We start from the raw sequence: 60,948 nt of genomic DNA, 5'->3' as shown, positions 1-60,948 counted from the left end.
CTGCACCCAAGATCAACCAAAATGGCCCCAAAATGCACGGCCGGGCACGGGCTCTGTCCCTGGGATCAGTTCTGCTCCATTTGCACCTTGCAGTTCATTGTCTGTGATATTTTATGAGAAATCCTTTTGTCAGGATTTTTCTCCTGAGAGACCTCAGAAAACAAATGCAAACAATAATTATCTGGTTGCTTGGAATGTGTTTTGGAGGTTGCTCACCAACAGGTGCATCTTTGATTGAATCCATGTGAATTGTTTTTAGTTAATGCCCAATGCCAGTCCAGCTGTGTCAGGACTCTGGTCAGTCATAGGGTTTTTGTTATCATTCTTGTTTAGCCTTCTGATGTCTCTCTTCTCTTTCTTTAGTGTAGTTTTAGTAAATCATTATATTATGATACGATATAGTATAATATAGTATAATATGATATGATAAAATATGATATAATATGATATAATATGATATGATATGATATGATATAATATAATATAATATAATATAATATAATATAATATAATATAATATAATATAATATAATATAATATAATATAATATAATATAATATAATATAATATAATATAATATAATATAATATAATATATCAGCCTTCTGAGACCTTGGAGTCAACTCTCATCTCTCACCTCATCCTGGGGACCCCCACAACAATTAATAACCACAGCTGTCCCATTCCAGCTTTAGCCCAGGCAGTCCCACCGTGCTTGTTTTTCTCTCTCCAGCCCACGGTGTTTGTGCTCTTGGGCCTGGATCATTTGTAATGACTATTACCAATATATTGGTATATATTCATAACAAAAATTACCAGTACTACTGGAATATTACCAATATAGCTGGACAGGATGTGCCTGCGTTTGTCTGGCCCTTGGTGCTGAACCAAATAGCAGCAACTGTGGTGTTTTCACCCCAGAGACACCTTTGGCTAGCTGGATGCTGCAGGTGGAAGCTTGGAGACAATTCCAGGCTTGCAGGAGCTCAGGTTTCCCTCTGGCAGAGAAGCTTTAAGGCGATGGTGAAGGAAAGGAGTCGGTTCTGATGGAGGGTTTGGATCCAGAGCTTTATTCTGGCCCACAGGCCTCTGAATGCAGCACCAGCTCCAGCAGAACTCCCTGAGCCCGTGGTTGCTGCTCCTTTGAACCCGGGGAGAGGGGCAGGGAAGGGGCAGGGAGCCACCAAGCAGGTACAAGGGACAAAGGACACCTGGATGGCCCAATGCCCCCATCCTTTGAATTTGGCAATCACTCCATGCCCTTCTGGAATTGCAGGACTGACAGACAGTGCTGGGAGGGGAAAGGAGAGGTGACTGACACACCTGGGAGGGAATTATCAGGGGAAAACTCAAGGTTCTGAGGCAAACCCTGAAATCACAACCCAACAATTTGTCCTCGGTCCCAACTAGAGCAGGAATTGTTTTGTCCCCCTGCTCTGGGCACAGAGCTCACCATCCCCTGATGTCCCCCCAGCCCCACACGCTGAAGCAGCACAGCACCTGAGAAGCAGAAAAGCTGCCCCTGAGGAGTGAAAGCAGCAGGGGCTGGGGCCAGCAGCGTGCCGGGGCTGTTGCGTAAGGAGCCGCATTCCCGAGGATGCTCTCCCCAACTGCAACAGATAAAAATATCCAGGGAGGACGTGGTGCTGTGACTAAAGCTCTGCAAAAATAGGAGAGAGTGCGCAAATCCCGTTTTAGCTGCTCCCTCCGAGCCTCCTGCCTCTCCTCCAGCCTGGCACAGCCTCGGGGGGCTGTGTCTCACACCCCTGGCATGGGGGATGTGTCCCTTGGGTGTCACCTGTGCCCAGGTGGGTGCTGCTCCTGCTGGGATGCTGCTCTGGGCTCAGCGGGGTGGTGGGAGGAGTGAGGTTAAGAATGTGGCCTTGCTTGAGTTCAGGATTTGATTGTAAAAGGTTTTTTAGGAGCTGCTGGGCTTGGGGAGAGCTGGATGGGTCATTTCTGCACGTGCTGGTCACAATCCCCTGGCTCTGGTGAAAACTTCCCTTGTGAAATGTTCTAATAAAATCCCTTTTTTAAAAATGCCTTTCTGTTTGAAATGCCATCTTCCAGGTCTGCTGCTCTCTGATCTAGCCATGAGACAAATTCTGCCATCCCAGCCTGTGGAATCATGGAATGGTTTGGGTTGGAAGAGACCTCAAAACTCATCCAGTGCCACCCCTGCCATGGGCAGGAACACCTTCCACTGTCCCAGGCTGCTCCAAGCCCTGTCCAACCTGGTCTTGGACACTTCCAGGGATCCAGGGGCAGCCACAGCTGCTCTGGGCACCCTGTGCCAGGGCCTGCCCACCCTCACAGCCAGGAATTCCTTCCCAATATCCCATCCACCCCTGCCCTCTGGCAGTTTAAATCCATTTACACCCCAAAATCCTTCCATTTACACCCCAAAATTCTCCCATTTACATCCCAAAATCCTCCCATTGGATGTGGCAGCACATCCCACACCCCAGATTTCCACAGACCCTCAGCACACACTTGGAGCAGGTTGTTTTATGGCACCAGTGATTAGGAAGATGCTGCCTTGAGGAAAGGAAGGGTTGGGGCTGTCAGAGCAGGAATTCAGGGCTCTCTCCAGCCCTGTGGTGCTCTGGAGAGCCTGGAGCTCCCCAGGGCTTACCCCAACACCAGCTGCTTGGCTCATCATCCTCAGACCAAAAATCCCCAACAAATAAAACTGAAAAAATCACAAAGTCTCCAATTTTTGTGCTCTGTGTGTGAGGAAAGAGCTGCAGCATCCCTCCCTGGAGCTGCCAGGACTCCTGTGCTCTGCCAGGGCAGCTGCCCCTGGTGAAGGCTGGTGCCACCTCCTCACCCTCCTCACCCTCCTCACCCACAGTGGGGATTTTCCCCTCTTTCCAGCAATATTCCCAGTGCCTGAGGCTTTCCCAGTTTCCCAGGAACATGGAATGCTGCAAGAGACTCTGAGCTCTCCCTGGATCCTTCTCTCCAGATGAACATTCCCAGCCTGGCTCCAGAGCAGAGCATCTCTGGCCCTCTGATGATTTTTGTGGCCTCTCCTGGAGCCCATCAGATGGGATGAAGAACCCAAACTCCCAAACACCTCCCCATCACCCCCACATGCTGTGTCACTCCTCATTAACCTGCTCTGCCAGCATTCCCTGCAGCTCCCAGGGCTGTGTGAAGGCAGCGTCCCCCTGGGAGCACCTGGAACCATTTCCATGCTGATTACACAGAGCAGAGCAGAGAAGGGAGCAGGAGGGATTTTGGCTGCCCTGTCACTGGTGCTGGGCTCCTGTTTAGATTTGGGGGCTGCTGGGTGTCCCAGGATCTGCAGGATGTGGGAGCCCCCCATGATTTCTGCTTTTGGGGGAGAGGCAGCTGCCTGGGAAGGGGGAGTTCTGCTCCATCCTGAGCACAGGGATGTGCTCCTGATGCCTCTCCCTCATTTGGGACCCGCACAAACCTGGTCCCAAGCCAGCCCTGAGCACCTGTGTGACGGTGGTCACAGAGGTTTTAGGATGAGGGAAGAGATGTAGATCTGACTCTGTGTTTCAGAAGGCTGATTTATTATTTTATGATATATATTACATTAAAACTGTACTAAAAAGAATAGAAGAAAAAGTTCTCATCAGAAGGTTAGCTAAGATAAGAATAGAATAGAATGAATCAACAAAGGTTTGTGGCTCCGACAGAGAGAGCCAGCTGACTGTGACTGGCCATTAATTCCAAACAACCACATGAGGCCAATCCCAGATGCACCTGTTGCATTCCACAGCACAGATAATCAATGTTTACATTTTGTTCCCGAAGCCTCTCAGCTTCTCAGGAGGAAAAATCCCAAGGAAAGGATTTTTAATGAAAAGATGTCTGTGACACACCTGGAGTTGCTTTTCTCTCTTTTTGAGCAGGTAACTCCTCAGGGCACTCAGCCACCAGCACGAGTGGGCTCCCCATGGCCACAAAGCCTCCTGAGGGGTTTGGGGCACAGCTGCTCCCAAGGCTGCAGCAGGGCCCTGAGAAGCCCCAGCGCTGCTGGAAATGCAGTCAGGGCAGAGCCCCAGTGGCACTCATACCATGGCTTGGATGCTTCAGCTCCAAAGCAGGGAATTCCAGACAGCTGACTGTGGGCAACAAGAGCAGGGCTGGGGAGGAACCTGCCAGGAGGATGGGAAAGAACTGGGCAGTGACCATTGTAATAAACAGGGCCAGGAGAGCAGCTCCTTTAAAAGGCCTTTATTAAAGACAGTTCTGGGTGGGGAACCTGAGGGGTTGCGCTCACCGCCGCTGCTCCCACAGGACCACGCTGAGGAGGAGGAAGAGTGCAGCTTTGTCTCTCGGCAGAGCTGGGGCTTCCCTCCCTCATGAGAGTCCTTGTGAAGGCAATGTTGTTGTTTAGCGTGGTTCTGCTGGATTAAAGTCAAAGTTTATGCGCTGGTTTGTTGTTTTGAGAGGGTTCATGTAGTTCCCACAGCCTCTCATTTGAATTCAGTCCGGGTGCAAGGCCTCCTGGAGCAGGGGAGCAGGGAAGTGGTTCCTGAGGGGAATGGATACAAATCCGGGGTGAGACGGAAAGGGGAACAAATACAAATACAGAACAAATATCCGGGGAGAGATACAAATACAGGGTAAAATAGTAACATCTAACAGCGGCAACTAAAGGCAAGTCCTAGAACTCTAACATTCAATGTTTAACAGCAGACCAACACTTCAAATTAAGACCCTATCAAACGTCATTAACATCAACTACCAGTTACTACCCTGAAAAAGAGCTCTCATCTCCAGGATTTCATTCCTCACAACCATGATCCCTTTTCTTTTTAAAGGGTTTCCTTGAAGGGAATAAGCTGAGACGTGACAGCACAGCTCCTGCCAGGGTGGTCATGGAACCACAGAACACCCTGAGATATTCTGAGGGAAAATCCTGAGGGACACACAGGGATCATTGATCAGCTCCTGGCCCTGCATAGACACCTGAAATCCCACCCTGGGCATCCCTGGGAGTGGTGTCCAAACGCTCCTGGAGCTCTGGAAGCCTTGGGAATGTCACCGTTCCCTGGGGACCCTGGGCAGTGCCAGCAGCCTCTGGAATAGTGGAAATTTTCTGAAATCCTTTCCTGAAATCCAACCCAAACTTTCCCTGGCCCAGCCATTCCCTCAGGAGTCAGGGAAAGGTCTGTGCTCTGGGGATGCCCCACCTTGCCAGGCAGCTCAGCTCTACAGAAAAAGAAATTATTAGTCCTTTTGTAGCCCTCAGGAAATATCTGTGCCCCCATCCTTCTGCTGACACCAACAAATCCTGCACACATTGCTAATGGCTTATTAAAATTCACTGGGAGTTACCACTGCAGGCGGCTGAAATAGAGGCTGTTCAGGATGCTAAGCCAAATAATTTAAGTTATTCATGTCTGTGATAATGTAAACAAACTGTCAGACATCCAGATGCAGGGAGAAATATCCCTGGACAGCAACAGAGACAGGGCTCAGCGCACATTCATGTACTAATCTGATTGTGTGAATAAATTAAGTGAAAGTGTTACAAATGTATTCCCTGGGCCCGTGTGCTGCTGGATTAAGATGTGATCATTTGGTATTTTGGGTCACTGGGCAAACAGAGATGTGGCTCAGTGATCAATGGAACCCCAGCTGGGGGGACACAGCCCCTTCTTAGATACCCACGGGTCAAAGTGTGGGGTGACATCCTGGTGTCTGCTGTGGGGGGCCAGGAGAAGTGTTAGGGAAATGGAGTATGGAAATAGAGTATGGAAAAATAAATGGTTGTGTAGATTTGTTCCTTAGATGTTCCAAGGGCTGGAGCCAGGCTGGGAGAGCTGGGGGTGCTCCCCTGGAGAGGAGAAGGCTCCAGGGAGAGCTCAGAGCCCCTGGCAGGGCCTGAAGGGGCTCCAGGAGAGCTGCAGAGGGACTGGGGACAAGGGATGGAGGGACAGGAGCCAGGGAATGGCTCCCAGTGCCAGAGGGCAGGGATGGGTGGGAGATTGGGAACTGGGAATTCCTGGCTGGGCTGGGATTGCCAGAGCAGCTGTGGCTGCCCCTGGATCCCTGGCAGTGCCCAAGGCCAGGCTGGGCACTGGGAGCCTGGGATGGTGGAAGGTGTCCCTTCCACTGGGACGAGCTTTAAGATCCCTTCCATCCCAAACGTGTGATCCTATGTAGGATTCTTTCCCATGGCAAACACACATCCCAGGTTTCAGGGCAGCAGTTTTGATGTGTATGACCACAGCTGGTGGCTCCACACAGACTCTCCCTCCCAGATCCAGCTGAGGCTGCAAGGCTCCATGTGCCAGAGCCTTCATCCCATCCCAGGGCAGGCTGCTCCAGGGATTCATCCCCTTCCCTTAAAAATGTGCATCTCGTTTCTGTGGGAAATGTGTTTGTAGAGGATTATTCTCAGAACCTGACAGAAAGCTCACACAGCCTTGTACACCTGTATGCAAACTCTAAGATAAGGCTCTGATAAGCCTTAGGAAGGCCATGGAGTAGAGATGACAATTGCTGAGACAGAGACTGAACTAGAAACAAATTCCAACAAGTTTCAAAAGGTGGTTTTGCAAAAAGACCAGATATTTTAGAGAATTAGAACTGTAAAAGATGCATTGTAGTAGGACCATGTGGGGGAAAAAATACAGGTGATTGGTGTTAGAAGTAATAGCAGCACTGTGTGGCAAAAGCTAATAGGCTGAAAAACATTTATAAAGCATTGTGACCAGGAAATGGGTTGGCTTCTGATACAATGACACTGAGTTTTACATCTCTTGTGTCTCACTATTCATCGAGACTGATAATGAAATAAAATCTTTTAAAACGTCTCTGAGTTGCCCCATCTCTGTAAAAGCTGAGAAAACCAACAGTTTCCAGTTGGAATTTTTCTCTGGCTGGAGCTCCTTGCCGTTGGGGATCATTATGCACTGTTTTCATTAGATCAAAAAGGCTCCAGCACTCACCTCTCCCCCCTGGGAACGGCACAGCAGGGCTGCATTGCCTCTGCATTGTTGGATAATGGGGATATTAAACTTCTCTTTTCCCCTGAATTTTCAGGCAGATCTCAAAGCCACATTTGGATAAGATCAGGGAAAGGCCACACTGGCGGTTCATGTCTGCAGATGCCTGCTTAAGATTCCAGAGAACCACAGAATTCCAGAGTGGTTTGGGTTAGAAGGGATCTTAAAACTCATCCTGTGCCACCCCTGCCATGGCAGGGACACCTGCCACCATCCCAGGATGCTCCAAGCCCTATCCAACCTGGCCTTGGGCACTGCCAGGAATAGAGCAGCCACAGCTTCTCTTTGCCAGGGCCTCCCCACCCTCCCAGCCAGGAATTCTCATTTTCCAATCTCCCATCCATCCCTGCCCTCTGGCACTGGGAGCCATTCCCTGTGTCCTGTCATTCCAAGCCCTTGTGAAAAGTTTTTCTCCATCTTCCTTGCAGGCTCCCATGAGGTACCTGAAGACCATGATTAGGTCACTCTTTAGCCATCTCTTTTCCAGGCTGAACCATCCCAATTCTCCCAACCTTTCCTCACAGGAGAGCTGCTCCTTCCCTCAGACCAGGGTGATGCTGTCACACATGCAGGACAATATCTTTGATTTATTCCCCAGGTGTTCTCCCAGCACCTGCGTGTTCCCTCACCTGTATGTGGTTTATCTGTTGGGACAGTCTCCGGAATTCTCCCTCCCAAGCCCTGTCTCCCTGATTTTTGGCTTTCCCAAAGCTCTTTGGAGGGGATTTTCCCAGTTTGCTCCACATTGCCCAGAGGCTCTGTGATTTAGGTTGGGAATTCAACGTGTGGGTAGGGATGAGTATTCTATGTCCATCTGTCAGAGCTGGGGCAGCTCTCTGCTGTTCCTGGGGCAGTTGTTTCTTTCTCTCTCCCCCAGCCAACCCTCCCTGCAGGAGATCTCTGCTGTCCATGGCCACTGAGTGTCCCTGCAGGGCTGATCCAATCCCAGCATCCCATGGGGAGATGCTCCGCCCAGGGGAGGAGCCAAGCATTCCTACCTGGATCCAATCTGAGCCTGGCACAGCACAGCAGCCTTTGCCCCCTGCATTGCCAGAGGAGCAGCTTTCTGCTGCCCTGCATGGCCAGAGGGAGCCCAGGCCCATCTGCAGCAGCCCTGGAGCTGCAGAGGAAAACTCCCCCCTTGTGCAGGATCCCTGCTGCAGCAGAGCCACAGCTGGCACTGCAGGAGGGCTGGGCCCCCATGGCATGGGGCTGACCCACAGAGTGCCAGGTCCATTTCTGATTCTGTCACTGTTGTTTTGTATTACTGCATTTTTATTTGTATATTTTCTTTGTTTTTTCCCTAATAAAGAATTGTTATTCCTACTCCCATATCTTTGTCTGAAAGCTCTGTAATTTCGAAATTACAATAATCCAGAGGGAGGGAGTTTGCATTTTCCATTTCAAGGGAGGCTCCTGCCTTCCCTAGCAGACACCTGGCTTTCCAAACCCACTCTGGAATACTCAGAGCACCAGTGAGGTGCTGTCCCAGTCATGGCCTCTTCTCACACAGGGGCTCCACATGTCACACTGACCCCAGGCTCAGCATTCCAGCAGTGTTTGGGATCCCAGATTTCCTCAAAGGCTCTTCCTGGCATTGCTGCTTTGCCCCTTGGCAGCCTGAATCCAGCCCTGCTTCCCAATCCCACCTGGCTGCTGGTGGGGAGAGTGGGTGAGTGGATGAGTCCATCTGCCTATCCTGGTGTGTGGAGAGGTGGAGGGGATGGAGATGGACACTGGGATCTGTCACAGCGCTGGGTTGGACATGGAATAAATTGTCTGTGTGCTCAGGTTTGGGAAGCTGCTGCCAGCTGCCAGCCAGCCATGTCCAGGATTTCTGCTCTTCCCACTGACCTCTGGCCATGGGGACACGAGGGAAGAGGGAGAGTGACCCCAGAGCTGGGATGGGAACCAGCACTGAGCTCCCTGGGAACTGGCATCAGCTCTGGAAATACGGTCTGAGATCATCGAGTCCAGCTGTTATTCCAGCACTAAACCACGTCCCCAAGTGCCACATCCACACAGCTTTGGGGACTCCACCACCACTCTGGGCTGGACAACCCTTTCCATGATGAGATTTCCCCTAATGTCCAACTTAAACCTTCCCTAGTGCAACTTGTGACCATTTCCTCTTGTGCTGTGCATTTCACCAGTCCCAAATCCAACCAGGCACCTCCATTCCCAATGGCATTTTGTCTTTGTGAGGCCTACTGGCACTGCCGGAAGGATTTCAGTCACAACCAACCAGAAAGGCAACCTCGGGATTGCAGCTGCATTTTCCTTTTCACTTGGGCTTTGCATTCTGTTCTGTGGGTTTTTTTTTTAAAGCCTGACATTTCCCTGTGTGACTCAAGAACCCAGAAAACAAAAGGGGGAGGAGATGGCACAGGCAGACATGTGCTGTTGATCAAACCACGATGACAAAGCCCTGCTGGAATCCCAGCTGGAATTGTGGCTGTTCCAGGAGTGTCCTAAAATTCCCTTCACCTCTTTTCCACCATGCAGGAGAAGATTTTTGGCACCAGCTCAGCTGAGATCTCCTGTTGGGATCTTTGGCTTGTCAGAGTGACCCCGAGAAAAGTTCCAAAGTCTCTTTTCCCAGCCCTGCACTTGAAGAAGGAGTCAGGGCTCTTCATTTCTCGGTCTCAAGGTTGTTTATTTTATCTTATCTGTAAAAAATCTTCTCCTGCCCTGCCGAGGTCCGTTCCAGGCACTCTGCCTGCCCCTGGGGTGGTGTTATGTCTTTATACTAAAAACTACATATGCAATGTTTACAATAACTTCCCAATACCTATCACCTGTGTTAGACAGTGAGCTTCTACTCTAAACCAATCCCAAAGTGCCACCATCACAGGAGAAGATGGAGGCCAAGAAGAAGGAGAAAGGCTGGACATGCCCAGATCCCTCCATCTTGCCTCTTGAATCCCCATACCAGAAACGCCAAAATCTACTTTTCCAGCCCGTGATAACTTCACTATTATTTTACCTAAACTGTTGTGGCTTTCTGATCTTCATACAAGGTTGGTAATTTGCTCCATGGGTTATAATCAAACCCACAGGTGTTCTGGGCTCCGTGGCAGGGTCTCTGAGCCCCCTGGCAGGGGTCCTGGCCATCCTGGACAGCCAGAGGGATGTTCTGGGTTCCCACAATCTCCACAATCAGGAAGCTCAGAGGAGCCTGGGTCTGACCCCAGCTCTGCTGCTGGCACACACCTTTGGTTGCCATCCTTCCCCTGCTCCTTCTCCCACCTGGCATTGCTGTGGGCTGGAGTTCTGTGCATTCCCAGCAGGGACACGGCCAGCCCTGCCCTGAGCAGCTCTGCACCACAGACTGGGAACTGCCTGTCCCTCAGCCAGGGAGGCCCCCCTGGGAATGCCACCACAGCTGGGACACGCTCCTGGAAGTCCCCTGCCCACTTCAGAGCCTCTCCCCTGCCCCCTTTTTGGAGAAGAAGCAGAACATTTGTAGCCAGGGGCCTCCTGAGCCTCGCACACACAGCAGCTCTTCCTCTCCTTCTTGACTTTCCACCAAAGGGATCCAGGAGCCAGAGCTGCCACTCACTGCCACTTGTCTCATCTCCAAAAGCACGAGGGCAATCAGCATAATGACTTGGTTTGCAGTGGAAATCCAATTACTGAGGGAAGTGTTTCATTAGGGTGGATTTTCTCTGCGGGGAGCCTGCATGTGGATCAGGATCAGGATTGTGAAAAATGTGTATTTTATGATTGGCTTTTTGCAAACATTAAAATGAACATTATATGTGTTCTGTTAGAAAGTGATGCTGTGTTAATTCTCTTAAGCAGTGTGTTAAATATAGTTTTAGGTTATAACATAATGTTAAAATAGAAACGATGCTATATAGGATACTTTTTTTTTTTAAAGAAAGGACTCGCAGTGAGATAGCAGCCACAGGACACCAGAATCTTTCAGAGAAAGAGAATTTATTGCTCCATTATAAGAAATGAACTTCTTCCCGCCTTGCTCAGCCCTGAAGACGCCGTCAGGATTCAGAGGAAGAAGCTGACACTGCCCAGCCAGAACCCTGGGTTTGAATGGAATTTATGCATCATGGATGAGCTGTATGAATATGCAACAGGCTGCTGCTTTTAAGGGTTAATCCTCTGTTAACGTGGGGCCTTTTTCAGGCTCGAGCTGCCCAGAAAAGGTACCCGGAGTGTCCATAACTCTTTGTTTCTATTGTCTCATATTGTCCTAATTGAAATTGTCCAAATTATTATTACTGTAATTATATTACTATTTTTATAACCATTTTATTACTATAAAACTTTTAAAATTTTAAAAACAAGTGATTGGCATTTTTCACAGGATTGGGATCAGGATTGGGATTGGGATCATGGCACCGGGGCCAGCACAGGGCACCAGCCCCATGTGCCTGGCAATGTGAGGGTGACAAGGCGACAAAGCAAGATGTCCCACCTCTGTCAGGACCCAGGAATTCCTCTGGCTGCCCTGGAGGACTCCAGACCCTGGCAGGGGCTCAGAGACCTTGGCACGCAGTCACAGACACCTGTGCCTTTGATTTTAGCCCATGGAAACAATTCCCAACTTTGTGTGAGGAGTTACAAGCCACAAGGGTTTGAGTAGAATGACAGTGAATTTGTCACAGGGTGAAAAAGTAGAATTTTGGGGTTTTAGAATGGGGATTCAAGAGGCAAGATGGAGGAATCTGGGCATGTCCTGTCCTGTCCTCCTTCTCCTTCTCCTTCTCCTTCTCCTTCTCCTTCTCCTTCTCCTTCTCCTTCTCCTTCTCCTTCTCCTTCTCCTTCTCCTTCTCCTTCTCCTTCTCCTTCTCCTTCTCCTTCTCCTTCTCCTTCTCCTTCTCCTTCTCCTTCTCCTTCTCCTTCTCCTTCTCCTCCTCCTCCTCCTCCTCCTCCTCCTTCTTGTTCTCCATCTTCTGCTGTGATGGTGACACTTTTGGATTGGTTTAGAGTAGAGACAGACTGTCTAACATAGGTGATAGGTATTGGAAAACTATTGTAAATAAAGCACACGTAGTTCATAGTATAAAAAGCCAACACCACCCCAAGGACAGGGACTGTGCCTCAACCTGACCTGCTGGACAGATCTCAGAAGGTCAGAGAAGGAATGTCATGGATAAGAGAAAATAAACAACCTTGAAAAGCAGAAACGACGAATCTCAACTTCTTCTTTGGTTGCGGGGCTGAAAAAGGAGATTTTCTAATCCCTCAAGGGTCATCTCAGCCTCAGAAACCTGAGACTCCTCGGGCACAGGGCTGGGCTCTCAGCTCTGCTCTGACCTGTGCTGTTCCCACAGCCATGTCCCAACTGTCTCCTCTCCACTTCTCATCCTAGAAATCTCCAGCTTTCATCCATCTAACCCCAAACTCTGGCAGTGGGAAGTCATTCCTCCTTGTCCTGGCACGCCAGACCCTTGTCCCAGGTCCCTCTCCAGTCCTCCTGGAGTCCATTTAGGCACTGGAAGGGGCTCTGAGGTTAGAGAATCATAGAATCATGGAATGGTTTCATTTGGAAAGGACCTTAAAGGTAATTTTGTTCCAATTCTCTGCCATCTGCAAGGACACCTTCACCTGTCCCAGGCTGCTCCAAGCCCTGTCTGGTCTGACCTTGGGCACTGCCAGGGATCCAGGGGCATCCACAGCTGCTCTGGCACCCCGTGCCAGGGTCTCCCCATCCTCACAGGAAAGAATTCCTTCCTAAAATCCAACTTAAATCTACCCTTTTCCACCTTAAAACCCTCCCCCTGCCATCTCATACCCATTTAAGGCCAGGCTGGATGGGGTTTGGAGCAACCTGGTCCAGTGGAAGGTGTCCCTGCCCATGGTAGGGATGGAATGTGATGGTTTTTAATGTTCCCCCCAACCCAAACCACTCCATGATTTTATGATTCTATAATTCTATTCTGAACGTGGTGAAATCAACACTTTTAAAGTGCTCAGGAGTTACTGATCTGCACAAAATCGCTGCTGCAACCCCACAAACACTGAATAAGAAGATGAATAAGACTTGGGAGTGATGAAACCTGATTTATCTGACTGCAGCAGCAGCCAGGAGAGGAGGAAGCAGCAGAGGCAGCACGAGCCACGTCTGTGCAGGAGGTGCTGGGTGCCTGGCACTGCTCAGGCACAGAGAGGGAAGGGCAGAGATGGATTTTGCCAAAGGGCAGAGTTCAGCTGCATGGCAGTGCCAGCTCCGCTCTCTGCCATCTCTGCCCTGTGTTTTGTACCCAGAAAATGAGCCCCTTTCTCCTGGGGAGGATTTTTTTGACTGCTTGTTTGCTTGTCTGGAGGTTCAGTTTGATTCCAGCAGCACACGGGGCTGTTCCTGACGTGAGGAAAAGCAGAAATAAATGGAAATGAGAGGCAAGCTGAGTGCTAGGAAAAGCTGCTCCTTCATGGATTCATTCTATCAGAATTCCTCCTGGCGCCAGCTTCTGGTTTAGATGTTTGATGGGAACCCCCGGGTCCCACTTTTCCTGTGTTTGATGTTTGAGTCTCAGACTCTCTCCCATCACTGCATCCTCTGTTCCTGTGGGGCAGGAGCCCTGTGCTCACCATGCTGGGATATCAGCCCAGCTCTGGGGTCCTCAGCACAGGGAAAACAAGGATCTGTTGGAATGAGCCCAGAGGAGGTCATGGAAATTATTGGGGGCTGGAACTCCTCTGACAAGCTGGGAGAGCTGGGGATGCTCCCCTGGAGAGGAGAAGGCTCCAGGGAGAGCTCAGAGCCCCTGGCAGGGCCTGAAGGGGCTCCAGGAGAGCTGCAGAGGGACTGGGGACAAGGGATGGAGGGACAGGACACAGGGAATGGCTGCCAGTGCCAGAGGGCAGGGATGGGTGGGAGATTGGGAATTGGGAATTCCTGGCTGGGCTGGAATTGCCAGAGCAGCTGTGGCTGCCCCTGGATCCCTGGAAATGTCCAAAGCCAGGTTGGACAGGGCTTGGAGCACCTTGGGGACAGTGGAAGGCGTCCCTTGTCATAGGACAAGGTGACCTTGAAGGTCCCTTCCACCCTAAACCAGTCAATGACTTTATCATTTCACATAAGCAGATGTCCCCCATGCTGTTCCTTTGAATGCCAAACAAGCCCCAAACCCCACACCACTTTCCAGACTCTGCAGCAGATTTGGGGTTGCCACCTGCAGGTCAGCAGGGCCAGGCTGGAGCAGACTCCTGGCACAGAAGTTGCTCCCCTGAGCCTGAATTCTGGGCTGGTTCTCAATGACATTTGAAGGCAGAGGCAGGTAGGGAGGGTGGGTGAAGGAACATTTTGCATAAACCCACACAGCAGCCACAGCGTGGGCAGCTCGTTCAGGGCTCTTCCCAGCAGGAATGTGGATAAATGTGCCAGAGAGAACCCCCTCTGAGGAACAGGGACAGAGCGCTCATTACACAGCCACTGACTCAATTATGCCCTGAAAGCCGATTAAAGTGACTCTGCTTCTGCTGCAAAGGGGTGAATAAATCCATATTTTGTTAGTGAAAATAGGTTTCCATTTGAATTTACAGAGGCCACGAAGCTCAGCCAGCCGCTCTCTGCAGGTAGCTCAGTGAGAGCCCTCGGTGACAGCAGCACAGGGAGGGACAGTGTGACACAAACAGCCCTCCTGTGGGTGAGCCAGCACCTCCATCCTCATCACAGCTGCTGCCTTGCAGCCCCCTGGGGCCTGGCACTGCAAAGGGAATATTGGTTATAAAAATAACAGGAGGAGTTTTTAGCAAACCTTACAAGTTGTCTGGTGGAGCAAGTGTGGCAAATGCACACCCACTGTATAAAGGCAAAATCATGTGGCCAGGAGAAACAAATGTAAATAAGAAAGGCCAGAGAGAGATCTAAATTCTTCCAGTGAGATCTAAATTCTTCCAGTGAGATCTAAATTCTTCCAGTCTCAGGGAGTTTGGATGGCTGTTGGGAGTTCTGGATGCTGAGAACTTTATACTTTCTGTGCTGACAGGGGAACACTGCATTGACCTGAGGCTGTGGAACAAGCTTTCGAAATTAATTAATAACACTAAGATTACGAGTGTATATTTGATTAGAAGTGTGTAATATCACAAGGTAGAGAACTTAGAGTTTGGAGTTTTAGAATATAGTAATATATATATAAAACAAAATAGAAGTTTTAAAGCAGAGGCAGGTGTTGCAGACATCTTTTATGAAAAATCCTTTCCTTAGGATTTTTCCTCCTGAGAAGCTGAGAGGCCTCAGGAACAAAATGTAAACACTGATTATCTGCTGCTGTGGGATGCAACAGGTGCATCTGGGATTGGTCTCACGTGGTTGCTTCTAATTAATGGCCAATCACAGTCAGCTGGCTCAGACTCTGTCCAAGCCACAAGCCTTTGTTATCATTCTTTGCTATTCCGTTCTTAGCCAGCCTTCTGATGAAATCCTTTCTTCTATTCTTTTAGTATAGTTTTAATGTAATATATATCATAAAATAGTAAATCAGCCCTCTGAAACATGGTGTCAGATCCTCGTCTCTTCCCTCAACCTGAGACCCCTGTGAAGACCAGCACAGGCAGGTTGTTCTTCTTTACCTTCTTCTTCCTTCTTCTTCATAGGTTACAAAATACTACCAGGAGAGCAAATATCCATCAGCACGGGCCAGAAATGGGGCTTCTCACAGAAAGCCTCTCCAGGGAGAAAACTGGGGGAGAATTTTCCAAGGAAAACCTTGATGTGCTGTTCATCCCTTGTAAGCCTGACTCAGAGCCCACCAGTGGCAATGAGGAGATATTTGGCTGGACATGCTGGTTCCTTCTGGAAGAACAGTTCTGTTCTCTTGCCATGCTACCACTGTGCTCCTCTTTTGGCTGGAAAAACCACAAGGAGAAATGTTCCCCTGTGCTCCAAGCTGCTGGCTTTGGGAGCTCTGTGTGCCTTGCTGGCCTCACCAGGGTTGGGAGTGTCATTCTCTGCTTCCTTAGAAAGCTCTGGAGCTGTTTCTGTGCTGCTCTGTTGGATTCTTGGAAGCTGAGCTCTCTCCATTTAAATTGTTTAAAGAAAAAAAAGCCACCAATTTGATTTAAACTCCCTTTTTAAAATGAGGCACAGAGGGCTTTGTGCCAGCAGCCAGCCAGCCTGGCTCTTTCTGAGGGCACAAATGCTTCCAGGGTTTTATTTGTGGCACTGCCTGGCACTGGGGGGTTGGTCCCAGCAGTGAGGACATGGCTGGAAAGAGGTTGGCATCAATTCCCTGACAGAAGTCAATGGAATAGTGTGAAATACAAAGCTGTGTTTGGTGTCAGGTACATACAGGCAATGTGTGTATTTGTGATTGTGATATGTGTGGAGACCAACAGTTGCAAATTCTAATAATAAATGAAGAAAGTAAAGCATGGAAGAAGGCCTTTGAACCTATCCTTTGTTTGCAATTAACCTTGGTTTATTTAGGAGCATTGGAATGAAAGCATTAAGGATGTTGCTTTTTGCTTGTAGTTAAGCCTTAAAGAGTTCTGCAATATAACCTCGAAGTATAATTTTAGAATATTGCTTGTATCCTTGAAACCATAGTTTTGGAATATATATAAAGGAAACATGCTTATCTCATGCCTTAATAAACCATGAGAAAGGAAGATGAACATCACCTCAAGGGTTTATGGTTTTGACCAAGGGAAGCTGGACATCACTGTTATGAGATTTATAGTCCCTGCAATTAAAAGGTGGACACACATCTGGGGAGCTGGACTTCACCAGATGGGATACTCCTTCCTTCTTTCAGAAACCAAACCACCACCATCTGGGGATGCTCCTTTTGGGATACATCCTGAGAGAAACTAAATCACAATAGTGTAAAGAATTGTGACGTAAAAATTTGGAATAGAAACTGCTGATGAGTAAAAATTGGAATAGAAACTGCTGAGAAAGCTGATGAGTGCCCCTATAAATACCTGTAAGCCTAAATTATGGGTGTGCAGTTGGAGGGAAAACTTCCCCCACTGTACCCAGCGCTGTATTGCTCATACTTTACCATATTAATTAATAAATTGATTGCTGCTTGAATATTGACCTAGTCAAGCTTCTTATTCATAACAATAGGGATGTAAAGAAAAGGAGAAGTGAGGTGATTCCCCATGAAGGGCACTTGGATGCCCGGGGATATGTGGAAAACCAGCCCATCCCTCTGTCCCCTTGTGACCTCAATATCCAGGAAGATAATCTAATTTAATCTGATCCAATAATCCAACAGAATCTTCCAGAAGGTCATGACCTGCCTCTCACCAGCATTAGCTGATACAGTGAAGTAAAGGGCCTGCTACAGATTAAGTTATCTAAAGAATTATTTTTGGCTTCAAAAACAACATCATTTCCTTCCCAGCTTCCCAGAAAATCCCCTCCAGCCTCAGGGAGTGCAGGGAACCCACAGGTTTGATCTTTATTGCCTCACAAGGCTGGGACTGGCCTGCAGGTGCCTGGGGATGAACCACACAGAGCACTGGCCACAATAAACAAATTCTGGTCCTTTTTCCAGCTTCTCAGGCTGCCCAGGCTTCCTTTTCCATGGTGGCAGGGAAATGTGAGGTGTGCTGACATCTCCCCTGCCTCGTGGATTTCCAAGGATGGAACCTGGGCCTCAGTGGAATGTTTTTATGGAGTGTGGAGTTAAACACGGCCTGGTTTTGGTCTTGTCTGAACAAGGCCTGTGCTTGTGTGGTCCCGAATCAGCACAAAAATCAGCTCCCCCAAATCAGCTCCCCTGGAGCTCCTAAATCAGCACAAAAATGCCTTCCCAGACAGTGACATTTTACAAGGAAACTGCTTTAATATCATTTTCCCTCCATGTCTTTGGCCACCCTCAGGCAGATTCCTGTGCTGGCCTCAGGATGGCCAAAGACATGGAGGGGGAAATGATATTAAAACAGTTTTAATTTAGGGGTTTTTGTCACTAAAACAGAGCAAAATGGGCTTCAATCAGCACAACCTCTGCTGTCTCCCAGAACCAAGAGCAACCTTCAGGCTGGTGCAAAGGGATGGAAAACCAGCAGGTCAGAAGGGATTGACATCTGGACAAGGACGGATTTGGAGGGCAGGAAAACGGTCATTTTCCTCTAGATCTCCTTAGCCTGTGTTTTTAACTCTGCACTCTCTGGTTTGTTCATATTTTGCAGCAAAATCTGCAGAGGAAATGCCAACACCTCCATTTCTGACTGCCCAACATTTCATTTCCCACTGCAAGCCTCAGCTTCCAGCCTCTTCTCATCTCCCTGAGCTGAAACCTTGCCCACTGATAGATTCCAAACAAATATTCTGGAAGGTTTCTGCCAAAATCAGTTCAGCAGTTGCAGACTGGAGCTGGGGGAAGGAGGACGTTTGCCTCATGCAATGCTAATTCTCCCCAGGGGTTCTCTGAGGTTGTCTCACTCTTCCTTGATTTTTATTAGAAACTGGAAATTTGGTGGTTTGGCTCTTGCCTTTTCCCAGGTGATGGACTGTGGCTGCAGGTGGGATGGTGGAAAAAGTGGGATTAAAACCATGTGACCTGAGCAGCAGCTGGAAAATGAAGAAGTTTTGCCTAAACTCAGCTTTTGCCTCTGGTGGGACACAAATATTGTTTGTGAAGAGCTGAAACAACAAAGTGATGGATCAGCCCCAGGGAAAATGAGTAATTCCACATCCAGCACAGGGAAGGAGGTCAGCAGCACACAGGGGAGGAGGAGTTTGCTTTTTAAACACATGAATGTCGAATTCCCTTGGGAGGGGAATTCCTCCTGTTCAGAGTCGGGCAGGGGGCTGAAGGAAAATAAGGACATTAATTTATTTTTAATAATTATAAAAATAATAATTATTTTTAAGGTGTGATACATGTGCTGTGATGGGAGAGCCAGGATGCTGGGAGAGGGCAGGGGGGAGAGAAGACAGGAGATGGGATGGGGGCTGAGAGGTGGAAAATGAGGTTTGGAAAAAGAGCAGAGCAAGGGACAGCTACTGGGACTGGGGCAGTTCTCAGCTGCTGCTCCCTAAAGTGCCAAACATGGAATTAGAAGAAAAGAAGATTTGAGGAGTCCAAGGTGCTAGAAAAGAGAGCAGAGGGGTTCATGCAGGAGAAGCAATGGGAGATGCTCAGTCCTGGTTGCAGTGACAGGATGGGAGCCTTGACACTCTTCTCCCCACATTTACATCCCAATCCCAACCCAAATCCCATGTGGATGTCCCCAGAGATGTCCCCAGCCCCAAAACCAAAGCAGAAGGGGAAGCTGAAGCTAACTAGGGATGCAAGGTGGCCTTGCAGGAGAATGAGGGATGAATCCTCAGGGGAGCAGAACCTCTTTGACACAACATTTGATACAGAAAAAAAGATAAAATCTACCTTGGAGCAGAGCACAGAAGAGTTAAAGCTAATGAACAAGACAATATTAATTGTCTGAAACACAATCTGCTTGACTTCTGGTTTACAAAGATCTCTCCCTACTTCAGTTCCCATGGTAACTCCTGTGCAGAGCCACACTTTTCCTCATCATCTCCACGGAGTTTAAAGCAATTTTGTAATCCAATCAAATGGGAAGGAGAGAATTTGCTTGGGCATTGAGGAAACTGCTGCACACAGCAACGGGGAGAGGCCACACTCACAATTACGACCCCAGGGAGACAATTAATTACTGAATAATTAGCAGTTACTGGGGTTTCTTAGCTCAGAGACGATTGTGAGAATAATTCTGAGGTCTTCCAAAGTAGGAAACAGCAAAGTGATTGCTCTGCTCCCAAAACCTTGAATTCTTGAACACTGAGGGCCCTGTGAAGCTTGGCTGGGGCAGCTCAGGTGCTGTGGAGCAGGAGGAATGGGCCTGTGGGATGGGAATGTGATTTCCAGAGGGGTTTTTTCCAAGCAAGAGAAGGGGATTCTGTTAATCCTTTCCACATTCACCAAGCCCAATGTGGCTCCTGAGAAGTCACTGGCACCTCTGGGGATTTCAGTCCAGGATTAATTATTTCCTGTGAAATACAGGATTTTTCTGTAGGAAAAAAAAAAATTCATATATGGAATTCCTGTAATGAAATCCTGAGCCACAGAGCAATAATTACATCTTGACCTTTATTTTTTTTTAATGCTAAATATTTTAGCATTAAAATGCTATTTTTTAAATGCTGATGCCCTGAAAACTGCTCTGAGTGGAATTCTAGATGCCAGCTTTCCCAAAAGGATGGTGCCAGGAAACAGTTCACTCTAAGTGGACAACTCATGAAATTCACTGACACTTGGTATTTTTGTCACCCCAACCTTGCTCAAATTGTGGTTGTATGTTGGTGTGCCCACAAAATCCCCTTCCCCTTAGCAAAACCACCTAGAAAAAAATCAGCCAGGATCAGTTTTGCTTCAAAATGCATCTCCAGGCCTGGCTGGGACGTTTTGGGACAGCCTGGTTTCACCCTGGGCTTTAGGACAATGAGTTCACGTCTCCTGCCTCACATGATCACGCCCAGGAGAGCTCTCTGCATAATCTCCTGGCATTCCAGAGGTGCAGGAGCTGTAAATGAGGTCAGGGCTCTGGTGCTGTGCCTGATCCAGGGACTGCAGAGCTTGGAATCATCCCTTGGCCAAAGCTCTCTTCAAGTGGTGCTTCCAAAGGTCAGCCCCAGGTGGGCAAGTGCTGGGCTCCCGCAGTTTGTTCATCTGGTTCAGTGTTCAGCTCAGCCTCAGGACGTGTAAAGGTGCTCAAAAAATAGAGAGGAAAAAGATAAAATAAGGAAAAATAGAGCTGCTTCAATTTGTTCTGATTTAAAATATAAATGAATTAACATTCTGCAAAAAAAGAACCCAGTGAGTCAATTTGTGTGCAATTCTTTTAAGTGTTTTTGAGCACTTACAGAATGGGGTTTGTAGGATTTGGTCACTTGTGTGGCTTTAGCTTTGGGGACAATATTTAAGTATTCAAGTATTTTTTTTTTTTTTTTTATTTTCAGCTCAAAAGAAAGCAAAGCCCAAAGAGAGCTGAGTCTTTCCATTCCCACTCCTACCTGCCACATCTGATTTTTTGAAGTACAGACATCACCAAGGAAAGCTGATTTCTTGATGGCACAGGACTCTCTCATTTCATCATCCTTAAAAAATAGAGAGAAAAAAAAAAGATAAAATAAGGAAAAACAGAACTGCCTCAATTTGTTCTGATTTAAAATATAAATGAATTAACATTCTGCAAAAAAGGAACCCGGTGAGTCAATTTGTGTGCCATTTTTTAAAGTGGTTTTGAGCACTTAGAGAATGGAGTGAATTTGTAGGATTTGTTCATCTCTGTGGCTTTAGCTTTGGGGACAATCTTGAGGCATTTGAGTGTTTGAGTATTTTTTATTTTTATTTTCAGCTCAAAGGGAGCTGAGTCCTTCCATTTCCACTCCTACCTGCAGCATCTGATTTTTTGAAGCACAGACATCACCAAGAAAAGCTGATTTCTTGATGACACAGGCCTCTCTTATTTCATCATCCTGCATCCTGTATCAAACCCCAGGAGCTCTGTGGACTGGAGAATATATCCCAGAATGTTTTGGGTTGGAAAACTCAAAATCCATCTTGTTCCAAGCCCCTGCCCTGGGCAGGGACACCAGGTTAAGGTTTTCATGATTTTCCCTCTGTCAAACAATTATCTGGGTTTGTGCCTCTTCCTGTGCACCACTAGTGCTCACTCTAAATGGAGAATTATTTTCATGAAACTTAAAGACTTTTAAATTTTGGTTTGGTGGTGGTACTTTTGTAACCCAAACCTTGAAATCAATTTGTGGTTGTGTGTTGGTGGGAATGTTTAAACTGACCAGAAAATCCCCTTTACCTAAGCAAAACAACCTAAACAATGAGCTCTTGGATAAAGAAAAAGCTGAGGTATCCCCAGCAGGAAATCCAGGTAATTCCTAACCAAAAAGGATTTTCTTCCTTCACTCTTTCCCTTTAGAAGCAGCCTCAACTCTGCCTCTGTGTGGCAGCACTGAAAAAGAACATGAAACATAATAAAATAATGAAAGATGTGTTTCTTTCTTAAGGTCACTTGGCAATTACCTCTCTTTATCCTGCCATGAACCTTGAAAGATGAGACAGATAATTCTCCTGTCAGCTTGGCAGGGCTGAGGGGAGCAGGCTGGAGGGAGATGCCTCCAAGACAAGGTTAAGGCTTTCTCGTTCTCAAAACTTCACAAAGAAGCAAGGCAATGTCAATGTCATATTAATAACCGAGATAAAAGTAATTCAGAGCAGTCATTACACTTAAAATAATTCCTGGAACCAGGCAGGGGAGGTATGAAGTCACAATTTTCAGGGTTTTTCAAGCTGTTCCCATAGGGAGCTCGGCGTGCCTTTGAAGAAATCTTTTTATTCACAGTGGTAAATTTATTTACACATAGTTACACAACATGTTTTTATGCACTTATCCCTCAACATATCTCACATTATCAGGGATAATCACAGAATTCACAGAAGTGTTTAGGTTGGAAAGGACCTTCAGGATCATTGAGTCCAGTTGTTACCCAGAGACAGCACTTTGCATTTCACCTGACTGCTGATGCAGAATGGAATATTCATGGATTATCAATAACAAATTTCAAAAATTCAATTATGCCTAAAACAGCAGTCAGCAGAGTGCTGCAAGCAGTGATTTATTCCTGAGTGCTGAATCAATGAATAACAAGTCCTTGATAATGCCTGTTCTCCTACAGACAGGAACATACACGTTGTACTATAGAAAAGTTGCTCAAATAAGATAAAATTAAAAAAAAAAACCCAAATGCTGATTTATTCTTTTTTTTTTTTTTTTTTTTTTTTTTTTCCTGCACTGCTCAATGGCTGCCAAGGCTCTGAAATGTGGGATATGAAATTATGGCAAAGGGGCAGGCAAAGAAATTATCCAGGCAGGAAAGGGAAGATGACATTACCACAGGAGCTGGGGAAAAATCTGTGTTAAAGAAAGTATGTGCATATGGAAAAAGAGGTTCCTTCCCTGGAAATGCTTCAGGTGCTGAGGGACAGGAGTGAGCTGATGTGGGATTTGTCTGCTTGTCAACATTGACCTTCTCCCTGACTTCTGCTTGAGAATTAAGCACTCAGGGGTGGTGGTTGTGAGGGTCCCCAGGACGAGGGGAGAGATGAGAATTTGACTCCATGTGCTCAGAAGACTGATTTATTATTTTATGATAGTATATTAAAGAATGCCATACTAAACTATACTAAAGAAAGGATGCATCAGAAGGCACTCCAGGACTCCAATCCATTCCTCACAGCACCTGGCTCGAGGTGTGCCTGCCATGGCAGGGGGTGGGACAAGCTGGGATTCCAATCCCTTCCAATCCCAACCCTTCCAGGACTCCAATCCATTCCAATCCCGACCATTCCAGGATTCCAATCCCTTCCAATCCCAACCCTTCCAGGACTGCAATCCATTCCAATCCCGACCATTCCAGGACTGCAATCCCTTCCAATCCCTTCCAATCCCAACCCTTCCAGGACTCCAATCCATTCCAATCCATTCCAAATCCCCACCATTCCAGGATTCCAATCCATTCCAATCCCAACCATTCCAGGATTTCAATCCCTTCTGATTCCAATCCCTTCCAATCCCAACCATCCTAGGATTCCAATCCATTCCAATCCCTTCCAATCCCCACCATTCCAGGATTGCAATCCATTCCATTCCAATCCCTTCCAAATCCCCACCACTCCAGGATTCCAATCCATTCCAATCCCGACCATTCCAGGACTGCAATCCATTCCAATCCCTTCCAAATCCCAACCATCCTAGGATTCCAATCAGTTCCAATCCCTTCCAATCCCCACCATTCCAGGATTGCAATCCCTTCTGACTCCAACCTTCCAATCCCAACCATTCCAGGATTCCAATCCATTCAAATCCCTTCCACTCCAGGATTCCAATTCCTTCCGATTCCAACCCTTCCAGGACTGCAATCCCTTCCGATTCCAATCCCGATCATTCCAGGATTCCAATCCCTTCCAATCCTGACCATTCCAGGATCGCAATCCCTTCAGATTCCAATCCCCTCCACTCCTAACCATTCCAGGATTCCAATCCCTTCCAATCCTGACCATTCCAGGATTGCAATACATTCCGATTCCAATCCCTTCCAATCCCAGCCATCCTAGGATTCCAATCCCAACCATTCCAGGATTCCAACCCCTTCCAATTCCAATCCCTTCCAATGCCGACCATTCCAGGATTGCAATACTTTCCGATTCTAATCCCCTCCACTCCCAACCATTCCAGTATTGCGATCCCTTCCGGTTCCAATCCCAACCATTCCAGAAATGCAATCCCTTCCAATTCCAATCCCTTCCGACTCCAATCCCCACCATTCCAGGACTGCAATCCCTTCCGATTCCAATCCCTCCCACCCCTCACCATTCCCGGACTCCCATCCCTCCATCCCCTCCCGCTCCCCGCCGCTCCGGTTCCCGGTTCCCGGTTCCCCGTTCCCCTCAGGGCGGGCCCGGCCGTGACGCGCCGGGCAAGGCGGAAGGGGGGGGGGGCGGCCCAAGATGGCGGCGCCGGGCCGGGCCGGGCCCGCGCTGAGGGCTCCGCTCTGCGCTCTGCTCTGCCTGGCGCTGGCCGCCGCCGCCCGGGGCAGGCCGAGCCCCGTGAAGGTGCTGTCGGACGGCATGTGGCGGGAGCTGCTGCAGGACGAGTGGATGGTGGAGTTGTGAGTGGGGAGCGTTGCGCCGGGGGTTTGTGGGGTGTGTGGGGTCCCTGTGGGGTGACCGCGCTGTGCCGCTCCCGCAGCTACGCGCCCTGGTGCCCCGCCTGCGAGAGCCTGCAGCCCGAGTGGGAGAAGTTCGCCGAGTGGGGAGAGGACCTTGGGGTGAACGTGGCCAAAGTGGATGTGACCGAGCAGCCGGGTGAGAGGGGCTGGGCAGGGCTCCCGAACCCCCCGGGATATCTGGGGGGCTGAGGGGTTTGGGGGTGCTGATCTCTGCTGCGTGCTTGTGGGAGGCGGGCAGAAATAATACGGGTAATAAAAGTGTTTTACTCATCTCTAGCTGTGTGACTCAACGCCTTGATCTTGCTTAATGGGAACCAGAAAATGTTTTGGTTGGGAGGACCTTGAAGATCATCTCATTCCAACCCCTACCGCACCTTCCACCATCCCAGGTGGATCCAAACCCTGTCCAGCCTGGCCTGGGACACTTCAGGGATCCAGGGACAGCTGCTCTGGGCACCCTGGGCCAGGTTCCACACAGGAACGAGTCTGTCAGATAGTAGATCAAATAAATATAATTGAATGAATAGAACAAACCAAATGCATAGACTATAATAGGTAAAAAGAATGAGAGGTTTTCTCCAGAGCATGATTTCAAGGAGATTTTTGGCCGTAGTTTTGAAGCAAAAAACAAGGTTTCAACCTTGCCATTCTAGTCCCTCATTTGGTTGGTAGAAGGAAGTGCAAACAATCTGCTTTCCCTTTCCTGAAACTCTCCTGAAAATCTCGTGAAACTCTCGTGAAACTCTCGTGAACCTCTCGCGAACCTCTCCTGGAGCTCTCCTGTCCCTGTGGGATTTGTAAGCCTGCCCTTCCCCATGCTGATCTCTTTTTCCAGAGCAGCTTTACTTTTGAAACTTGCCTCACTTGGGTTATTTTCCTCAGGGTTCCTGGAGGCTGCAGATCCTGTTTGCAGAGGAGAGCCTCTCCCTCTGAAGAGCTACAGCCAAAAGAGTCCCATGGAGCTGTTATCCCTGGATGTCTCATTTTCCCCATTTTGCTCTTTATCCAGGGATCATTTTTAAAATGTGTACTGCTTTGACATGCACAAGGTTGTGGTAGATTGCATGGAAAGATTGATACCTAAGCCTGCTGTTGTATTTTGGGGTGTTTCAGCATTCCTTGCCTCTTTTTTTTCCATAAAAATAATCAAAATACTCTCAAAACAACTTTTCTTACAGGGTTAAGTGGACGATTTATCATCACAGCCCTCCCTACCATCTATCAGTAAGTATGCAGGGCTACAGGGGTTTTTGGGGTGACAGTAGGCATTTTCTTCTCTTTTTTGGGGGGCAAATAAATGAGATTTATTATGCTCTTTAAGAATAGGAGCTGCTTTTCACTGACACATTCACTGTCTCACCCACTGTGACCTTGTGCTGCCAGATGATTTCTTTTCCTTTCCCTTCAGGCCTTATTTATTCTGCCTTTTCATGGGTGTTTCTGTTTTGCAATCCTTTCTCTGTAGGTTGATCTTCAGTGCAGGTGTGTGGCAAGGGCTTTAGGAAGATCATTATCTTTATTTTATTATTTTGTTTTTATGGAATCACAGCCTAAAGCTAGCCAAGGTGTTCGTGGGGTCAGTTTTCTGGAAATAACTTGGAGTTAGTCCAAGTTTGGAAAATATTTTTTAGAGGCAATATCAGCTAAAAAAAAATGAACATAAAAAGGTGAATGTGTGAAAAATAGACAAGGAGATGGGAGGGGGTTTGTTGGATGCTGCACTTGGTGCTTGGATCATATCAAATAAAGGATTTTGGTGGTGGTGGTGTTGTTTTACAGCTGCAAAGATGGAGAGTTCAGGAGATACCAGGGAGCCAGGAATAAAGCTGCCTTCATCAACTTCATCAATGATAAGGAGTGGAAATCCATTGAACCGGTGTCCTCCTGGTTTGGGCCTTCCTCTTTCCTGTAAGTTTCGGGTTGGCTTTTGTAGGAATTTATTATCAGATGTGCTGAGGGGTGTCCTGCTCCCTGCTCCCAGCTCTGTGTGGGCAGGAGCTCTGGGAATGTCTGGGTGGGTGGCTGGGTGTCCCAGTTCTGCCTCAGCTGTGGCAGGGCTGTCACCATAGCAGGGGTGACCTGAGCACTGTCACCATAGCAGGGTGACCTGAGCATTGTCACCATAGCAGGGGTGACCTGAGCACTGTCACCATAGCAGGGGTGGCCTGAGTGTTGTCACCATAGCAGGGGTGACCTGAGGGTTGTCACCATAGCAGGGTGACCTGAGCACTGTCACCATAGCAGGGGTGACCTGAGCATTGTCACCATGGCTGAGGTGACCTGAGCACTGTCACCATAGCAGGGGTGACCTGAGCAGTGTCACCATAGCAGGGGTGACCTGAGTGTTGTCACCATAGCAGGGGTGACGTGAGCATTGTCACCATAGCAGTGACCTGAGCATTGTCACCATAGCAGGGGTGACCTGAGCATTGTCACCATAGCAGAGATGTCCCCAGCAAGGTTTACTTTAAGGCTTGAAGAAGTTTCCTAAACTCTTGTAGGACCTTGCTGACCCTTGAAGGTTTTGGGTTTCTGTGGCACTGAGATGGTTTTGCCCAGCTAAACCCTGGGAAAATTCTTCCGCTGTCTGGAGGAAATCCAAGGAAATCACAGAGGGATTTTCCATCAGGAGCTGACAGGAAAAAGGAGAATGGGTTCAAACTGTCAAGGAAAATTTGGGTTTGATGTATGAAAGGAATTCCTGGCTGTGAGGGAGGTTCTCTTACAAACTCTTGTCCCACACCAAGGAATGTGTGAAAGTGGATATTAACTCAGCATTATCAATTTCTCTATTATTTCCTGTATTCAGACACGAAACTTAAGTGTCTCAGGATCTCTCAGCTCTTAAAACCTGATTTTCTTTTAATAGCTAATTTTTTTTTGTTTTAATAAAACCTCTTGGTGCTTCTTTCTTAATATCTCCACTGGAGTTCCAGCTGGCTTCTCACAGAGCATTGATCCAGACAGAATAGAGAAAGAGACTTGAAATTCACATGGATTAACTTTAACTTGGATTCAGCAGATCCAAGTTAAAGAAATCTGGGAATTTACAGCTGTCCATGTACCAGCTGAGGTTGTTTCACACAGGTTTGAGGCTGAAATTTGGGCAAAGGGGCAGGCAAAGGAATTATCCAGGCAGGAAAGGAAAGGTGACATTATTACAGGAGCTGTGGGGAAATTTGTGTTTTAAAGATTTTAAATTGTTTTCAGTGTTCTCTTTTTAAGATTTTAAGGTGTTCTCAGTGTTTTAAAGATTTTAAAGTGTTCTCTTTTTAAGATTTTAAGTGTTCTCAGTTCATTTTTTCTGCTTTGTTTCAGGATGAGCAGCATGTCAGCCTTGTTCAAGCTGTCCATGTGGATCAGGGTATTTGTTCACATCCCCACTTCATTTCCTCCTCAATATGAAATCCAGCTCTTCCTGAAATGATTCTCTTTTGTTCCAGCATGGCCATGGCTATTTAACAGAAAATCTTGGAATACCAGTCTGGGGCTCCTATGCTGTTTTTGGATTGGCAACTCTGTTTTTAGGAATGGTCCTGGGACTTGTAAGTGCAGCCCTTGGGGCTGGTGGTGACTTGGTTCCACTGGTGCTGCCCCCACCTCAGTTTTGGGTTGGTTTTGGGGTACCCTGAGCTGGAACACAGGCATGGGGACAGGATGGAGCCCCCATAACCCAAGGGGAAGCTGGATGGGATCCACCTGAGGGTGAATGCTTAGGCTTGATCTGGAAATTTTTTATGTTAAACAATTGCAGTGTGCAGAAGGTTTGGGATTTCACCTTGGGTTTCTTTGGTTTCAGCTGATGGTGTTCCTGGCAGACTGCATCTGTCCCTCCAAGAGGCACAGAGCCCCACAGCTCCAGCCTCAGCCAAGTAAGCCCACAGCAAACTTCTGATTCAGTGAAGCTGTTTAGTAAATTTTATTTATAGAAAATATTAAAGAAATCCTGGTGTCTGCAGGATGTGACACCCGGAGTGGAGTGTAGAACTTTGCATTTGGGATTGAGGCCTCACCCTTAGGGTTTTATAATGGGTTTAGATTTTCTGTTTAGTAAAGCTGGGTATTTTAAAAACTGGTTTTAGGGATAAAAAAATTTAGAGAGCATTTTCATACCTGCAAGATATGAAATTCCACAGGGGCAGGGAGAGGAGACTGAGTGGAGCTCTCAGGGTCGCCCGTGGTGTTAAAAAAGTGGATTTGACTTGGGAATGGCATTTACTTGTGTGTTTTTCCTTTCTCCTTGAGGGAAACAAGGTCCAGAGCCAGCTCATCTGCTGAGGAGCAGGTATGAAGAGCAAGAAGGAGATGAGGGAGATGTGTCAGATGAGGAAGCAGAGGGGAAGGAGGGGAGCAGGAGAGACTCATCCCCGCGCGGTGTCCGGCAGCGCCCCGTGCCCAGGGCTGCTCCCCTGCAGAAATCTTAGCTGCACTTGCACCAGGGCTGGTGTTGGAGTCAGCCACTCAAAGGGAGAGCAGTGTCAAATCCTCCAGCTTGAACAGAAGAAATGAATCCTGGCTTGGTAATGTTGCTGCATTTCATGAATTCGGAGGAAATAATAATAATAAAAAAATTTAAAAAAAGCATCAGGTATTCCAAAGGAAAAGTTGCTGTTGCAAATGGCTGGAACTTCTCCTGCCTGGGTGCAGAGAAGTGCCAAGGAGTAATTGCTGTGGCTTCTGGGATGATTTGTTCCCTAGGGATTATTTGGAAGAGAATGTAAACCAGAGTCATTCGTGCATTAGGGAGCATTAGCAAGGAAAATGCACTCACCTGGTTGTTGCTTAAACCTCCCAAAAGGGTTCCCTGCTCTTATACTGCTTGTCAGTATAAACCTCTCCAGCTGTGCCCTGAAGAAATGCTGAGGGGAAAAGTTCCTTTAGTTATGGAACTAAAATCCCTTTAGTTGAGGCTTTTTATGTGACAAAATCTGCTTTTTGCTATGACAATGAGTGCTACAAACCCCCCCAACCTTTTTTCTTACAAAATTCAACTTAGCACAAGCACTCTGCAGTGGGGACCCTCTGGCTGATCAGAATCCTGCTGCTTGCATCCATTTCTTCCAGAAAAAGCTGTAGAAAACTCTCTGAGCTTCTTGGCCAAGTAGATTTTCTCTAGGAACAAGGGACGAGCAGCACCTTGAGGTGTTGTCTGTCCCTGTGACTCCAATAGTTTACACACAGGGTTCTCTGTGCAAATCCTCTCCATTCCTCCTCCTGGATGCCAGCAGGGCCCTGCTTGTTTTTAATCCATCATTTCTTACTCAGATCTTGCTGCAAATCCATGCAGGCTGTAGTTAAAATAACTCCTTTCTATTTCTTTTTTTTTTTTTTTTCTCTCCTGTTTTCACAAAATCATTTTAGAACATTAAACCTGATTTTTTTCTTAAAAAAAAAATTAGTTTACTTTTGTCTGTATGGTGTTTTCACTCTGTATAGAAATAAAAAGAATGCACATGTCCATTGGACCAGTGTTTTAGAGTTTTCCATATTCTTTTGGTTAAATTCCAAAGTTTTTGCAAGGGAAGGATGAGCCTAATACTGAGCACATTTAGATTTTTTTGATAAGCCTATATCTGATTTTTTTTTTGTTGTTTGTTTAGCTTTATGGGTTTTTAGCTTTTGTTTGTAGTTATTTAGGTTTTTTGTGCTTTTATTTGTAGTTATTTAGGTTTTTTAGTGTTTTTATTTGTAGTTATTTAGTGGCTTTTTTTTAAAATTGTCCATCTGACTTCTTCCCCCTTTTTTTGTTTCTTTTCTTTACATTGGTGCTCTGGAATGACTTGACTTCAGTGCTGTGTGTTAGAAAGATAAACTGGTATTTAAAAGGAGTCTTTTTTACTAAAATCTGTCCTTTTTTAAAGCTAAAACCTCTCCTGGTGTTGGTATGAAAACCACTGTGTGCCAGAATTGTCGGTTTTGTGGAATTGCCTTAAATTCTCTGAAAGTTCCCATCCCTGAGCCTTTGTCACTCCTAAATAAAGCAATAAATAAATAAATACTGAGGAGAAGTAGCAGCTCTGCCTTGGATCCGTGGTGGTTCTGCAGTTTGGAGGGGCTTGAGGAGACAGAAACGTTGGAGCTGGTAGGAAAAAGTGTTGAGTTGTTTTAAAGGCTGAACTCTGCTCACTCTCTTGGGATGAATTTAAATGTAGCTTTTCTAAGTGCAGAGGTTTTTTCATTTTTCAGTCACAACCAAACTTGGTGCAATATAGAGAGGACACCCTGCTGACTTTTCATTTTAAAGAACTCCCAACTTTTCCTTTGTTCTGCTGGATTTGTGGGCTCCTGCTTGAACAAGAATTTCCAGCAGGAATTTATTTTCTTTTCTACCAAACCCCAAACCTGCCCCGTGGGGGTGACTGCCCAGCTGTGCAACTCCTGCTTGGATTATCTCTGCTCATCTCACCCTTCACATTTTCCACAATATTATGGTTTTGTCCTGTGAATATTTAAATTCCTTGATTGATTTTTTTTTTTTTTTTGTTTTAAAAATCTCTATTCCAAAGATGTTTACTGAGGCTGAGTGGTGTAACCTGAGTGTAAGAGCCTGTCCTTTGTGTGTTGTGATGTTGCAAATATCAATTTTGTAAAAACCAGACTGCCCTTCCCATATCACCTGGACCAGGCCTGTTTCATTCCAGAAAGAATTAATGATAATAATGTAACAATAATTTTGTTTTTCAGAGAGTCTTCAAGTAAAAAATAACCACCAGCTTTGGATTCTTGTGTTTGTGTCTTTTTATTTTTTATTGCTCAGGTTTTTGCTGCTTAGTCATAAAACAGCTGCTTCCATGGATAAAAATTATAACTCTGAAGCTATAAAAATGTTTTTTTTGAAAAGTCAAGTGTGAATAACAATTCAAAGTAAAGCTGCACTGAGTGATTTTTAGCCCAGACTGGCTTGGGTACCTCACTTTGATGGATGGTTCCAATGGTTTGGGAAGGAGCTTTCGCTCATGCCAGGCTTGGCCAGAAATGGCAATAAAATGTGGTTTTGTGTAGCAGAAAATGTAGGCTGGAGCTGACAAATGATGTTTAAAATTCATTTTTTTGGTGGCTGAAACGCCGCGAGGGGTGTGGGAGCTGCAGCTGGGCCCTCCCACCCTCCCCCAAGCCCAGCAGCTGAGGGGACCAACACTCTGGGATTAATCCTGCAGTGGGAAGCTTAATTCCACCTGCTGGCAGCTCTGCAGTGAGGGAGGCTGCTTGGGGAGGAGGCAAATCCAACAAGGAATGCTCAGAGTGTTCTGAGTTACAGCCAGCCCCTTCCCTGCATCCCTGCCCTTGGCAGTGGCTGCCGGGGGTCTGGCAGCTCTGGGAGTGTGGAATTTTCTGGAAAAGTGCAATAATGCTCTCAGCTGCTCCCTGACAGGAGTAAGGAATTGAGAATTCCACAGGGGATGCTCATGGGAACCTCACTCCCCTCCTCTTCCACCCAGGGAGATACATCCAGCAGGGAATAACAGCAGAAGGGAAAAAACAAGGGGAAAAAAACCACCAAAAAACAAGGGAAAAGTCAAACTGAAATATTTTCAGATGTTAAAGTGGTTGGGAATGGCCTGATAGGAGAGAAATGTCTGGGAATTGTTGGCAGTTGGTGCTTGCCCTAATGCCAGAGGTTGGGTTGGACATCAGTGGTTTCAGTTGTGATGATGATTGGTGGGGAAGGAGACATTCCAGTGTTTAGCCACTTAGAAACACCAAGCACAATCTCAATTTTAAGGTTTCTTTGCTTTAAGAAGGGGAATTGCCTCTCCTGCAGGTGTCTTGTTCTTGGTTTGATCTGGACAACATCACCTTTGGCCCTTCCCTGAGTTTATTCCATGGCTGATTCCCTTGGATCAGCTTTTCTTTGCTCCCAAACTCCCGACTTGATTAATCAGTGACTTTCTAGAAGAATTTCTGCCTGAACCTCCCCTTTTTCCCTCCCTTTTCCCTGCTTAAAACTTCCTAGCCACAAATTTCAGTTCCATTTTTCATTGCTTACAGAAATTCCCCTTCACTGCAAGGGAGATCCAAAAAAGGACAATTTTAGGTCCTTGGAATTCTGCCTGCCGCAGGTGGTTCCCAAAAACCAGGAGGAACCTGGGCAGGAGGGGTTGGGGTGGATGTGGCTGATGTGTGAGGGATGTCCTTGAAGTGAGGGCAGGTTCTGAAATCCCCGTGAACATCAGAGGGGAAAAGCACCTGTGAAATCTTTGTGTCTAAAAGGTTTTTTTCTAAATTTAATTACAACTCTATCAAGGAGTTTTAAACTGCAATATGAGACACCATCAATACAAGGTCGCTATTAAAGATAATATTTTTCTCAGCTGTGCTTTTCCTTCCAGAGTCTTTGTTTTGCTGAGCCTGAACCTCAATGCCCTTTTTCCCTCTGTTTTGTGTGACTGCTGATTCCTCAGGAAGATTCTCTCTGAATTTTCCTTTAAATTCCTTGGCATGTGGATGTATCAAGAATCAAGGAAAAAGATGTGTCCAGAGTAAAGATTTCTGGGAGTAAATGGTTCTCCAAGGACAAGTAGCCATTTCTCCCTCTCCTTTTCTCATCCCCTTGTCAAGTATTGGGAAGTATTTGAAGTGTGGTCTTAGACAATTTCTTTCTTCTCCTGTTTCCTATCTCCTTTCCCCTTCCTTTCCTTTCCTTTCCTTTCCTTTCCTTTCCTTTCCTTTCCTTTCCTTTCTTTCCTTTCCTTTCCTTTTCCTTTCCTTCCTTTCCTTTCCTTTCCTTTTCCTTTCCTTTCCTTTCTTCTTTCCTTTCCCCTTTCCTTTCCCTTTCCTTTCCCCTTTCCTTTCCCCTTTCCTTTCCCCTTTCCTTTCCCCTTTCCTTTCCCTTTTTTCCTTCCTTTCCCTTTCCTTTCCCCTTTCTTTCCCCTTTCCTTTCCCCTTTCCTTTCCCCTTTCCTCTTCCCCTTTTCCTTTCCCCTTTCCTTTCCCCTTTCCTTTCCCTTTCCCTTTCCCCTCTTTCCTTTCCCCTTTCCTTTCCCTTTTCTTTCCCCTTTCCTTTCCCTTCTTCCCCTCTTTCCTTTCCCCTTTCCTTTCCCCTTTCCTTTCCCCTTTCCTTTCCCCTTTCCTTTCCCCTTTCCTTTCCCCTTTCCTTTCCCCTTTCCTTTCCCCCTTTCCTTTCCCCTTTCTTTCCCCTCTTCCTTTCCCCTTTCCTTTCCCCTTTCCTTTCCCTTTCCCTTCCTCCTTTCCTTTCCCTTCCTTTCCCTTTCCTCCCTTTCCTTGAAATTTCCTTGAAATTTCCTTGAAATTTCCTTTCCTTGAAATTTCCTTTCCTTGAAATTTCCTTGAAATTTCCTTTCCTTGAAATTTCCTTGAAATTTCCTTTCCTTGAAATTTCCTTTCCTTTCCTTTCCTTGAAATTTCCTTTCCTTGAAATTTCCTTTCCCCTTCCCTTCCCTCCTTCCCATTCCCTTCCCTTCCCTTCCCTTCCCTTCCCTTCCCTTCCCTTCCCTTCCCTTCCCTTCCCTTCCCTTCCCTTCCCTTCCCTTCCCTTCCCTTCCCTTCCCTTCCCTTCCCTTCCCTTCCCTTCCCTTCCCTTCCCTTCCTTCCCTTCCTTCCCTTCCCTTCCCTTCCCTTCCCTTCCCTTCCCTTCCCTTCCCTTCCTTCCCTTCCCTTCCCTTCCCTCTCTGTGTGTTCCCAGGAGCAGAAATGCCACCCCATGTGCCCCCTTAGGACAGCACATGTCCCTGTCTCCAGAATTCCCCAGGTTTTTGGGATGCTGCAGGATCTGCTGAGCGGTGCTGCCACAACTCGAGAGCTGATCAATGAGATCCCTGTGTGAGGAGCAATAAAAGCCAAAAACATTCCTGAGATCTCCGTGGTTCAGGGAGGACACTCTGGGTGTAATCCCGGTGGTTTCAGCTCCATCAGGCTGATGGGTGTGTGACAACTTGAGGAGGGAGCTGTCAGGTTGATGCAGCACTTGTCAAGTGATCCATGCCCTTTCCCGATCCATCCCCTGCCTGATCCATCCCTTTCCTGATCCCCTTTCCCAATCCATCCCCTTCTCGATCCATCCCCTTTCCCAATCCATCCCCTTCTCGATCCATCCCCTTCCCAATTCATCCCTTTCCCAATCCATCCCTCTCCTGGTTCCTTTCCAGTCCATTCCTTTCCTGATCTGTCCCCTTCCCGATTCATCTCTTTCCTGATCCATCCCCTTCCTGATCCATCCCCTTCCTGATCCATCCCTTTCCTGATCCATTCTTTTCCTGATCTATCCCCTTCCTGATCCCTTTCCCCCCTTTCCCAATCCATCCCCTTCCAATCCATCCCTTTCCCGATCCACTTCCCAATCCATCCCATTCCTGATCCATCCCTTTCCTGATCCCCTTCCCAATCCATCCCATTCCTGATCCATCCCTTTCCTGATCCCCTTCCCAATCCATCCCCTGCCTGATCCATCCCTTTCCTGATCCTCTTCTCGATCCATCCCTTTCCCGATCCATCCCATTCCCGATCCATCCCCTTTCCTGTTCCATCCCCTTCCCAATCCATCCCTTTCCTGATCCCCTTTCCCGATCCATCCCCTTCCCGATCCGTCCCCTTTCCTGATCCATCCCTTTCCTGATCCGTCCCTTTCCTGATCCATCCCCTTCCCCAATCATCACCTTCCCGATCCACCCCCTTCCCGATTCATCTCTTTCCTGATCTATCCCCTTTCCTAATCCCCTTCCCAATCCATCCCCTTCCCGATCCCTCCCCTGCCCGATGCATCCAAGCAATCCCTCTGTGGCATCTCCTCGATGCTGCAGTCAAGCCCCCTCTGCCTGGGATCTGAGCTTTCCCCGGAGTTCTCCTCCTGTTCCCTTGATCAGGAGAGCCAGCACCGACCCCTGTCCCGGGGGAAGAGCTGTTTGTTGGGATGCTCGGCTGGAATTCCGCAGCCAGGACTGGAACTCCATCCACCATGGGGTGGTGCACTGAGACCTCGCAGGGAGGGAGGGAGGGAGAGGCGGCCAGCACAGCCCCTCTCACAAACGCGGTGCAGAAACCTCTAAAATCGGTGTTTTTGCGAGATTTCCTGATTGAAATCCCTCCTGTGGCCGCTGAAAATGCCTCGTTTGTCTCCTGCACGCCCAGGAAAGAGAGAAGCCGGGTGGAGCCGAGTGAAACTGGGGCTGGATCTGGCTGCAGGGCAGGGTGGGGAATGTGCAGCTGGGGCTCCCTGCTCCTGCCCCGGGCGGAGCTCCGGGACATCACTCTCTGCTTCTGTTTAGGATAATTAGGAGTTTAGGATAATTAGGAGTTTAGGATAATTAGGACTAATAATTAATGCTCCTCACGTTATTAATGCTCCAGCCTGGGTGTGCTTTAAATAGATTTTTATATTTTAAAAGTATTTTAAAAAGCGTTTTGGAGCACATTTCCTAAAGGGCTGCTCCAACTTGACTCCAGAGCTGTGGAAGCGGTGAGGCCAGAAGAAGGGAAAGGAAAAGGAACCATCCGGCCACGTGGTGGCAACGTGGAGATGCTACAGGAGGATTGCTTGGATTGCTGTGCTTCCCTGAAGGAATTTTCACTTCTTCAGAGACACCTGAAGTTAATTTATGGCTTAAAAGAGGGTGGTAAAAGCAGGAAATGTAAATATTATCATCTATGTCACCTGACCCTGTGGATGCCCACAGTGGTGTGGACCAAACAAATGGAAAAAGCAGTTTTTATGGAGAGAACTTTCTTTTTTATGGAGCGAGAGTTTTGGTGAGACCTTTCTGAATGAAAGGATGTCAGGAAATGAATAATTAAGGCTGAGCCAGAGGAAGTGCAGAGGAAGGCACCTGGCAGCAGGATGGGGTTTGGCTGAGGTAATGACAGCACAAATCTCCAACTCCTGCACTGGGCTTCCGACAGAAGGATTTATTTTGTGGAGATTGACACCATCACTTGGATTTCCAGGCCTGGCAGTGAACATTGGGAAGCTGAGGAGAGATTTTATGGCTCTCCACAATTCCCTGACAGGAGGGGGCAACCAGATGGGATTCAGGATCTGCTCCCAGGGAACGGGGACGGGGTGAGAGGAAACGGCCCCAGGTCATGGCAGGGGAGGTTCAGGTTGGACACGAGGAAGAGTTTCCTCATGGAAAGGATGGTCAGGGGAGGTTCAGGTTGGACATGAGGAAGAGTTTCCTCCTGGAAAGGATGGTCAGGGGAGGTTCAGGTTGGACATGAGGAAGAGTTTCCTCATGGGAAGGATGGTCAGGGGAGGTTCAGGTTGGACATGAGGAAGAGTTTCCTCATGGGAAGGATGGTCAGGGGAGGTTCAGGTTGGACATGAGGAAGAGTTTCCCCATGGGAAGGATGGTCAGGGGAGGTTCAGGTTGGACATGAGGAAGAGTTTCCTCCTGGGAAGGATGGTCAAGCATTGGAACCTGCCCAGGGAGGTGGTGGAGTCCCCATCCCAGGAGGGATTTAAAAGCCATGTGGATGTGGCACCTGGGCACATGGGACAATGGTGTCCTTGGCAGTGCTGAGGGAACAGTTGCACTTGATGGTCTTGGAGGGCTTTTCCAACCTCAACAACTCCATGATTCCATGGAAGCTGCCCAGGACATGCTGTCTTCCATGGCAGGTCACCCACAGGTGCATCCTCAAAACCTGTTGGGATTTTCCTTGCTCCTCCTGACTTTCCCCAGTGAGCGCTGGGCCAGGAGGAGGGGGCCAGCAGAGGAGGGAGCCTGGGAAGGCAGCAGGCTGCTGCTGCTGGCTCTGTGGGGCAGGAGAGGGGAGAATTCCAGGGCAGGAGCAGCGTTTTGGCTGCTCCAGGGAGCGCTGGGCTGCTCTGTGCGTGCTCCTCACTGGAATCCTGTGCAGCGCTCGGAGGGGAAGAAATGCTCTGGAACGGGCAGGTGCTGAGCAGTGCTGCCCTGCGGCTCTGCCTGTGCTGCAGCTGCAGCTCTCTGCATTTCCTGCCCCGTGAATGATCATACCAAAGCAGTTTTCTCCTCAGGGCAACACGGCAGGCGTTTTTCCCCTCCGTTTGCTGCGGGGCCGGCAGCCAAACCCGGCGGTGCCCACGCCTGGCGTGTGCGTCCCAGCGCGATCCCCGGGGCTGCCAGCAAGGCTGGGCCCTGCCCTGCACGTCCTGAGGGGCCACAGCCACCTGGTGCCACCTGGGCTGTGCCACGGGACAGCTGTGGCCCGTGGGGATGTGCCCACCTTGGAGCTGGGGCTGCTGGAAATGGATGGAACGTGGGAGCACAGGGAATAACCCTGCCCTGGGAGGAGGGGAAGGGAAGGCAGCCCTGGTGCTTGAGTTTGGCGTTCAGAAGAACACCAAGAGAACACCTGGAGAAGGGAAGGACCCAGGGAGACTTTAAAACCCTTTCAGGGCCTAAAGGGGCCCCAAGAGAACTGGAGAGGGACTTGGGACAAGGCATGGGGGGACACGACAAGGGAGAATGACTTTAAGCTGGAAAAGGGTAGATGTGGAATATTGGGAAGGAATTCTTGGCTGTGAGGGTGGGCAGGCCCTGGCACAGGGTGCCCAGAGCAGCTGTGGCTGCCCCTGGATCCCTGGAAGTGTCCAAGCCAGGCTGGATGGGGTTTGGAGCCACCTGGGACACTGGAAGTTGTCTCTTCCCATGGCAGGGTTGGGACTGGGTGTTCTTTAAGTCCCTTTCAATCCCAAAAGTTCTACGACTCTGCAAAATCTCTCATTGTTGAGTTTTGAGATAAGACTTTTTATGTCTTTGGCATAAACGACCTGTATTGATTATCTGCTGGCTGCAGTAACTGGGAATAGGCAGAACAAAATCACAAACCAGTTCAGAGCTGCTTCCCCACCACAAACAGCAGCACATGGACTTGGTGATCCTTGTGGGTCCCTTCCAACTCAGGGCCCTCTGTGCTTCTCCTCTGTGACTCTGTGACATTTTCAGGAGATCTTTACAGACCCCCATGAGCTGCAGGAGGAGCTTGCTGGTTCCTGCATGCAGAGCATGGAGCTGTGTCCAGATCCTGCTTCATCCTGGAGCAGCAACAGCAGCTGAGGCAGAGATGCAGGATCCTGATTTGGAGATTTCCCATTTCTGGTATCATTAACCCTCCAATGGCCCCTGGGTTATTTTCCCAGCTGGGCTGATTCATCATTCCCTGTCCCTTTAGTCTCTTGGCCAATCCCTTCAATCCCAACATGTATTTCTGTTTATCAGGCCTTTCCACTGCATGGGTTTTTTTGCCTGGCTGGCTTTGCAGAAGTGGTTTATTTACAAATCTGCCCAGAATTGGCTCCAAGTGACGCGGGTGTTGGTTGAAGGAAAGCTGATTTTTGACAAAGTCAGCACGAGAACGGGAACAGATGGGGACGCTGATGAATTTGATTTTGCTAAATGTTGTCCTCCTGCAAATCAGCTTGCTTTTCCCTACTAGCATAAGAAGCAGCAAAAAAAAGATTTAATTTCTCTAAACATTTCCCCTTAATGATCTACCTCTCCAGCTCAGAGATGTATGTGGCTGCTTATCAGCAGAGCAGCTGAATTCCTTCCACTGAGGATCAACTGCAATTTCAAGGTGATTTCTTGCACCTCTCCCTCCCTGGGGTGGGAGCTGTGCTTAGGAGAGGTGGTTGCTGTTTTGAAGTGGGGTTTATATGCATTTAGTTGATTGAATGAAGTGATTTTAATTTTTTTTTAAATTTCATTTTGATTTTGGAAGGCACATTTTGGAGGTGCTGCCATCCATCCAAATGTCACTGGTGAGCTCTGTACCTGTGCCCAGCATCCCCAGAGCTGCATCCCTGTGGCCCTTGCATGCAGGAGGGGCAGGGGGAGGTGGGAGAAGCCCAGAGGCAAAGAATTCCCAGAGCTTTGGGCTGGAATCACCCCCAGCAGCAGCGCTGGGCATCGAGTGCTGCAGCACTCACAGCGTGCAGCTCCATCCAGTGCCAGGAGCCCTCGGGGAAACCTGGCACAATTCCCCACAGGAAGCAGCCCTGGCACAGCCCCAGGGGCTGCCCCTGCTCTGCCCTTCCCTCACTGCCTGCCCCCAGAGCAGACAAACCCCAGAGAATCTTCCTGCAGCCTTCCTTCCTCCAGCCTGGAGTGGGGCAGAGCTGCTGGGCCCCCTCACAGCCCCCAGGAAAGCTCAGCTGTCCCCAAATGCTGAAAGCACCACGAGCTTGGTGCCCTCACACCCTCACAGCCAGGAATTCCCAGTTCCCAATGTCCCATGTAACCCAGATGGAGCCATTCCCTGGCTCCTGTCCCTCCATGCCTTGTCCCCAGTCCCTCTGCAGCTCTCCTGGAGCCCCTTCAGGCCCTGCCAGGGGCTCTGAGCTCTCCCTGGAGCCTTCTCCTCTCCAGGGCAGCACCCCCAGCTCTCAGCCTGGCTCCAGCCCTTGGAGCAGCTCCACGGCTCCTCTGGACTCATTTTTGTACTGGGACACCCAGATCTGCCTTTCCTCTCAGCCCAGGAGCTAAAAGCTCTAAGCCTTGATTTTTATTTTCCTTTTCTCTCTTCTCCTGAAGCTGCACAGCTCTGATTGATTCATCCCATTGGTCACACTGTCTTTAGCCTTATCCATGAGCTTGGAGCCTCTGTCATCTCCTGCAGTGCTCTGGGTACTGCACATCTCCTGCTGGATTTGCCTGTCCCACCGTGTCCAAGCCCAGCCATAAACTGGGGCTCAGGATAAGCTGCTGGAGCCAACACCCTGCCAGGCACTTTGATTTCTTATTAATTTCCTCCCATCATCCAGTTAAATCCATCTTCATTTGGTTTAAGGACATTCCCCCTTGTCCTGTCACTCCAAAGTCCCTCTCCAGGTCTCTTGTAGCCCCCTCTAGGAGAGATGAGAAATCCAAATTTTTGGGTTTTGTTCCTTCAGCTTTGCCCACGTGTGCTGGTGGCACTGGCCTTCCCCAAACTTCTGTATTGCTGCCATTTATCCTCTGCCTTGTTCAAAGCATCCTGCCATCCCACAGAGTCATGGGATACAGGGGATGATATCCCACTGCCAAAGGACAGGGATGGGTGGGATATTGGGAAGGAATTGTTCCCTGGGAGGGTGGGCAGGCCCTGGCACAGGGTGCCCAGAGCAGCTGTGGCTGCCCCTGGAAGGGTCCAAGGCCAGGCTGGATGGGATTGAAGCACCCTGGGATGGTGGAAGGTGTCCCTGCCCGTGGAATGGGATGGGATTTAAGGTTCCTCCCAACCCAAGCCACCCTGGAATTCTGTGATTTGCGTTGCAATCCATCGAAGCAGGCAGGTAAAGAGAGCAATGGGAGGCATTTCCTCCATGTGCCAATAAATCCCTGGGAGACAGATCCACCTGGCTGGATCAAAGAGCACTCGAGTGCTGCTTGGCTTGGCTCCCTGGCAGGATGCTCCAGAGCAGAGGCAGCCTGGAACATGAAAGGTTCATCAATGACTGCACAGATGTCTCGGACATCCGAGCTGTGGCTGTGGAACTTCCCAGTGCCAACTGCAAACGGGGAGATCAGCTTTCCTCTCCCAGCCAGGGCCTGATTTAGTCACAGATGACACCTGTGCATCCGCAGGGCTGTAAGTCTCCCTGATAGTGGAGGTTTGACAGCCACGGAACGGTGGTGGTGCTGAGGTCGTATCCTGATGATCCCTGTGCTTGTCTCTCCAGTGGGAAATGAGGCGTTGGTGCTTTGCATGGTGTGGGAGAGAGGAATCCAGTGAAATGATGCTGTTCTAAGCCTGAGCTCTGTGCTCCACTGCTGTTATCCTGTGGCAGATAAATGGGAATGGCAACCAGCTTGTCCTTCTAACGGGGGAGTTCTGATCAAGGCTTCAGTGTGTGCTCTGTATTCACAGATAGTTCCATGTCTGCCTTTCTCCTTTAATCACCTCACTGTATTGGATTTGCCAGATGAAGAGTCCCTTTTTATGAGCTCCTCCTCTAAGACTGAAATATAGAGTTTAATTATCTTCCCTTTATTTATTTATTTCGACTCCATGGGCTCACAGCCCTTCCGCGGGGCTGCTCTGTCAAATTGACATTTTCTGGAAAAATCCCCTTGCCCAGGATTTTGCTCCTGGGGAGCTGAGAAGCCTCAGAGAAGAAGAAAAATAAATTCTTATCTCATTTGCTTCTCCTGTGTTGTGCTCACATGTGGAATGTGTTTGGAGATTGTTTATCCAACAGGTGATTGTTTCATTGGTTTTCTGTGAATTGTTTTGACTTACTGGCCAATCAGTGCCAAGCTGTGCTGGGACTCTGGAAAGAGTCAGGAGTTTTCATTATTACCTTTTTAGCATTCTGTAAGTATCCTTTCTGTGTTCTTTGGTACAGTTTAGTATAGTATTCTTAATATAATATAATAAAATAGTGAATTAGCCTTCTGAGAACATGGAGTCAGACTCATCATTAATTCCTGCAAATAGAACACTGCTCCCCTCCACAGGAGGCTGAAGGGAGAAGATTCCAGAGGATGTGACTCATTTGTGGTGCTGTGCTTTGCTGAGAGCATCAGCAATATCCGAGGAGCTGGGATTGCTCCTGGCTGCTCGTGCAGCCGGGAATGAGCCGGAGTGTGGCTGCACGGTGAATTATTGATAAGGGAATAACAGCAGCTGGAGATAATCTCTCCCACGGAATATGGGGAATAAATCTCCTCTGCTGTACAGGGAGTTAAGTCTTTCAGTGAGGAGAATGGGAATAATGGTGGCAGGAGGTTTTCCTTGAGTGAAGAGCGCGGAAGGAGCCAGGTGGGATTGGTGTGCAGCACTGCAGGGAAGGGATTTGGCTCTGAGGGGGGGGGGGGGGTCGCACCCACAGACCCCACTCTTGATTTGGGAACTCCCACTGAGCTGAGAGCTGTGGGTCTTCCAGGAGAAACGGGTCAGGGAAACTGGGAATCAATCAGGCATCCCAGTACCTGCCATGGCAGGGGGAGAGGAGTGGATCACATCATCTGCAGAGGATCATTTTTGAAGTGTCTGGCTTTGAAAAGTCAGGTGTCTGCTGAGGAAAGCAGGAGCCTCCCTTGAAATGGAAAATGTAAACTCCCTCCCTCCTTATTATAATTTTGAAATTAAGGGGCTCTCAGGCAAAGGTATGGGAGTAGGAATATCAGTTCTTTACCAGGAAAATTAAAAATACAAATGCAGTAGTACAAAGAAAGAAAACAAACCCCATCCAGAGCCAGACCATGCCCTGTCCCCTGTGTGCCAGGGGGTGTCCCAGCCCCATGCCAGGGGGGCTCAGCCCTCCTGCAGTGCCAGCTGTGGCTCTGCTGCAGCAGGGATCCTGCACAAGGGGGGAGTTTTCCTCTGCAGCTCCAGGGCTGCTGCAGATGGGCCTGGGCTCCCTCTGGCCATGCAGGGCAGCAGAAAGCTGCTCCTCTGGCAGTGCAGGGGGCAAAGGCTGCTGTGCTGTGCCAGGCTCAGATTGGATCCAGGCAGGAATGCTTGGCTCCTCCCAGGGCGGAGCATCTCCCCATGGGATGCTGGGATTGGATCAGCCCTGCAGGGACACTCAGTGGCCATGGACAGCAGAGATCTCCTGGAGGGAGGGTTGGCTGGGGGAGAGATAAAGAAAAAACTGCCCAATGAACAGCAGAGAGCTGCTCCACCTCTGTTATCTTGTTCTTCTAAATTTTTCTAAGCCTTCTGACGTTTACATTTTTGTAATGGACTTTCTCATGCACTTTTATGTAAATAATGAATAATAAAAATTAATTTGCATTCTTTTCTGGATGAGGAGAAATCTGATGGACTGTTGGTTTGACCAGTGTCATTGGAGAGGTGGCAATTTCATCCTCCAATCCAGGGTCACTTTTGAAATTCTGTATATATCAAGGTAAAGAAATAAACTTCCCTTCTCTTTTACCTTGGAGGTTTCAGAGTGTGCGTCATTCATTTTGTGTCCTGTTGCAACACTGCCCACCTCTAACAGATGGGAAATGGAATACACACCCCATTTCCAGCCTAAGACATGATATTACCTCTCCATGGCAGGGGCAGTTCCTGGGACTGTCCCTCCCTCAGGACACAGCTGGGGAAAGGAGGACACAGCTCCAGCCTGGGGTGGGAGCAGACACCAAGCGTGGCCATCAGGGATTGTTGCCACATTTCTCTTCCCAGAGAAAAGCAAGGCGCAAGGATTCCTGATTCCTTCCCAAGGATTTTTGAGATTCACATTCTCTGAACCTCGGAGAAAAGGGAGAGCACAATTCTTATCACTTGCTGTGCTTGTGTTGTGCCAAAATAGAATGCAAAATGGAGATTGTTTACCCAGAGTGAGGATGTTTTGTTTCCTTGGCCTATCAGGGCCGGGTGTGTGTGTGTTTCAGGACTGAGTGTGACAGTCACAAGATTCTGGGCAGTGTGAGCAGAGTGAGTGCTCTAATTCAGTTTAGATGAAATATACACAGTGTAGTATAATAAAGTAATTAATTAGCCTCCTGAGATCCATGGAGTCCTCCTCATCATTCTCTCCCCTTCATCAGAGTTGCCTTTGATTTACAGTAAGGGAGGATGGGTGCACTGGGGTGTGGATGGGGAAGGGGCATAGCAGCATCAATACCTGCTCCAGTGAGGCTCTTTCCAGCTTTTCCATGCCAGAAAGTTTTATCCTGACAGCAGCTCTTGGTTAGGAGTGTTGGGGAAGATGAAACAGGAAACTTTATCAATATGATCGCTTGACAAAAGATTTTGAGAATATGGAAACTATAAGTGAGATTGAAATGAAAGCAAGCTTTGAGATACCTCAGTTACTGAACAACTGGAAAACAATGGTGTGGCTGGCTGAAGGTAATCTGTTTTTGATGAAACAATATTTTTTGCTTGCAGAAAGGTTTAAGTGTCAGAACAGACTTTACTAGCTTAGCAGAAGGGGTCTAAAGAGTAGTTTTTAGGGTTTAAAATGTAATACAGTATGGTAATGTAATGATTCTTATAGGCTGTATGTAAATGCTATAGCATTTGTATCTTGTAGTAGATTGGTTCATGAGAATTATAATATTCAGCACAGAAGAAGATTTACTGTATTGTAATGGGAACTTTGCTCTCTTACCCTCTTACTCTCTTACTCACTTTATCCTCTCATCTTCTCTGTCTCTCTCATCCTCTTTACCCCTCTCTTCTCTCGGGCCTGCTCTGGGCTGTGGCTGGCAGCCCCAGCAGGCCCTTTGCACTCACACTTTTTGCAATAAACTGCAAGTTCTACAACTTAGCTTCAGAGATCTCTCGTCTCCGTCCATCCCAACCATCCTACCCCCTGATGCTCCTACAGGAGCTCCTGTGGAAGGTTCCCCTTTCCCACCAGGACGAGCTCCCCATCCATGGCCCATGCTGAGGGTGGCACAGGCCACAGCTGGGACACCGGGACACTGTTGGGTTATTTACAGTCAAACACCCCAAATTAAAGTCTTCAGTGGCACCCAGAGGCCCACCCAGACTGCCTGACCCCCTTCAGGAGGATGGCAGTGTCACGGAGGGGCTGCAGTGACCCCTCAGGGCCTGCACCCCCAGCAGCCAGGCCGTGCTCTGCCCTGGGGCTCCGTGTGGAGCTGGAACATGGGTTCAGCCTCCTCAAATCACAGCCTTTGTTTGCCTCTCTGATGTTGAACACAGAGAACATAACCCTGAGGTTAAGGGGGGTAAATTGTCTCTGTTCCCTCTGCTGCAGAGCAGGTGGCCCAGCAGTGCAGCTGGGCTGGCTCTGCCAACACCATCAGGTTGGTACAAATCCCAATTTGGAGACAGATGGTCCTTTCACCAGCTATTGTATTTGCAGGGAACTGCCGTGACAAAGGCAGGAATGATGAATCTGATTCCATGTTCTTAGAAGGCTAATTTACTACTTTATAATACCATATTATATTAAAGAATACTATATTAAAAAATACAGAAAAGATACTTACTCAATGCTAAAAAGATAATAAAAAAGATAATAATGAAAAAGATAAAATATAAAGGATAATAATGAAAACTCATGACTAATAATAATAAAAAGATAAAATATAATAATGAGAACTCGTGACTCTTTCCAGCTTGGCACTGATTGGCCAAAGAGTGAAAACAACTCACAGCAGAACCCAATGAAACAATCACCTGTGGGTAAACAATCTCCAAACACATTCCACATATGAGCACAACACAGGAGAAGCAAATGAGATAAGAATTGTTTTCCTTCTCTCTGAGGCTTCTCAGCTTCCCAGGAGCAAAATCCTGGGTGAAGGGATTTTTTCAGAGAATGTGAATGCCACAACCAACAGGGTCTGCCCAGCCTTGCCAGACCTGTGTGTTTTCTGCAAACAGATTCCTCTGCCCATCCCTGATCCCCACGGTGGATCTGGAGCACCACAGCTCCAGTGATGGAGGCTCAAGGCATTTCTCTCACCCTTTATAGGGTGTAGTGGGATTTTCCCCTCTCCTTGCCATGCTTTGAGAGAGAAAAACTTCTCAGAACCAGTGGATGCTCTTCCATTATTTAATTTGGAAGCAAACCCATCACCCTGCATGGAAGGATGTCCCCCAGCAGCACAGCTCTGCTCTGGCTGCCCCGACATCTCACTCCTGGGTTTCTAACAGCTAAAAAAGCCACTCAAATGGGTCAGTGCACACCTCTCCCATCCTGCTGGGAAGAGCAGAGTTCACATTTCAGGTAAACCCTGCTGAGATGAGCCCCAGCAGCAGCACAGGGCTGTGATATCCCATGGGAAGGTGCAGAGGGCAGGGGACAATTTCCTCTCTCCCCATTTTTTGTGGGGCTGGGAGGCAAAGCAACAACGCTGGGCCAACAAACATATCCCTCTGCCATGAATTCTGCAAGGAATTCTGCCCTGGGAGGGTGGGCAGGCCCTGGCACAGGGTGCCCAGAGCAGCTGTGGCTGCCCCTGGATCCCTGGCAGTGCCCAAGGCCAGGTTGGACAGGGCTTGGAGCAGCCTGGGATGGTGGAAGGTGTCCCTGCCATGGCAGGGGTGGGATGAGGTGATTTTTAAGATCCCTTTCCACTCAAACCATTCCATGTTTCCCTCAGCGTGATTCCCATGCAGACCCTCAGCACTGGGGGCTGCCAGGGCCCCTCCAGGCTCTGCTGTCAGCTCTGTGTTTTCCCAAATCCCTGTCAGGGTGTTTTGGGCGCCAGTGGAAGGGGCTCTGAGGAAGTTTCCCAGTGCCAGGGTTGTCATTTCAGGGGCTGTGGTTTGGCTGAGGCACCGTGGAGAGCCACATCTGGACTGTATTTCTGGGAACCTGCAGAGCTGAGCTCTGTGTTCTCACTCAATTACAGTGGGACACTTGTCAGCAATTTCTTGTTTTTATTTCCTGCGACTTTCCAAACTTGGTTGTTAAAAAAAAAAAAAAAAAAGGCAGGAGGAAAAAAAAAACCCAAAAAACCCAACAAAAACCCCAAAGCACATGACACGAGTTGGAAGTGCACCAGGAATGGATTTTTTCCGAGCAGGAATGACTCCACTTCTGCTGGAGCAGTGTGTGCAGGGAGAAGGAGGTGCCCAGAGAGCTCCTTAATGAGCCTGTCAGTGTTCCATGGAATCACAGAGTGGTTTGGGTTGGGAGGGACCTTAAAAACCATCCCATTCCACTTTACACGAGACCAGGTGTCTCCAAGCCCCATCCATCGTGGCCTGGAACATTTCCAGGGGTGTTTAAGAGGCACAAATTCCCCCAATAATTAAGTTTTGGTCAGCCCTGAGGTGATCAAGCTGTTGGATTTGATAATTGTGACAGGTCCCTTCCAACTGAAACATTCCAGACTGTTCCTGCTGTGGATGGGAGAAGCTCAGACCCCTGTTTTGGGTAGAGTCCAGGAGCACCTTCAGACCCTCCAGAGCTAAAATAACCCTAGAATGATGCAAATTCCACCCCCAGTACCCTGTTCCCTGCATCCCCCTCCTGCTCTGGGCCCTGGAGATGGAACAATCCCAAAATGAAGGACTTCTTCCAGTAATTGCTGCCTGAAAACACATAATTAATTCTGATAGATTGAGATGGAAGCTTTAAATTGATTTAATGGCAGGTGGAAAAGAAGAATGCCCAAGGGTTGCCAATTTCTGCAGTTTCACTTCCCTGATATATGTAGGAGCTTTGGAATAATCACATTTGTCATTAGCACTGTCAGTGGTAATATATTAAACCAGACTAGTGCTGAATTGCTTTATTAAAAAATTTATTTATTTTATTCTTTGAACCAAAGTGATCATGCTTGGAAATTTCCTTATTTTGGAAAGAACATGGAGAATCATGGAATCATTAAGGCTGGAAAAGACCTTTAAGACCATTGAGTCCATGATGAACCAGCAGAGGTTGTCAAATTCTGTCTCTTATCTCATTTCCCACAGGGGTCCTGCTTGTAGGTGTGACATTGAGACCTTGTGGATGTCAGAGCAGAGATTGTCCCTGCTGGGCCTTGATTGCCCCCAAATTCCACACTGCCATTGCATTCCCAACCTGTTCTGTTGGAACTATCACTGTGGAGCCCCAGAGCCCGGCTGCTGACAGCTCATTTTCTGTGTCTCTTGGATCCAGCCCTGTTTATCAATGGGAGATCAGGATCACTTGGCTCCAGCAGGGAAGAAATCCCTCCTGGCCCAGAATCCTTGGCAGCAGCTTGGCACAGTGGGCAGCTCCAGCCTCCCTCCATGGCTTGGCTTCTCTGGGAAGCTCTTGTCCAGATGGTGCTGGAGCCCAAACATCCGTGTTCCCTGATTCCCAGGGCTTTTCCCAGGCACTGCCACAAATGTGCCTCCTGCTGAAACCTCTTGGGTGAAGCCTCTTCTGTGTTTGTTCAGGATAGAATCCCCAGTGCAGACCTGGATCCGTGATCCTGCTCCTCTGGAAACCCCTCAGGAGAACCTAAAATATTTCCCAGCCCCTCTGAGCAGGTGCTGGGAGCATTTGGGAAGGCAGAAGAGAGCAGACTTTGCTGCTGGAACAACATCCAGGAATTCTCCTCCAGGTGATGCTACTCAAGGTTTGCTCAAAGCCCTTGGAATTGTTTAGTCTTGGAGAAAAGGAGGCTCAGGGGGGACCTTTTCACTCCCCACAGCTCCTTGAGAGGAGGGAGGAGCAAGGTCAGACTCTGCTCCCAGGGAACAGGGACAGGACAAGAGGAAAACATCTTAAGCTACACCAGGGAAGGTTGAGATTGTGTCTTGGTTTGGAAAGACAGGAGTCTGTGCTATAAATTTTGAATTAAGGGGCTCTCAGGCAAAAATATGGGAGCAGGAAATAACAGTTCTTTAATCGGGAAGAAAAAAATAAAAGGATAAAATAAACAATGCAGTAAACCAAACCAACACTGCCAGAGTCAGAACCCAGCCTGACACCCTGTAGGTCAGGCTGTTGGCAGCAGTCCCATTGGAATTGTGGCTCAGCCCTCCTGCAGGGTCAGGGGTGGTTCTGCTGGAGCAGGGATCCTGGAGAAGGGTGCAGTCTCTTCCTCTGGAGATCCAGGGGAAGGAGAGGCAGCTGCTGTTCCTCTGGGGAATCCAGTGGAGAAGCCGTGCTGGTGTTCCAGAATCTCCAGATTATATCCAGGTAGGAATGCTTGGCTGGTGTTCCAGAATCTCCAGATTATATCCAGGCAGGAATGCTTGGCTCCTCCCTCTGGGCTCACATCTCCCAATGGGATGCTGTAGTTCTTATCAGTCATGCAGTGACATTCAATAGCTGTTATCAGCAGATGTTCCCTCCCGAGGGAGGTGTGAATGTGGTCACTCAGAGAGTTAAGCAAACTGCCCACTTGACAAAGGTAATCTGCCATACAGATGGTAATGGAAAACATCTTGCATTGCAATCTGGAACAGATTGGATATTGGGAAAAATTTCTTCATGGAAAGGTTTGTCCAGCCCTGGCCAAGCTGCCCAGGACAGTGGTGGAGTCCCCATCCCTGGAGGGATTTAGAAGCCACATGGATGTGGCACTTGGGGACATGGGGCAGTGGTGGCCTTGGCAGTGCTGGGGGATGATTGGACTCAACAATCTCCAAGTGCTTTCCCACCTAAACAATTCCATGATTTCATAAGAGTCTGTGTCCTGCCAGCTGCTGGGAACCTGTGCCTGCTGCTCTCCCTTTCCTCCTGGGGCAGCTACAGACCATCACATCCCAACCTCATTCCCAATTTTTTTTTGTGTTCCTTGGAGCCCCATCACCAACAGAACCAGCTGTCCCAGGCTGGGCTCTGCCAGGAGCTCCTCCTGGTGTCCCAGCATCTCCACTTCTGTGCCATGGCCATGGTGGTGGCCACTGCCCCCCTCATCCCAGCTCCCAGCCTGTGGAGAGACATCTGCACAGCAGAGCCAGGCTCTCCTGCAATATTTATCACACACCAAGGTTCACCATCTGCTGCCTCCTCCGGTACTCCCCAGGACCAGCTCCCAGCTACTTTTCCAGGTTTTCCTGTGGAGCTGCAGGCCTGGGGCTGTGCTGAGCCTTCTGCTGCCCACCCAGAGGTGACACCAGCACCTCCCAGAGCTGCTCTGCACCCCAGGACTCTGCCAAGGCTCATGTGATGCTGTAGCAGTGCAATAAAATGTGTTGGTAGGGGTAGATTTTTCTCCTGTGATTTGTTCTTTTTCCCTTCATCTGCCTTACAAACATCCCCACCCAAACTCGTGAGAAATTCTGAGTTTTGGAGCCTCACATTTTGTTTCTCCTTTCCTCTTCATGACAAGCTTCTCACTGCTCCTTTCTGGATGAAACCCCACCTCAGCTCCCTCAATTGGTCATACCCCTCACCCTTGGGGGAGTTGACACTTTCACCCTCCTCCTCCTCCCCTCATTAGAGCTCACCCCTTGTACTTTATCTCCCAAATTAATTTGTTCTGTGTCAGCTGCTCGCTTGTTCTTGCAGTTATTTTCTTCAAGGCTGAGGAAGCAGCACCTGATGGGGATCTTTTCCCACTGGATGCCTGCAGACCTTCAGCAGTAAATCCAAAAGGTGCTGCCAGGTGGAGCTGCTGGAGCTTGGCTTTGTCCAGAAGGATTTCCTGCAATTCCTGCTGACTCTGACCCCCCACCCAAATGCTCCAGCATCCCATGGAGGTTGGTCTCAGAAAAGGTTTCCCATCCTTGCACATCCTCTCCAGCTCTGCAGCATCCCATGGAGCACCTGGATCCCCCATGGAGGTGAATTCCTGCTGGGAATGGTGGGGGATGAAGCTCTGAAGGTGTCACTGCTTTGAATCCAGCTGGCTGAACACTCAGAGTTGTGTTTGTCCCTGTCTCATGTTTTTTCCTCTCCCACTTGCCCAGCTGAGACTCTCAGAGCCTGGGAGCTGCTCTGAATTGCAAATTTCCCTCTGAGTCCTGATCGTGGGATCAGAGTCATCCACGGCCCCAGGGCTGAGGGGTTCAAATGCAGCCCGGGAGGAGAGTCAGGGAGTCATGGAATGGGGAGAGGAAACCACGTCTGGGAATGCAACATCCTGCTTGGAGCTGGGGGTGATGCATCACAGGCTCCCTGCAGAGGGCAGGGAATTGTTGGGATGAGTCCAGAGCTGCTCCAAGGGCTGGAACCAGCCTGGGAGAGCTGGGGGTGCTCCCCTGGAGAGGAGAAGGCTCCAGGCAGAGCTCAGAGCCCCTGGCAGGGCCTGAAGGTGCTCCAGGAGAGCTGCAGAGGGACTGGGAACAAGGCATGGAGGGACAGGAGCCAGGGAATGGCTCCATCTGGGTTAGATGGGACATTGGGAACTGGGAATTCCTGGCTGTGAGGGTGTGAGGGCACCAAGCTCGTGGTGCTTTCAGCATTTGGGGACAGCTGAGCTTTCCTGGGGGCTGTGAGGGGGCCCAGCAGCTCTGCCCCACTCCAGGCTGGAGGAAGGAAGGCTGCAGGAAGATTCTCTGGGGTTTGTCTGCTCCGGGGGCAGGCAGTGAGGGAAGGGCAGAGCAGGGGCAGCCCCTGGGGCTGTGCCAGGGCTGCTCCCTGTGGGGAATTGTGCCAGGTTTCCCCGAGGGCTCCTGGCACTGGGTGGAGCTGCACGCTGTGAGTGCTGCAGCACTCGATGCCCAGCGCTGCTGCTGGGGGTGATTCCAGCCCAGAGCTCTGGGAATTCTTTGCCTCTGGGCTTCTCCCACCTCCCCCTGCCCCTCCTGCATGCAAGGGCCACAGGGATGCAGCTCTGGGGATGCTGGGCACAGGTACAGAGCTCACCAGTGACATTTGGATGGATGGGGTATTGGGAACTGGGAATTTCTGGCTGGGAGGGTGGGCAGGCCCTGGCACAGGTGCCCAGAGCAGCTGTGGCTGCCCCTGGATCCCTGGCAGTGCCCAAGGCCAGGCTGGACAGGGCTTGGAGCACCTGGGACAGGGGAAGGTGTCCCTGCCATGGCAGGGGTGGCACTGGGTGGGATTTAAGGTCCCTTCCAGCCCTGGCCTGCCCAGGAACACAGCTCTGTGTCACCCCAGCACAGCTCAGGTGTGCAGGAAAGAGCTCTGGCCCTATGAATGTCCTCCCTGCACGGACAGATCACCATGGGGCTGGCAGGGAGCAGCAGCCCTGCTGTAAATCACTGCTCACTGTGGCTCTGGGCTGCTCCCATCCTTTGGGTCTGTCCATGGTGAGTCAGAGCAGCCCCAGGTGGCCTCATTCCAGCTGCTCCCTGGGCGCATTCCCAGGATTTACAAGGGCAGGGATCCGAGCTGGAAGGAGTCACCAGCTAACTGGGGGGTGTGGGGTGTCCTAGGCTGCTTCCACATGGAAACCAGGCTTGGCTTTGTTGGGAGGGCTCTGGAACCAAGTGAGATGGAGATATAAAGGGAGAAATAGGACAATCCAGGCACTGAAGAGATCATGAAAATAATGGACATTTATTTCTTTGCCTCCTTGTTCTCCCAAGTGCGAGGATGGGGAGTCCCATGGGCCTGGGCAGAGTTTGCTTGGGGAAAGAGGAGCTGATGGTGAGGGCAGGAGCCCAAAGAGAGGAGATCCCACTCCAGGTTCCTGAGGGATTCCTGCAGCTGCTCCTCCCTCTCTACCCCTGAAATGAGCAGGTGAAGATGACTGGGGCTTGTGCTGCTGTTTTCAGTGATTTCAATGTTTGTCAGTGCTCAGGACTTGTGGGACTGGCAAGGCTCCTCCCAAGCCCTGGTTTACCTGCAGGAAGGGCTGGGGGTCACTTTAAACCCTTGCTGACGCCCACCTGGCTTTGCTGTGAAGCCCAGCCAGGGCAGCAGACACAAGCCAGCCTGGAAACAAGACACAGCAAGTCTCACAGCAGAGCCCTGGAAATTCTCTGATCTCTGTCAGGAGAGGAATTCTGGAGGAGAGCAGAGCAGAGCTGCGCTGGGTCAGGGTCGTGAATTGTGGAATTATAGAATGTGGGATATCCTCACCTGGAAGGGACCCACAGGGATCATCCAGGGCAGCTCCTGGCCCTGCCCAGACCCACAACAATCCCACCCTGGGCAGCTCCTGCAGCTGTGGGGCTGTGCCCATTCCCTGGGCAGCCTGGGCAGTGCCAGCACCCTCTGGGGAAGAACCCTTTCCATTGGAGTGGTGAGAGCCTCTCCTGGGTGCTGAGATGCTCTGCTGGAGCAAAGGTTGTCCTGGCTTTACGAGGAGGAGAGACATAAAGATGGGAATGTGGGGGATTTCCATGAGAAAACCCAGAGGAGGCAGAGCTGGAATCTCATTTGAGGCTTTGCTTTTTTTCCCCCTTTGATTTTAGCTGGTGTTTATCTGCAGCATCAAATTCTGCCCTTATCTCTTGTTTGTTCCTCTGTCTCCAAGGCTCTGGGAGCAGCAGATGGGGCAGAACCAGCCTGGGGTCAGATCAGGGGACCTTTGGCTCACCCTGGGATGGGGAGGGATGTGTTTGTGTGCTGGGTGCCCTCTCTAAAGCTCTTAATAAAATTCACAAACTCATCAAGATCAATCCCTGTGCCAGCTTGGCTCATCAATACTTCAGTGCTGTCTCCTCCAGTCTCTTTGAAGGGATTATTTAAATATGCACCAGCTCCTCAGATGTGGATAATGAGGGGTCAGGAGGATGCTTTTGTGTGCTCAGAATGTGGCTGTTCTCCCTCATTCTCTCCTGCTGGGGCTGCCAGAAGATTCCTGTGGAGCTTCCCAGATCCTGGAGTGCATCCTGACCTCGTGCTGTGCCCGCTGCTGGGACTGGGAGAAGCCAAGCCCCAAGGACAGCAAATCTGTGGGGCCAGAGGAGACCCCAGAGTGCCTCTCCCCAGAGCAGAATCCCGTTGTTCAATGGATGAACTTTCCCATTTTATCCCAAAATTCCACCTGTGGATGTTGTTTTGGCTGTGCTGGATGGCAGTGGGTATTGGATTGTGTTGATGTGTTTGGAAACTGTCACAGACATTTTTTATGAAAAATCCCTTCCTTAAGAATTTTCCTCCTGAGAAGCTGTGAGGCCTCAGGAACAAAATGTAAACATTGATTATCTGCTGCTGTGGAATGCAACAGGTGGATCTGGGATTGGTCTCGTGTGGTTCTTTCTAATTAATGGCCAATCACAGTCAGCTGGCTTGGACAGAGTCTGAGCCACAGACCTTTGTTATCATTCTTTCTGATTCTATTCTTAGCCAGCCTTCTGATGAAATCCTTTCTTCTATTCTTTTAGTATGGTTTTAATGTAATATATATCATAAAATAATAAATCAGCCTTCTGAAACATGGAGTCAGATCCTCATCTCTTCCCTCATCCTCAGACCCCTGTGAACACCACCACATGAAACCTCCTCTGTTGAGAAGCTCCCTCATCCTTCCTCACCTCCATGGAGGATTTTTGCTGTCGCACTGCCGAACTGGAGCTCACCCTGTGAGCACAGCAGGCATGGAGCAGGCAGAGCCCTGCTCCCAGGGCTGGCACATTTTGGGATGGGGTCACAGCACCAAGGCCTCTGGGAGGGCTGGAGTCACAGGAATGCTGGCTCTGGCTCCAGGGGGCTGGGATGGAGCCACAGGCCACAGGGAGTTGCTGTTTTCCCTCTTTCCGTGACAAGGGGGAGGGCTGGAGCTTGGGTTTGTTTGTTTTTCTCATCCTTGTTTGCAAACTCACTTACTGTAATGACAGCCCTGCTTTTACAGGACAGGCTTCCACTGCTGGGAAAAGGAGATTCAGTGCATCGGGAAGAGGAGGGAACACTCTGCTATTTTAAATATTTTTCTCTCACAGACATCCTCTCTCCAGCCTTACCTGCTCACCAAGGAGGGGTTTGGGGCAGCCTGGATGCAGAAGATCTCCTTGGAGATGTTCCAAGGGCTGGAGAACTAGTTTCAGCAAGAGCCAGGCTGGGAGAAAAAAGGGAAGGGAAAAGAGAAGGGAAAAGAAAGGGAAGGGAAGGGAAGGGAAGGGAAGGGAAGGGAAGGGAAGGGAAGGGAAGGGAAGGGAAGGGAAGGGAAGGGAAGGGAAGGGAAGGGAAGGGAAGGGAAGGGAAGGGAAGGGAAGGGAAGGGAAGGGAAGGGAAGGGAAAAGAAAGGGAAGGAGAAGGAGAAAGAAGGAGAAGGAGAAGGAGAAGGAGAAGGAGAAGGAGAAGGAGAAGGAGAGCTCCAGGGAGGCCTTGGAGCTCCTTGCAGGGCCTAAAAGGGCTCCAGGAGAGCTGGAGAGAGACTCTTCATCAGGAGCTGTCATGATAAAACAAGTGGGAATGGATGGGTTCAAGCTGAAAGACAGGAAATTTAGCTTGGATATACGGAAGAAATTCCTGGCTGTGAGGTTGAGGTTGCCCAGAGCAGCTGTGGCTGGCCCCGGATCCCTGGCAGTGCCCAAGGCCAGGCTGGACAGGGCTGGGAGCAGCCTGGGACAGTGGGAGGTGTCCCTGCCATGGCAGGGGTGGAATGGGATGATTTTTAAGGTCCCTTCCCACCCAAAGCATTCCGTGACTCTGGGATTTTGTGGAAGTGGTGATGGCACTGCCATGCTGTGATTTGGGAGAAGCTCCCTGGGAGCTGCTCCATCATTCCATGGCACACCAGGGAAGGTGCCCCAGTGCTGGGGTGTGGCAGTCCCAGGAGCTGGGATCAGAGCCACGGCCGTGCCAAACTCTCCTGAGCAGATGTGGGCTTTGATAAAGGAGCTGGGTGGTTACTGCTCCACCTCCACGGCGTGTGTGCAAATCATTAGGTGGTAATTAATTCCTCATTAAATGCCAGGCCTGAGAGTGTCAGGAAGAATCCACGTGGCTCAGCCCCACCTCGATACGCAGGAGGGTTTGGATGGCTCTGCCCACCCGCAGGGATGGTCCTGCTCCAGGGCATCCATCACTGGTTGGCAAGGCTGTCCTTGAGGAGATTCCTGCCCTTTCACTGTGCCAAAGAGGATGTGATGAGTCCCAGAAAACCATCCCTACATCCCCAGCCATTGTCCCACTATTCCCAGCTGGCTTTGGAAGCTGTGAGAAGGCACAGTGACAGTGGGGACAGCTGGAGGGTGACACCAAACCATGGCCACCACAGCCTTAGCAAAGCACAAACCTCACTGTGTCACTGGTAACCCTTTTAGGGCTTTTTGTCCCCTCCAAAAATATTGTTATTATTTTTTATTATAAATAAATAAATAAATAATAAATAATTTAATAAAAATAGTTTTATTATTTATTTCCCCTCCAAAAATATTTTTATTATTTTTATTATAAATAAATAAAATGATAAATAAATTAATAAAAATAGTTTTATTATTTATTTCCCCTCCAAAAATATTTTTATTATTTTTATTATAAATAAATAAATAAATAAATAAATAAATAATTTTTATTATTGATTTTAACTTCAAAAATATTTTATTATTATTTTCTACACTATTTACTATAGTCAAGCTAAAAAGGGCTTGACTATAGTAAATAGTGTAATAAATAATAAAAAAATTATAAATAATGGCATAATTATATGTCACAATATATAAATATAAAAACATCTATATAAAATATTTATATAAATATAAATATATAAATATAGCATAATTATTATAAATAATAAGAGTTAATTATAATAATTAATTAATAATACTACTATACTATAGTAAATAGTAAAGTCAATAAATAATATCCCCAAGGAATGTTGGGCAGACACATTCTCCAGTTTTTCTCTCTAGCTCTCCTTGAGCAGGTGAAGGATCCACAAGCCCCCAGCAGAGAATTAATTGCACAAACGCTTCAAATCATGAAGCATTTTGGTTCCTCAGAGCAAATTAGCAAGGAAAACTTGCCAGAGATTCCTTTCCCAGAGCACTTCTGGGAAACTGAAGTGCCAGGGCTGGAACTGGGCTGTGAGATGAGCATGAGGGGCATTATCTAAAGCATATTTTGGGGGATTCCAGCATGAAGAATTGCTTTGAGGTCACACCTCTTGGAGGGTTTATTCCAGCATGGACAGGGGTTCTGGTGGCCATCTGGATGTGACCCTGTGGAGGTGTTTTCCATGAGCTCATGTTGAGCAAATCAAAGCAAGGAAAACTTGCCAGAGATTCCTTTCCCAGAGCACTTCTGGGAAACTGAAGTTCCAGGGCTGGAACAGGGCTGTGAGAGGAACACTGGGGGTACCTAAAGCATATTTTGGGGGAGTTCCTCATGAAGCTTTCTCATGATTCTCATTTTCCTCATGATTTCCCTCATGATTCCTTTCCTAGAACATTTCTGGGGAGTTCCTCATGAAGTTCCCCATGATTCTCATTTTCCTCACAATTTCCCTCATGATTCCTTTCCTAGAGCACTTCTGGGAAACTGAAGTTCCAGGGCTGGAACTGGGCTGTCAGATGAGCACTGGGGGTATCTAAAGCATGTTTTGGGGGAGTTCCTCATGAAGGATTGCTCTGTTGTCACACGCCTTGGTGGGTTTATTCTCTCATGAAGGATTGCTCTGAGGTCTCACCTCTTGGTGGGCTCATTCCAGCACGGCCAGGGGCTCTGGTGGCCCTGTGGCTGAGCCCCTGGGAGGTGTTTTATATGGAGCAGAGCCGGGTTTGGCTCTGGGGGAGCAGGGGAGGCTGTGGGGAGTGGCTGCCGGGACAGGCAGAGCCGGCGGAGCCGCTTCCCATGCCCGGCACGGAGATTCCCTCTGGCTGCTTTGGCCTTCCTTCCTTCCTTCCTTCCTTCCTTCCTTCCTTCCTTCCTTCCTTCCTTCCTTCCTTCCTTCCTTCCTTCCTTCCTTCCTTCCTTCCTTCCTTCCTTCCTTCCTTCCTTCCTTCCTTCCTTCCTTCCTTCCTTCCTTCCTTCCTTCCTTCCTTCCTTCCTTCCTTCCTTCCTTCCTTCCTTCCTTCCTTCCTTCCTTCCTTCCTTCCTTCCTTCCTTCCTTCCTTCCTTCCTTCCTTCCTTCCTTCCTTCCTTCCTTCCTTCCTTCCTTCCTTCCTTCCTTCCTTCCTTCCTTCCTTCCTTCCTTCCTTCCTTCCTTCCTTCCTTCCTTCCTTCCTTCCTTCCTTCCTTCCTTCCTTCCTTCCTTCCTTCCTTCCTTCCTTCCTTCCTTCCTTCCTTCCTTCCTTCCTTCCTTCCTTCCTTCCTTCCTTCCTTCCTTCCTTCCTTCCTTCCTTCCTTCCTTCCTTCCTTCCTTCCTTCCTTCCTTCCTTCCTTCCTTCCTTCCTTCCTTCCTTCCTTCCTTCCCTCCCTCCTTCCTTCCCTCCTTCCCTCCTTCCTTCCTTCCCTCCTTCCTTCCTCTCCCCAGTGCCCCAGCCTCTCTCCCTCCACGTGGAAAAAATCAGTTCGTTTTCTTCAAAAAAGGAAAAAAAAAAATTAAAAAGGCAAAGCAAACACCTCAGCCTTTGTTCAGGGAGACAAGGGCTGCAGCCTGCTCAGATGGAATTTATTTTGTGCTCAGTAATTCAATCCATTTGGGCTCAGGATGTGGCCAGGAGGGCTGAGCCAAAAAATGCAAGTTTAAAGCAACTAAATTTTATGCTGTGTATACAGCAAAGTTTGGGGTTGGCTGAGACAAGCAGTTTCCACGGGGGATTTTTGCAATTCCTGTTGTAGCAACGAGCTCCTTGTGCAATGGGAGGGCTGGGGGTTGTGGCTGGAGGGGACTGGGACAGCTGGGATGGGGGACAGGGCTTATCACAGCATGATTGATACTGGCCCAGCTGAGTGACCCTCACTGGGGACAGCGTGCTTGGCATGGCTCACAACATCCCTGTGGTCGGATGCTTTCCTCCAAATCCATTCCCCCAGCATCCAAATGCCTCCAGTGCCATGCAAAGCTTCTCCCAGTGCTGGAATGCAGCTGCTGAGCTGTGCTTTCCCTCCCCGAGGTGTCCCTCTCCCTGCTATTAACATTTTTCAGCTGGAAAAGCTGTGCAATGCTGAGCTGTGGCCCAACAGCTGGGCTGCAGATGTGGGGAAAGCCAGCCTGCAGCATCTGTGTGTGTGTCCCTGTCCCCTCCAGCCCTGTCTGCCCTCTGTGCACATCCCTGAGCACCTCCAGGAAGCTGCACTCTGCCATTGAAAATCCTGAAATCAGATCCACACAAGACCCCAGGGCTCTCAGGAATGACTCCTTGTTTTCCCCTTGACCATGGGATTGTTATTTCAGCTGGCCAGCTCGCTCAGACCAGCCCTGCTCATCCCTCAGCCATGATTTTGGCAGGAAGAATTTGGTGTGGGAGCTCCTGGTGGGAGCCCAGCACTCCAAGCCTGGAAGAGCATCAGGACTTGGGCAAAGTCTCAAGGTGCACCAAGGGAACACAGGTTGGATATCAGGAAAAGTTTTTTACAGAAATGCTGATAAAGTTCTGGAATGGCTGCCCAGGGAGGTGGTGCAGTCCCCATCCCTGGGTGTGTTTAACAAAGCCTGGATGTGGCACTGGGTGCCAGGGATGGTTGAGCTGTTGGGGCTGAGTTGGACTCAATAGTCTTGAAGGTCTCTCCCAACCCAGTGATTCTGTGAATTCTGTGAATTCTATGATTTTTGTGAATTCCGTGGAAGCAAATCTCTGCAGGGACGTTTTCCTATTAAATGGCATCAAGTGGTACTTTTTTGCTCAGGGATCATTCCCACAAAAGTGCTGTTCTTTCAGGAAGCTCATCCCAGTGGAGCCCAACGAAGTGCTGGGGTTTATCCCCAATCCAGTGGTGGGCTGGAGGGGATTCTCCTCCAGATCTGCTTGTTGCTGCAATCAGGGCCAGTTTATAAAATATTATCAGTTTATCTGGCTACTCCTGAAATGTGTCCACAGCCACCCACAGCAGGGAGCTGCTCTCCAAACCCTTCCTTCCTTCCTTCTCTCAGGTTTTGCACTTTTGCTTCCAGAACATTCACTGCCCTGCTGAAGTTGGTTATAGATTAAATTAATCCTGGAATTGTTTAGATTGGAAAACACCTTTAGATCTTCCAGCTCACCCTGCCCCGTGAGAGTCACTCAGAGATGGATATTTCATTTCACTTGTCCAGCTCAGACGCTTCCTGATGGGGCTTTTGAGAGTTTAGGAACTCAGTGGATTTTTATCCCATGAACTTCTCCGGTATCCTCACAAACCATTGGCATTCCTGGTGTTCTGTGAGCTCAGCAAGTTAAATAGGGGCAATTTGTGGATTCCCCTTCTTTTGGGTGCTCTCACCTGCATCATTTGATCTGCATCAGCTCTAACTGGACACAGCTCAATTCCCAAGGCCACCAAGATTCTACAGCCTCCTGTTGCTTTATCCTGGAGTTCCAAGGATACCTTGGGCAAACAGAGGGCTCCTTCCCTGTGAGGGTGGGCAGGCCCTGGCACAGGGTGCCCAGAGCAGCTGTGGCTGCTCCTGGATCCCTGGCAGTGCCCAAGGCCAGGCTGGAGGGGGATTGGAGCACCCTGGGACAGTGGGAGGTGTCCCCATGGCAGGAGAGGAATGGGATGAATTTTAAGTTCACTTGCAACCCAAAGCATTCTGTGATTCCATGATTCTATCCTGCCCCATTCCCTCCCTGGTCTTCCACCACTGAGCTTGGCCCCAAAAACTCTTTGCATCCCCACAGGTTGGAATTGGTGTGGATTTAGCCCTGGAAGACACATCTCCATGCCTTCCTCTTCCTCTTCCTCTTCCTCTTCCTCTTCCTCTTCCTCTTCCTCTTCCTCTTCCTCTTCCTCTTCCTCTTCCTCTTCCTCTTCCTCTTCCTCTTCCTCTTCCTCTTCCTCTTCCTCTTCCTCTTCCTCCACTGTCTCTTCCAGCAGAGACTTGGGATGATCTCCTGAGATGCTTGGAATGTCCTGGAGCTGCAGGAGATCTGTGCATTCCTGGGAGATTTTCATCCATCCAGCACCACCTGGAGGGTGTCCATGCCTCACCATGGGCAGGACACCACAGAGATGACACATGAGGGACCTTCTGGTGGCCACCACCACTTTTGGGACAGCACCTTTGGGACAGCACCCATGACAGGGCTGCACACACATGGGGGGC

General features: G+C 48.8%; 1 protein-coding gene across 1 annotated transcript; it reads left to right on the top strand.

Annotated features, from left to right (window-relative positions):
• The first annotated feature begins 24,465 nt into the window (after positions 1-24,465).
• On the top strand, positions 24,466-31,406 carry TMX1 (thioredoxin related transmembrane protein 1). Its single transcript, XM_058026929.1, has 8 exons — positions 24,466-24,626; positions 24,707-24,822; positions 25,865-25,910; positions 26,466-26,594; positions 28,005-28,050; positions 28,130-28,231; positions 28,486-28,558; positions 28,932-31,406. Exons 1-8 carry the CDS (start codon positions 24,466-24,468, stop codon positions 29,108-29,110), a joined length of 852 nt encoding a protein of 283 aa, XP_057882912.1. The 3' UTR covers positions 29,111-31,406.
• The last annotated feature ends 29,542 nt before the right edge of the window (positions 31,407-60,948 follow it).

This window comes from Melospiza georgiana, chromosome 6 (genome assembly GCF_028018845.1).
Source record: "Melospiza georgiana isolate bMelGeo1 chromosome 6, bMelGeo1.pri, whole genome shotgun sequence".
Taxonomy (NCBI): Eukaryota; Metazoa; Chordata; class Aves; order Passeriformes; family Passerellidae; genus Melospiza; species Melospiza georgiana.
The sequence above is the reverse complement of the archived record's forward strand: the minus strand, read 5'-3'. Positions and strand labels throughout refer to the sequence as shown.

Bases quoted from the DNA above. Each gene is read 5' to 3' on its own strand.
- TMX1 (XM_058026929.1), top strand. From the start codon at position 24,466: ATGGCGGCGCCGGGCCGGGCCGGGCCCGCGCTGAGGGCTCCGCTCTGC. The intron at 26,595-28,004 runs GTAAGTTTCGGG...GCTTTGTTTCAG, and splicing joins TTTGGGCCTTCCTCTTTCCT to GATGAGCAGCATGTCAGCCT. The intron at 28,051-28,129 runs GTATTTGTTCAC...CTTTTGTTCCAG, and splicing joins AGCTGTCCATGTGGATCAGG to CATGGCCATGGCTATTTAAC.